Here is a 72,089-nt window from a genome sequence, read left to right as displayed (position 1 = left end):
GTGTGCCAATGTCAAATATCTTCCGAAACACCCGTAAGCATGTACAAACACATACACGCAGAAGACGTTCATAAATTCCGTGTCCAAAAGCAGCGGTTTTAACACGATTCCCTCCCCCTGTTCTGAACCAGCCCTCAATCCCTTTAAAGAGAAGACAAGGAGAGAAAAAAAAAAAACAGGAAAAAAAAGAGAAGAGCAGAGCTGTTATGACTTCCAGCTGTGGGAACAACTGGCCCGCAAGCAGGAAGTCCAAAGGAAATGCCTTCGTCACATCCCGGTTCTGCGATCCGAGCGGTCTTCAGAAACAGGGAGAATTCTCTCGCTCTCTGCATTCTATTTTATTTGTTAACTTGTATGGATGTATGTGTGTTTTAGGCACTATTTTCATTCAATGGCTTACCTCATATCTTCCAATAAATCACATTCTGTCTGGTGTTTAAGATGCAGGCGGCCAAGCTGCTCCGTATGTGTGTTCTTCAATTCCTGTGTCACTTTTACCTGAAGAGCAGACAACATCATTAGAGGCGAGGAAGAGGATGGCACATGCCACTTGCACACACATACACACACACACACTGTCCCACATGAGCTCATTATTGTGTTTCCAGCTCCAGTCAGCCATATGCGCCACAACGACAAATTCACAACCTTTCCAAATGACAAGATAAAAATTCCTGCAATCAAACTCTAACAGAGCAGATTGACACATTTTTATGGTTGATTCTTTCTATAAAAACATATATAAATCATGTATATAGTCACTCGCAGTCACAAGAGAGTAATTAAAGCTGAAGTGTATCATTTTTTGAATGTTAAAACTCTTTCTCCTGTCCCAGTTTGACATGTTGCGACTCAAAACATGGCGTGAGTTTGTGGGTGGGACAACCTGACCAGTGGTGGTCAGGAAACCTGTTTGGAAATAATAATTATTTCAATAGCGTGAATATAACATACTTCAGCTTTAAACTATTCTATATGCAAGTAATAATTGACTCCGGGCCATTGAATTATTAGAAAATAATACACACCCAAGGTGGTAATGCGGCCACAAAGCAAAGCGGCGGGAATTACACCTCGGGTGTGCATTGTTTTCTAATAATTCAACGGTCCGGAGTCAATTATTCCACTTATACTACGGTTACCACACAGCAAGACACTATTCAGATGTTGTATTTCAAGACATTTGTCAGGTTTTTGTCCTTAAACACTCTTGTGTGTGGGACTAATTTCTTACGCATCTCACCCCAAAGCCTCCATTGCTAATTCCAAAACATCATTTCAGAACTAGTAACGGAGGCTTGAGCCTTGATAGCAGAATAATACCGTTGATACAGTTATTAACGCAGTTGAGAGAGAGAGAGAGAGAGAGAGAGAGAGAGAGAGAGAGAGAGAGAGAGAGAGAGAGAGAGACAGACAGACAGAGAGAGAGAGACAGACAGACAGACAGACAGACAGACAGACAGAGAGAGAGAGAGAGAATAAGCATATGTGAATTAGTCTGAGTCTGTGCATCTCTCATGGCAGCAGTGTCTCTACTAATAACGAAACTATAAGTTTATCTACCTCAAGAACCGCACAGTTATTACCTCACTGGTAAGAACTATCATGTATTATTAGCTTAAACTGTTTTACTGATTAATTCGTCAGAGCAGGGTGGACAACACGTTTCTGTGCGAATACGTGTCCGTATACAGTGAGAACAGTATGCGCTTACAGGACACTAAAACGTATTTTGTAGCAAAAACCATGACAATAATTGTCATTTTTATCCTATTGTTTACTATATTTATTTGCTTGGTCGATGTGGGTTTAGTTTCTTTTGCCGTTGTAGGCTATAAGGACCTTTTGAAATAACTGAAATCATTTGGTATGGAGTATCAAGTGATATGGAACTGTAATGTGGTCAAAACCCGCCTAGAACTACTTTAGCCTTGTGTTTCTCTGAAAATAATTGCGTTCGTCAACCAATCAGATTCAAGCACTCAACAGCCCTGTAGTATAATACAATATATATTGCTCATCTTATAGTTTAGACTAATATAGATATGGTTCTATATTATTGTTCTTTATTAGTCTAAGCTGAGCAATCACAGGCCTGATTTAAGCCTGATCAAGAATAGACAGACACATCACCTCCTTACAAAATATGTATTTTAGATGTATTGTACCATGGACTAACACTGCGTCTACACCGGATGTGACCGGACAGATAGAAGCTGTCTACACTGGACATGACAAAGCGACCATTGCAAATCCATTTGTCCTTCCTATGAGAAGTATCGCAAGTGCTTTGAGCACGTCATAAATAGAATGAGGCATCAGTTTACTGTTGGGGATTTGTCGTGTCGCACCGCATCCAGTGTAGACAACATCACTGATTATAATGGGTAGGGCTGGATATCGTTCAAAAATTTTCAAAATCGATACCGATACCTTGACTTCAATACCAGTTCCTGAATGAACGATACTTTTTCCGATACTTATTCAGAAGCTTTGGTTTTCCTTGGCATACTGTATCAAGGCCTGAATTTCATTTTGGAAAATATGGGAAATTCCCTCCTTAGGTGACTCTTCTAGGGGGATTTTTTAATCTGAGGCCATGGGTTCTATTGTCTTTTGTCACGTCGCATTGTCCTGTGTAGACACGGTGTGACGATGATGCTTTTTGTAAGATTTTTTAGCATACAGATGTTATTTAACACATTATTACACCATCTGAAACACAACTCTCAGATTAATAAAAACTGTACCAAAATTAAAAACAGATATTTGCATTTTTTCTACAGACATGGACATATTGGAAGAAATGTATCACCATAAAGTTCAAATGCTTCCAAGGCTTTGACATGTCTGAAGTGTTTCCAAGTTATGTAATCTGGATAAGATTAAATGATTATAACAAAACAGTAAAGATGAATTATGGACTTTTATTATGAGAAAAATGTGTTATTTAGCATGACAGGGAAATTGTTCCCTGGCATGACACATCCTAAGATTCCATATTTAATGATATCTGAAAACTTCAGAAACTATTTACACAAAAAGAGGTTATAAAATCTGCATCAGCACAGCATCAAAAAACAGAGAAGCAAGTAATCAGCAGAACCACACATTTAGAACATTGGCATGCCATGGTACTGAGTGAGTACACATTCACGTACCATGGTATTCGGTCCAAAAATGCACTAAAGTCACTTTTTGGCACATTTTTTATTTTGTTACAAAGGGGTGGGGGGTGAGAGCGATACCATAAATGAACCATTTTGGATTCCCCAAAGAACATTTCAGTAAACGGTTCTTAAAAGAATAATTTTTCTTAGTGTGAACTGAAGAACATTTTAAAGATCTGAAGAACCTTTTCCCACTATAAAGAACATTTTGTGCAATGGAAAGGTTCTATGGATGTTAAAGATTCTTCATAGAACCATAGATGCATTTACTTTAAAGGGTTAGTTCACCCAAAAATGACAATTCTGTCATTAATTACTCACCCTCATGTCGTTCCAAACCCGTAAGACTTTCGTTCATCTTCAGAACACAAATGAAGATCTTTTTGATGAAATTTGAGAGATTTCTGTCCCTCCATAGACTGCCTTTGCAACTGGAACCTTGACGCTTCAAAAAGTTAATGAAGGATCGGAAAACTAATCCATATGCATTGAGCGGTTTAGTCCAAATTTTCTGAAGGGACACTTTTTATGATGAACAGATTTAATTTAGGCATTTACTCACATATAAACCTTGATCAGAGAACATAAACAGAAACTCAACCGAACCTGAATGAAGCGTGAGAACGAACCTATTCCGGAAGGTTAAACGTGCCGCGTAACCAATGAGGTTAATTCTTGTGTCTTACACAGCACGTTTGAGCTTCTGGAAGAGGTTTGTTCTCGCACGTCATTCAGGTTCGGCTGATCGTCATTCGTCTTCTGAAGATGAACGAAAGTCTTACAGGTTTGGAACGACATGAGGGTGAGTAATTAATGACAGAATTTTCATTTTGGGGTGAACTAACCCTTTAAGAGTGTAGTGTCATATCAGTATCAGGATAGAGGTTTGTCTAAAGTAAGTAGCAAACATAAATGCTTTGAGGTCAACAGTAAAAGAAGCAGGTTTCATTTAAGACCTTCAACTGCTCACATATGGAACTTAAAGTTGTGGAGGGAATGATATGGAACACTTCTATTATGAAACAACATTGATTAAACTTGTAAATAGCTTTGTGCTGCCAAAACCTTCAGGAACTCTATAAATTAATCATGATTACAGGAAATACGGCATTGATAACATTTCTTTTTAAGTTAAATGCTCTTATAACAATCCCCCTTGCACATTGCCAAAAAACATACAAATATTACATAGAAATTTAATTGTCCTGAAGATTAGGAGACCAAATGTATACATTTAAGAACTGGTCATCGAACACCCTACAAATGGCCATGGTCTTGGGTTCAATCATGTTGTGTTTAAATAAAACACATAAAAAGGTACCTGAGGTTCACAACCCAAATGCGACTACAAGGCCAAGAAAAACCCAACGGGACCAGACCAATGAGCCCGGGCAGGTTGACTAATATCTGGGGAGACACTGTTAATTACAACAGAAGTTCTCCACTTGGCAGGTGAGGAGATAATTGGTTCTATAACAACTCCCTAAAGGTTAAAGCCAATAAGGATGGAAAATAATACAGAACGCCCAGGTTTCCAACCCTGGCAGCATCAGCAAGACACAATGTTACAGGCTGCACCATAACACACAGTATGACAGCCGGCTGCACGGCTCTCATCACCACTTTGAGCCGTACAGGTGAAGCATTATTACTCCGAGATGGAGGAAACACTAACAACACCATTTGCGTCAGAGGAAAGCAACAGTGAATTAACAAAACAGCACATTTTTCCAGGCATTTATTACTGTGGAGAGGCTGATCAGACCTTTATGGAAATATCCAAACTGATGTCAGACACAGACCAGATCAGATATTTGGTTTGAAAGAGACATTAGATGACATATTTACTGTCTGTTAGGAACATTCACCTTTTAATTTTTCTAAAAACACACATTTATGCAAATCATACTGTATCCTGTCTCCTGCATGTCTGTAGAGCTAAACGTCATTTTTCGTACATTTAAATCCAAGCAAACATTACCAGCGTTACACCGACCAAAGAAAACGAGTATTATACGCATCTTTGTTTAATATTTCCATTTTAAAACATCATTTTTCGAAAATAACGGGGTTTTAGGGGGTAAACCTGTGCTACATGCTATCAGCCTTTCTCCTCTTCACAAGACAAAGCAATAGCAAAAGTCAAACGTCACCTTTAAGGCTTTTACGCTCTGATGCAATGCTTTGATGATTTAAACACATGAATGTGTGTGGAATGATAGGAATACTATGTTTTTGCGAGGTAATTTCACATTCCTCCATACAGCCTGTGGGACATGAGTTTGAAACCCAACACCCCTGCTGTCACCTCTGTGAGAGACAGAAAAACATATTTCTGTAGGACTTATGCTTTTAAACTCATATTTCCACGATGTAAATGACATTTGGACACATTTAACCGAGATGTGTAACCAAATGTCAGACTTTAGGGTTAGAATACTGATCAGTGCTCCGTCTATTTGACAAAAGCATGGTGACTGGGTTCAATCTGAGTAAAAACACACAAAACAAGACGACTCTCATGGCTGCATGGTTTAACCGTTATCTGAGAGCAAACCAGCCCCTAAAACACGCATCTATCATCTCTGGTAAGATATCTGCGGAATTTCGGGATTATTTACCACCGCTGCTGCTTTAAAAACAACAATAAAAACAGAACTGATCGAGAAAACTCTTTTATACATCGTTTCCGTTACAAATAAAAACTGATACATTGTTTCAAAACAAACAGCGGCTGGAAACAAAGTTGAAACTTCGGGACAATGTAACAATGTTGCAAATCACATTTAAAGAAAACACACACACACCACACACACACACACATTGTTCCAACGCTGGTTTCTTACCTTTCTTGGCGGAGGCTGCATGTTTAAACATTGGCACAAATTAAGTAAAATCCCAAAGAAATGATTCCCAGAGCGAACGGGGTTGATGATTAAGAAAAGGGTATCAGACTGGGATTCAGATCTGAATTCAGACGGCCATGATGAAGCAGGTCCAGTCGGGCAGACGCTCAACAAACACTGCGGATCAGGGGAGAAAGTAATGAAAGAGAGAATCTGCCTCCAAAGAGCAGGCTCGAACCGTAAAACCAGCCCAACAGCGCCCCGGACCGGACACACCGAACCCCGCTATACGAACCCTACTACGGGAAGGCTTAGCTCATGAATATTAATTACGTAACGGGACGTTCGCTCAATAGGCGCACCTGATTGGCCGCCGTTGGTACGTGGGTAACAGTCAGCTGGTTATTTAAATAATAATTGCGTTATTTGATTGGACAGTCCAAGAATCGAAAGGAGTTCATTAATATTCATAACCTAGGCCTTAGCCATAGTAAAGCGAGTAAATTACGCAATTCGAATGATTCTTTATCCTCAGGATAAAAACATAACAAATTTGATTTACTTCTGAGAGAGTTGCAAAAATAATAAGACTGTGGAATTCTGTAAACATAGATAGATAAACAGATAAAATAACTATAGACAGACAGACAAACAGTTCTGGATTTTCTAAAACCTTTGTAGGACTTGACATTGTAAAAACAGCAAGGAAGAATATATAGCTATTGGCAACATATAAAATCATATTCATTGGATGTTACACAATGAATCATGCATAACAAGATCTAAGAAACTCCTAAAATGGATGCACATACCAGTATGAACCTCCCATTATTTTAAAAATACAGTGAGTTTATTCTTTTTCCATAATGTAAATCTCTCTGAATATACCGGGGCTAGTTGTCACAATGTAAGATAATGGTAATGAAAGAGAGAATATTCCTTCAAAGAGCAGTCAAAACTACTCCATCTTTATTATGACAATTATCTACATGCTAGAATAATAGTATGGGAATGATGTAGTGATCAAAACATGTTACACAAATAAAGTTTAGTTTCTTTGTCTACATTCCAGCTCTGCTCACTTTGGACATTTATCAACCAACTTCATGAGTTGAATGCGTTTAAACATTTTTAAAAAGCTCATACAGTATATCACAGAAGTGAGTACACCCCTCACATTTTTGTAAATATTTTATTATATCTTCTCATGTGACAACACTGAAGAAATGACACTTTGCTACAATGTAAAGTAGTGAGTGTACAGCTTGTGTAACAGTGTAAATTTGCTGTCCCCTTAAAATAACTCAACACACAGCCATTAATGTCTAAACCGCTGGCCACAAAAGTGAGTAGGCTACACCCCTAAGTAAAAGTGTCCAAATTGGGCCCAATTAGCCATTTTCTCTCCCCGGTGTCATGTGACTCGTTAGTGTTACAAGAGGTGTGTTCAACATCGGCTGAGGCTGAATGTAACCGATCGGCGAGAGTAGCCGCCTGCAGGTGGGGAGGAGATGAAAACAGAGACGTGAAGTCAGACACTTTCTGCTTCTCGTAGGCCCTGTCCCAAATGGCACCCTAAACCCCCACGGGCCCTGTCCCAAATGGCACACTTCTATGCACTTTCGGTCTTGTGGACTTACAATGGCTGCCGCGTGCGCATGTCCGTTAAGTCCACGAGACCGTAGGGTGTCCCATTTGTCAATTTTAGGCTTCAGAAGGGTGCTCGCGAGCTCCCCCTTTGCGGCCGATATGCGCCCTCGATGCACACTTTTGCTGAGCCCGCACTGGTGCGAGCTCCGCGGCAGAATTCTTCCCGACAGTCAAAGCGACGTTACGTCATGAAAGTGCGGACTCGTAGGAAGGCTGTGAGTGTTTAGGGTGCCGTTTGGGACAGGGCCACAGTCTTCCTCTGAGTCCGCACTTTCACGACGTAATGCTGCTTTGACTGCCGGGTAAAGTCCTCTACGTAGCTCACAGTCTTGCGGGCTCAGCAGAAGTGCGCATCGAGGGCGCATAGCAGCCGCAAAGGGCGCTCACGAGCAGCCTTCTTTAAGCTTAAATGACGAATGGGACACCCTGCGGTCTTGTGGACTTAACGGACACGCGCACACAGCGGCCATTGTAAGTCCACAAGACCGAAAGTGTACATGAAGTGTGCCATTTCGCTCGCGCTGCGTTTGCATACTTTATCACAGCGATAAGTGAAATAAATGCAATATTTGACTAATACACTGATGTTTCAGAGTCAATTTCATTCAATAATATATATACTGTTTACAGCATCTGTTTTTACAAGAATAAAGTTCAACATAAGCATATATTATTTAATACCAATGTAGTGGGGTCTACATTTTTTATCAGTTTTATTTTGATAAACATGACAAAATATAACATCACAACTACATGAAAAGAGCTTTAACTGTTATAAAAACAGAGATTTTTGAGCATTAGGGGAACTGAAGGTGTGAAAATAAACACAAAACAAATGTGATCGTTGTCATGCGGTGAATCTGGTCATGAAACAGCTGTGTCGTCATCAGAGCTCGTGCAGCTCCTCTTGAGAAACTGTGCTGGCTGACTCAGGCGGGCTGATCTCGAATCGCTCTCGCGGTACTTTGATGCCACACGTCACAGTCACATGCCGTCGCCGCTGTCTCAAGTCGGACAAAATTTCTTACCGGCATGCACTGCTTCAAGTCAGCCGCCGATCGGTCTGTACGGCACTGCATCAAGTCGAACAAGCCTAAGGTCTCAGGTGTGAATGGGGAGCAGGTGTGTTAAATTTGGTGTTATCGCTCTCACTCTCTCATACTGGTCACTGGAAGTTCAACATGGCACCTCATGGCAAAGAACTCTCTGAGGATGTGAATAAAAGAATTGTTGCTCTACATAAAGATGGCGTAGGCTATAAGAAGATTGCCAAGACACTGAAACTGAGCTGCAGCACGGTGGCAAAGACCATACAGCAGTTTAACAGGACAGGTTCCACTCAGAACAGGCCTCGCCATGGTCGACCAAAGAAGTTGAGTGCACATGCTCAGCGTCATATCCAGAGGTTGTGTTTGGGAAATAGACGTATGAGTGCTGCCAGCTTGCCAGCTGCAGAGGTTGAAGGGGTTGGGGGTCAGCCTGTCAGTGCTCAAACCATACGCCGCACACTGCATCAAATTGGTCTGCATGGCTGTCGTCCCAGAAGGAAGCATCTTCTAAAGATGATGCACAAGAAAGCCCACAAACAGTTTGCTGAAGACAAGCAGACTAAGGACATGAATTACTAGAACCATGTCCTGTGGTCTGATGAGACCAAGATAAACTTATTTGGTTTAGATGGTGTCAAGCGTGTGTGGCGGCAACCAGGTGAGGAGTACAAAGACAAGTGTGTTTTGCCTACAGTCAAGCATGGTGGTGGGAGTGTCATGGTCTGGGGCTGCATGAGTGCTGCCTGGCACTGGGGAGCTACAGTTCATTGAGGGAACCATGAATGCCAACATGTACTGTGACATACTGAAGCAGAGCATGATCCCCTGCCTTCAGAGACTGGGCCGCAGGGCAATATTCCAACATGATAACGACCCCAAACACACCTTCAAGATGACCACTGCCTTGCTAAAGAAGCTGAGGGTACCTAAACACTATTGAGCATCCTCAAACGGAAGGTGGAGGAGCACTAGGTCTCTAACATCCACCAGCACCGATGTCGTCATGGAGGAGTGGAAGAGGACTCCAGTGGCAACCTGTGAAGCTCTGGTGAACTCCATGCCCAGGAGGGTTAAGGCAGTGCTAGAAAATAATGGTGGCCATACAAAATATTGACACTTTAGGCCCAATTTGGACATTGTCACTTAGGGGTGTACTCACTTTTGTGGCCAGCGGTTTAGACATTAATGGCTGTGTGTTGAGTTATTTTGAGGGGACAGCAAATGTACACTGTTATACAAGCTGTACACTCACTACTTTACATTGTAGCAAAGTGTCATTTCTTCAGTGTTGTCACATGAAAAGATATAATAAATTATTTACAAAAATGTGAGGGGTGTACTCACTTCTGTGAGATACTGTATGTACACTGGGCATTGATTTTCCGTCACTATTCACTCCAATGTATCTATTAAAAATAGAATAAAATATAAAAAAAGAAATTAAATTCATATGTAATTCAAATTCATATTTGTCTACAAAACTAACTGCATCAGAAAGCATTGCATTTTTAGTTTTTTAAGATCATGGGAAACATAAATTCAGTCAAGTGTGCCCAAACATTTGTTGTACGTGCAGAGACTGACCACATAGAGTTTAGCTCAGGTTCATAACTCTTCTGACTAAGGGTAATAATTAATACAGTTTTGTGAGGCAAGTAAGACAGCAATCGAACACCTTGCCATTTGTTCTTTCTTTTGAGTCACAGAAGAATGCTGACGGACCTCATGCAAATCCAATGAAGCTTGTTTTATCCTTGCACTGGAACTGTGAAGGTCTCATAGATGAATTCAACCTGAGAGGGACAAAGGAACAGGTCAGTACAAAGCTTTGCTGTTTTTGTGTTTTTGCATTAATTTCATTTATTCAGGAGCTTAGGTTTTGTCAGTGGGCAGAATATATATATATATTTGTTGTATTTGCACTTTAAAGTGGTTATTCAGGAACACAGTTCACACAACAATAGGTGGTGACATCTAAACAAAATGATTTTATTCAAGTTAATTTTTAATATGAAGCTGGACTACATTACATAACATATATTAGAAGAACATAGCATTAAAATGTGCTATTTAAATTAGAACTATCAAGAGCACAAAACTAAGAATCGCTTTTTCAAAGAAAGTTCCCTGCACAAATTAATTTCCAGTTTCTTTCGGGCTGCGTGAAATTGTCTTCACTGTACTGTTGGCTAAGACGTTAATTATTGATAATTAGCATATGCCTTTCTCCTTTGCCAAACTCTGCAGGGTTCTTGCCAAGGGCACTATTCTGAAACATGTCTTCATGCAAAGCATGGTAGTTTTTCAGTTGTTGGTGCAGATACATCCAATAATAAGTTTATTAGATGAAAAGTTCACCCCAAAATTCAAATTTTGTCCTCATTTACTCACCTTCATTTCATTCCAAAACTGTACAATTTTCTTTCTTCTGCAAAACACAAAAGTAGATGTTAGGCAGAATGTTGATGTTCTCCTTTGCATGAACCAGTAATAGGCATCACCGACATGAGAACTTTTTCAAGAGATTTGAAGAGCAAAAAAAAAAAGTTATTTTTAAATTAAATTATTAAAACATGGTCTTGATAAACAGGTGTTCTCAGTATTTCCTCATTCAAGTAACCTCAAAGGAGCTGTTATAAACCTCAGCTACCATAGCTCCCTCAATTCAGTCATGTTATGTGAGGTTTTCTGAATGATTGACATATTATTGGCTGACGCCGCAGCCTATGAGAGCAGGCTGAGGCATGTAAACACACCCACAATGGAGAAATGCAGAATAAACAGGCAGAGGTAAAACAGGTCTATGTGTATGCAAACAGAAAGGAGACAACTGTTGGTCACATTGCTGAAGGATCCAATGAAAGTATCTATGTGAGTTATTTCAGTTGTTTTCTTTCTATTATTTTGCATGTCTGTGATGTTCTAAATGAGGATTATGTTCTTTAACATCAGTATACAGTATTACTAAGTTTTTATTGAGCTTGCACTGTGAAAAGATTGTTAAAACAATAGTTTACAAAATACTATCAAAATCATTCCAAAGGGGGAACAACTAAAACACTAAGGCCCGGTTTCACATACAGGGCTTAGCCTAAGCCAGGATTAGGCTTTATTTTGATTAAGGTATTTAAGTAGGTTTTTATAAACATACCCTAGAAAAAAACATTACTGGTGTGCATCTTGAGACAAAACAATGGCACTGACATATTTTAAGATATGTCAGTACAAATTACTTTCAGTTAAAACAGCTCAAACATGCATTTAAATCTAGCTTAAGCCTTGTCTGTGGGTAAATTATGCAACTGTAAAACTGTCAAGATGTCTAATGTCTAAGATGTTCCAATATTTTGAGTCATATGATATATCATTTAATGCAGATACAATCTACAACAAATACTGGAGGAAGTTTAGAGGAAATGCTTGGGGAGTTTTGAGCTACTTTCTGGCTTAATTCACTTAACTGATCGATATGTGTTAGTCTCTGACATTAATGAGAGCACTGTAAGGGGTGTGTGATTACCAGAACAACCGTTTAGTGCTACTTTAAATGCTAATTTTCTGCCTTGGGCATTGAAAAACAGCAGGTAAATACTTGGAAACATTCTGTTAACAACATAAAGTTAGTTGAAAAACTTGTATGCTGATGTATGCAAGCTAAGGCATGTTGATCTTTTACAAAATATCTGTCAAAAATGGAACATTTGTGATGAAAATTAAAATGTATGTATTTGAACTGCATATAAAATATGTTAAAAAGTTTTAACATGAATGAATAAACTTAATGTGATCCATATTTGTCAGTCATACATAAATAAAATGCACTGTAAAAAAAAATGTCATGATTTGTTTTCACAACATTTTTCTTTTGTCAAATCAACTTCAGTAATTAATGTGGTTCAGATAACACAACATAATATTTTGAGTTTCTGTTGATTAAACCAATTGCCTTCATTGTATTAACTCAATTTTTTTTATTTCAACTCAAAATTGTTTAGTTGTGCTATTACAGAAATCTTGTTTCTTACCCATAAGAAATACGTTCAAGGCGACCCAAGTTCAATTCCCGTCTTGAGGTCCTTTCCCGATCCTGCCCCCCTCTCTCTGCCCAATGCTTTCCTGTTTGCTCTCTACTGTCCTCTCCAAATAAAGGCACAAAAAGCCCATAAATATAACTTAAAAAAAAAAAAAAATCCAATTTGTTTCAATCTTATACATTTTAACTGAATAGTGCTTGTTCTACAGCTTCATACTTTTTAACTGAATATATTTCAGATTTATGCTGCTTCTAAGCAATTTGAATAGATGCAAATATGATTTAAAAAGTATTATTATTGAATACTGATTACTGAAAATGTGAATTAAAGATCTTGACCAAAAATTGAGTCCCTGCCCCTTTGATCGCGAAAGTGAAAGTGCCCTTTGCGGTCGCATCGCGGTGCCCCCACGTTCCCATTTCTCCTCCCCCGGAACGCGATTTCAACCGACGGAGAACCACATTAAAGCACATTAAAAACACCACATAGACATATAAACAACATTAAAGGTGGGGTAAGCCATATTTCAAAAACGCTGTTGGACATTGTTGGTATTTAAAATCAACCCAAACAAACACACCCCTCTCTTCATTGCTCCGCCTCCAAAACTCACCCTCCACTCCTAACCACCCTGCTCGGAGTCGGTCTCGAAACCCGATCGCTGCTGACAGGCGAGGCGAGTGCACTAACAATGACGCTAAATACCACATTCTCTAGCGGTTGTCAGTGCGCAGTGGTTTACCTGCACAACTCATTTTCTTTAAAGTTTCCTTGAAAAGGGGGTTTGACTTGTCAAACAGTGGTGGCTTTTTCTGGAGCTTGGCGATTAACTTCTCTGTAATGTCGTCTGCCATTTTAAATGTGTGAGCCCTTAAATTAGAATGGATTCTGATTGGCTGTCAGTGTTTTATCATTTAACAGCAGGAAAAAAATCGTTCTGAAAGTGATCCCAACGATACCATTTCTCTATACCGTTATTGTTATAGCTGTGGTGTGGACAGTGCTATTCTTTCATATTTAGAACGATTTTTAGAACTATATCATTATCTTTATAGTTATCGCTATAAAGGAAAGGAAAAATAAAAAGCGCAGATGATGGAAAAATAAAGCGCAAATAAAACAAACAACAAGGAAGCACAGAAAATACAGTACACAAGAGTAAATACAAACAAGAGTCCATTGTTAGCCGCCAACAGCACAGCAGCTCCAGACAATCAATGACACTCAAACCCAGTGTTACTCACATGTGAAGCGGGATCAAAGCAGCCTCCGCGTCTGTTTTCAGGTTTTCCCGCTTAGCTCTCTCCAGCACTGGAAAGCTTTTCTGATATTAACCCTCTACAGCACAGGAAAGTTTTCTTAAGCCCTATGTTTAGTAAATTTTTCTTTAAATGATTACAACCAATTAGAAAGGTCGAGAAAGTGCCAAAGAACAGTCCAGTAAGGTGTGGGAGTCACTATCAAGCACCATTTAAAGGTGGGACATCCTGTTCTGACACATGGTCACAGGATCACATGGTGTGAGAAGGCGGCAAGATTATTTGCTTTAGTAATCTTATTTAAAATGACATGTACTGTACATAAAAAATATGTGTGTGTATGAAGGTGTAGAGAAGCCTTTTGTCAGGTTTTATGAAGTTTTTTTTTTATTTTGCATGTTCAGAAATTCAGTTTTTCTTTTCGTTGCCTCAGGGCAATGTTGTGCGATAAGGGGTACTTTTCGAGGATGTTTTGGACAATACCTCACATTGGCCATAATGTGTTATAAGAAAGGAAGATGCAGGGTTCCTGGGTGTGCAGGAACACCCAAAGTGATGTGCAAAAATTGTAACATACACCACTATTTCACAGCAGAGAAGAACTGCTTTTTGAAGTTTCGTACGAAGTGAAATCTTATTACATGAAGTACATTATATGGCATGACACACTACATGATACAAACCTATGCATGTATCAAATTCAGTATATCAATGTCTTTCAAGTGTTTTTCCCTTTTTACTTAATGATTTCTTGACATTTTAAAAAAAAAATTGTGATTTTGATGATACATTTCTCTATGATTCTGTACCATTGTTGCACAACAAAAATATTTTGGGGTGGGAGGAGGGTGGGAGGTCAAAAAAAATTTTTATCAATAAAATGTTACCAAATGAACCAAAAAATTATGTGGAATATTTTTTTTTCATGTCATCAACATGTGTGCAGTAAAGGGTTAACACGGGTCCTAAAGCGCTTGCCCAGTCATAAACCTTTATTCCAGTGATATTCTTTGAGCTCTTTTGTATTGTGTCTCATCTCTCTTTCTGCAGTCTTTCTTCAAATCTCTTTCTCCTCGACCTGTCATACGCCCCCTAATGCTGATGCTACACGTTTGTTGTTGGTGTCGGTCCGACTAACTTCCAAACAGTGTTTTTGAAATATGGCTTACCTCTCCTTTAAAACTTTGATTTAAATCCAAACAGCAACTTTTTTTGGCTGAGCAGGGTGTATATATGGTATATTTTATGGTAATTTCTTAATTTTTAATATTTGGTCCATAGTCTTGAATCTCATTTCTCATTGCTTAGATCTGATTGATTTCATTGTCTTTTTCTCTGACAGATCTAGATCAGAATGGCAACATTTAACAACACTGGCACAACCAATGGCAGCAATCAGTATCGCTGTGTTTTAAACGAGAACTTCAAGTACATTCTCCTCCCGGTGAGTTACACTCTGGTGTTTGTGGTCGGCCTGGGGTTGAACATCACCGCCATGTACGTCATCTTGTTTCGAACCAAACACTGGAAGCCCAGCACCATCTACATGATCAACCTCAACGTCTGTGACACTCTTTATATCCTCACCCTTCCGTTTCTGATCTACTATTACGCTGATGAGAACGACTGGCCGTTTGGCGAGCCGATGTGTAAACTGATTCGCTTTCTCTTCTACACGAACCTCTACGGAAGCATCCTCTTCCTCAGCTGCATCAGCCTACACCGATTTTTAGGTGTCTGCCATCCGGTACGCTCTTTGTCTTGGATGAATGGACGTCGTGCTCGTTTGGTCTCTGTGGGCATATGGACGACAATGCTGATTTTTCAGGCGCCGATCCTTTATTTCTCCAGGATGAAAGATAATGGTGGTATACGGGTTTGCTACGACACCACCAGCAAGGAGCTCTTCAATGACTTTCTGGTCTACAGCTCGTTGGTGATGTTCCTGCTCTTTGTCCTACCATTTGGGGTGGTGCTGGTCTGCAACGGACTGATGGTGAGGAAACTTCAGGAACCCGGTGTTGGTGATGGACCAATGTCACAACGCTTTAAGCAGAAGTCAGTGAAGATGATTATTATTGTGCTTCTGGCTTTCATGTTGTGCTTCTTGCCTTTCCACATGAACCGCAGTATATACTACACCTTCCGCTACCTGGACAAACAGGTGAGCTGCTCGATGCTTGACTATGCCAACATTGCCTACAAGGTCACGCGACCTCTAGCCAGTCTAAACAGCTGCATCGACCCCATCCTCTACTTCATGGCAGGACAGGGCTTCAGAAGAAGCATCAAGAGCAAGAAAGCTAAAGCAAGATCTGAAAATATGAAATCACCATCAACCTCTTTATAATGTGCTTGAGCAAAAATAAAATATCTCAGACTACTTACAAAGGTTATTGGGGCAGCCATGACAGGGCCTCACTCAGGGAAGTGAAATTTGATGAATGATAGTCATCAATGTTGATGTTATTAAAGGGCTAGTTCACCCAAAAATGAAAAATCTGTCATTAATTACTCACCCTCATGTCGTTCCAAACCCGTAAAACCTTCCTTCATCTTCGGAACACATATTAAGATATTTTTGATGAAATCCAAGAGCTTTCTGACCTCCAATAGATTGCAACATTATTACCACTTTCAAGGCCCAGAAAGGTAGTAAAGACATTGAAATAATAACGACTTTAATTTAACAATGTCTTTACTACCTTTCTGGCCCTTGAAAGTGGTAATAACGTTACAGTCTACTGGAGGCCAGAAAGCTCACGGATTTTATCAAAAATATCTTAATTTGTGTTCCGAACGTGAACGAAGGTCTTACGGGTTTGGAACGACATGAGGGTGAGTAATGACAGAACATGTATTTTTCAGGTGAATTAACCCTTTAAAGACTCTATTTGTAGTCTCTGAAATAAAAAAAATTTTAAAAAAAAGGAGTGGTCACAATGGTGAAATTTCAGAAAAAATTTGCAAGCAAAGCATCCATTGTCAATAGCATAGAGATGTATAAGTGTACAGCTCACACAGAAGTCAAAACATACAGTTTTTTTTTTTGTTGGTCAATGCGGTTAGCATGACGAAACTGAACACGAACGAAATCTGCATGTGATGCGAAACCGATTATGTGAATTCCTATTTGGATTTTGACCTAGAAATTTAGCTGGGCGATGGTAAATGTGACCGCAGCTTAATAAGGAACTATTTGGTGTTGTATAAATAGAAGGTCCCTATGACCTTTCCATATAGAATGTGAAGGACCATATCGCTATATATATCTGCTCTTTGACCAGAGAATGTGCCGCGTTCTATTCATGCTGCATAATTGATGCACTGGTGGTGAAGGTAAACTCTGCTTCTGTTAAGAAACCTTATAAAGTGACAGTCCCTGAAGATCCCTGGGAAAAAATAGTCTAATGAAGTTGTCATTAAGTTCTGAAAAGAGGTGTGTCGGAACGGTTATAGCAGCACAAAGTCATTTCCTCTAACTGACTATATAGACTTTGGTTCAGTTCCAGGATGAGTAAAATCAGAGAGAGCTGTCTTTATATGCCTTAAGTGAGGGCGAGGGAGTGAAGTGAAGGGAGGTTTGTTTTTGTAAACTAAAACTGAAACTAAAACTATTAAAAATCGTAATAGTTAATAAAATGAAATATAAATATTACATGAAAAACTTAAACTTAAAATTTGAAATGTTGCCAAAATAAAATGTTTAACCTACTGCTATTTCTAAAGCTAGAACTGGAATAATATAAATTAAAGCTAAACTTAAACTAAAATTGAATTGAAAACTTAAAAGATAAAAAGAAAAAGCTAATTCAAAACATTAATAATTAAGAAAATAGTATAGGCTATTAATAATACTAAAATAGCACTGAGCCAAGCTTTATAAGATTGCTGAATCAGGGGAAACTTTAATATATGTCAATAAAAAAAATTTAATGGAAAAGGAGAGGTTGAACATGGGTAACATTTCATTTCTAAGATGTCTAATTGTTTAAAGTGTCTACAAAAACTATTCATGGGGTATGTGGTTTTAATTTCAGTGATGTCAGAAAAAAGAGGCTGTTTGTCATCCATCTTGTTACAGTACACTCAAAATATATGCACTTTATCAGCAAAGTAAAGGAATTTTAAAGCACCGATTTTGATTTGAAATTTGAAGTGATTTGTCAATTTTTTGTTGAAAATAACCATCAGAAATGGCCTGTCTATCTCTATGCATATTAAACTATTTTAACACCGAAATAGTTACATCCTTCAGCTTTAAAGATGATTTCCGAATGCAGTTGTCACTCCCGTAAAAAGGCCTAACGGACTTGTTTTTAGATATTGAATTAAAGATATTTTTCTTTTTTTAAACATAAATCTAACAAGTGATTTTTTGCTTTAAAACAAAGAGCAGATATATATAGCGATATGGTCCTTCACATTCTATATGGAAAGGTCACAGGGACCTTCTATTTATACAACACCAAATAGTTCCTTATTAAGCTGCGGTCACATTTACCATCGTCCAGCTAAATTTCTAGGTCAAAATCCAAATAGGAATTCACATAATCGGTTTCGCATCACATGTAGATTTCGTTCGTGTTCAGTTTCGTCATGCTAACCGCATTGACCAACAAAAAAAAAACTGCATGTTTTGACTTCTGTGTGAGCTGTGCTTTATACATCTCTATGCTATTGACAATGGATGCTTTGCTTGCAAAATTTTTCTGAAATTTCGCCATTGTGACCACTCCTTTTTTAGTCTTTAAAGGGTCAGTTCACCTGAAAATACATATTCTGTCATTACTCACCCTCATGTCGTTCCAAACCCGTAAGACCTTCGTTCATATTCGGAACACAAATTAAGATATTTTTGATGAAATCCAAGAGCTTTCTGGCCTCAGATAGACTGTAACGTTATTACCACTTTCAAGGCCCAGAAAGGTAGTAAAGACATTGTTAAATTAAAGTCGTTATTTTTGTTTGTTTTTTTTGCACACAAAAAGTATTCTTGTTGCTTCATAACATTAAGGTTGAATCACTGTAGTCCAATGGACTATTTTAACAATGTCTTTACTACCTTTCTGCGCCTTGAAAGTGGTAATAACGTTGCAATCTATCGGAGGTCAGAAAGCTCTCGGATTTCATCAAAAATATCTTAATATGTGTTCCGAAGATGAAGGAAGGTTTTACGGGTTTGGAATGACATGAGGGTGAGTAATTAATGACAGATTTTTCATTTTTGGGTGAACTAACCCTTTAATTACATCAACATTGATGACTGTCATTCATCAAATTTCACTTCCCTGAGTGAGGTCCTGTCATGGCTGCCCCAAGAACCTTTGTAAGTAGTCTGAGATATTTTATTTTTGAAAAAAAAAACTAATCAATAAATCAACATTCAGTGATGAAAAATAAACATAAAATTAAAGCTGCAAGCAGTGATGAGGGGGCCCTCGCACCCAGGGCCACCACCACCCGGTGGTCTTAGGAAAACAGTGAATAGTGGGCGACATGCATGTAATCAAGTAAATACAGGAGAAATATGGCAAAGTCATTTTGACGTGCCACACTTCCTGATGCCAACAGGTGGCGCTTTGACTATTACTTAATATTGCCATGTAGATGTCTTCAGGCTAGGATTATTATCAAACATGTGAAGTTTAGAGCAGATCGGACATTGTTTGCCTGAGTTACAACAACTTCCTGTTTCGTGGTGTTAATCACATAATTTTGCACTTAGCCAAGTGTTGCATGATTTAACGTGTTTCTAGCATTTTTGGTATTTCGTGGCATATTGAAATGTGTTTCTGGGAGTGAGTTACAGTGTAAAGCCTGCCATTTCCTGTTGTCAACAGGTGGCGCTATGACTAACTGAATATTGGTGTATAGTTGTCTTTAGGCCAGGACTCTAATAAAACGTGAAGTTTGGGGCAGATCGGACATTGTATGCCAGACTTACAACAGCTTCCTGTTTCATGGCGAAACATCAGACTTTGTCAGGCCGCCACGGATGCACCGTTCAACGAAAACTCAAGATCTTCGCAAATTTAACATCGCTAAGGCCTTTAGATTAGGCTGACCAAATATGATGTTGATCTGATAAAATCTCTAGGAGGAATTCGTTAAAGTACAACATCTGAAAATGGCAAAAACTGCAAAAATTTTGCTGAGAAAATTCAAAATATCTCACTTCCTTTTGGGTTTTCAGATTTAGCACCCAGGGACTTTTTTGTAGGTATTAGGCTGTTACATGTGTCTGCCGAATTTCATACCTGTACGCGTTAATTGAAATTTTGTAGGTGGCGCTATTGAGCCATTTTGGCACACCTAATTCTGAAATCCATATCAGACGTAAATTTTCACCTCTTCTGACATGTATGCAAAGTTTCATGAGTTTTCGAACATGTTTAGGCCCTCAAAAATGTGATTCATTTCGGAGAAGAAGAAGAATTGACTGAGCAATTACAATAGGGTCCTCACACCATCGGTGCTTGGGCCCTAATAAATGCCTGGAAATATGTAAATATCAAGAAAATGGCACATCATGCAATTTAAATATCAAGAAAATCAATAAATGTGAGATATACTGTATGTTAGTACTGTATGTTGCTTCAGGCACTTTATGGCGTTGCATTCTCAAAGCTAACACAAGAGAATTTTTTTTCTAAGTGACTGTACATTGAAGTTTAGGCAAGCATGTTGGATGCCAAACCCATGACTTTGGCATTGCTGCTCAATTTAATATCTATATGTACAAATTAAGCTACATTAACCAACAAATGAACTTCTTCTACTGTGAGTTTTCCCTTTCATGTCAACTATCATGGCTACTGAACATCATTCCTACTATTCAATACATTTTCATATTCTCAACATATGTCTTAATATATTGTGTAAAATGTCAAACTAGCAATTTTTAAAGGTGGAAATCATATTAGATAGTTTTATCACAACGAAGTTAACATAAGGGTGATGTTTAAATAATTTTGGTACTTTGGTTTAAGTGGATGTTGACATTTTTGTTGTGTTCTTGGTCTGCACTAAGTTAAAATAAAAATTATTAAGAAAAATTCCAGGTGTTTCTTAATTTTATTTCTCTAATTGAAATGTTTAAAAGAAAACATGTTTTGTTGGGAATATTATTGTTTTAATTTCACATACTTCTCATCTGTTGTTGGGGAAAGTTACTTTTAAAAGTAATGCATTACAGTATTGCGTTACTCCCTAAAAAAGTAACTAACTGCGTTATAGTTACTTTTTATGTAAAGTAATGCGTTACATTACTTTTGCGTTACTTTTTCTCAGCTGGGCCGGGCTTGCTTGTTTGTTAATTTAATAACAAAAAAAAAAAGTTCTATTTTTGGCAAATGTTAAGGCCCTTTCATGCCAAAAGTGAAATGAATAACCCTCAGGCTGAAGGAAATGCATATGTACGCCTGTACAGTAGAGGGTGCAGCATTAGTATGGTTGAATTAGATCATTGAAGGTCAGCAGCAAAGACGCTGGTTAATAAAGTGAGATTAAATACATAAAGTATATTTGTGTAATTTAATATAGTTAATAATTACAGGTTTGCATAAAATTCAAAGATTGCATTTCACTGTTTTTATTCATTTTGAGGAACACTGAATGTTTTCATGAAAGTGAAATGAGTTAATGCATATTTAGTCTAGAACTTCAATAACAATAATGTTTACACAGCGCACAACGCCTCTGCACTTCACTTCTCTCAACATGGGGACAGAAGAGCTGTCAGTCAATAAATGTGAAAAAGTAACTGGCGTTAATTATTTGAAAAAGTAGGCCTAACTTAGATATTTTGTTGTACCTTGAAAAACGAATGTGTTACTTTACTAGTTACTTGAAAAAGTAAAAAGTAATCTGATTACATAACTCAAGTTACTTGTAATGCTTTACCCCCAACACTGGTTGCAAGTCAAGCTGAAAAGATTCATACGGTACTTTAAAAAACCTCTGTATACCACCCAGCCTCCTTTGGCATACTAATTTTAGTCTATTATGATTACACACTAATTGAAATCTTGCTTACTGTTTGGAATGGATACGATATGAATTGGGTGCAGATTGAAAATGCTCCATGCTATGATCGGAATAGCATACTACTAGCCTACTCTTACTATTTTTTTACAGTATACAGTACTGTACACAGTATACAAATATTAGAATAATTTATACAGAGACAATAATGTAGCATGTTTGAAACTTATTGTTTCATAATGTACTCTGTTTTACATATTATTTATTAAAATAGTTGTCAGTATATTCTGCAGTGTTCCATTCTAAACAATCTGTTTTGTTTCACTGGTCTGACTTAACCAATGGCGTACGTTTTAAACAAACAATGGCATGACAGTTTTTTTTTTTTTTTGGAAACCTGTTTACCTCTATTTGAACTGCTTGACATAAGTTTACTTTTGACATAAATAGTGTGAAGCTCTCAGCAGTGATTTGCATACTAGTACCTGTCCTGACCATGAAAGCAGGCTGAGGCGTGTTGACACGAGAGTACCGCCCACAATGAAGAAATGCAGCATGAACAGGCAGAGGAAGAGCAAAACTGTGACCATGAAGAGGGTGAGGGGACATTCCTGAAAGTATCTGCTGAAAACACATGTGAGTATGTTACTTTTTTTTTTTTACTTACTAAATGTGTAGTTTACAAAAATGTATAATTAATTTGTTGCATTATGCAGTGTTATAATTTATTTTTCACATCTGTACAAAGATAAAACCAATGGGTAACACTTTACAATAAGGTTTTATTCGTTAACACTTTGTAACTACTTTTGTTAACATGAACTAAGAATGAACAATACTACAGCATTTATTAATCTTACTGTTAATTTCATCATTTACTAATACATTATTAAAATCAAAAGTTGTATTAACATTAATTAATGCACTGTGAAATAGCATGAACAATAAACAACTGTATTTTTAATACATTAATAACACAGAGATTAAGAAATATTGTAACAAATGTATTGCTCGTTGTTAGTTCATACATTAACTAATGTTAACGAATGAGACCTTATTGTAAAGTGTTACCAAACAATCAATATATGTCTCAGTTTGTGGAATATAACTTATTAAATAAAGCCCTTCTATTGACTTAAAAACACAACACAACCATTCATCCTAAAAACACAGTAACATTAGACATTCTGCAAAATGACGTTCCAAAACTGGTAAACACTTGTATACTGTATATGGAGTTCAAAAGTCCATATTAATAAAATAACATTGATTATGTGATTCTTTGTACAGACGGTCAGATTTTCTTCCGGTCAGATTCTCAAGATTCTTAAATCATGCTGTAAGAACATGATCATCAGGTTTTGGTTATGTCAGCTCCAGTGGTTATGACAGTAAAGCATTTGATAGTTCTTATAGGATATTCTCAGGAGGTTTTGAAGATACTTTGTGGCTTAATTTGCTTTATTGATCGATATGATGTGTTATTTTCTGGCATAAATGAGAGTGCTGTCGGGCTGCATGATTAGCGAAACAACCATTTTGTACTTCTTTAAAAGCTTATTTGTGCGTCCCCTGAGTTTGGAAAAAGCAATTTGAAATTACTCTGTTAAGATCAATTTTCCAGGAATATTTGTAGTCTACCATATGCATGACAGTATCAATATGGGTGTGTGCAGTTTGTGGACATTTACCACCTCTTAGAAAATGGCATATGTAGCCTATGATCCTAGCCAAATGCCACAATGATCACTTTTTCCACTTAAATATTGCAACATGACAGTTACATCATGACAAGTTGTTCAAACTAGATAAAGATCTATCATAAAATGCAAGACTAGGCTTGGAGAGCAATGAAATAAATCAGACTATCCATCCATACATAGAAAAAAAACTGTCTAATGCGAAAATAAATGCTGTCTGGACATATAGCCTACTCAGGCCCGTCGCAGAGGGGGTGTATAGTAACGGGGGTCTACTGTTGCGAACAATTTGTTGTTTGTGTTGTGGATATTTAACAAAAATTTTGCTTCGCTTCCTATATTCAGTTTAAAAGCTGTGTAACTGAACTACGCACATATATTTTTGACGCTTAAATGATGTTCTAAATTATGAATTGGTCAAACGCTTTTGCAAATCCGCTCGCATTCGTTGGACTGCTCTCTCACTGAATCACCTGAAGCGATTTCTCAGTCAGTAAAACAAACAGACAGTATCGAGAGAACAAACAGCTGTTTTTTAGTTGTTTTCCTCTGTGAACATGTGGTAAATGTATGACTGACAATTTTGTTGCTTTTTGGATTTAAAAACTTTATGCCTATTTAACTTTTTAGTGTTAAGTATAATGCTATACGCGTCATTATACTTAACGCTTTATACGCGCGCACACGTCGACCAGAGCGAGAGAGCAAGAGCACGCCCATCAACACGCGTTCGGCTTTACGGAAGTCATTGGCAGCGCTGCACAGGTCACGGGACTTGACAAAATCAACAATGTCACCAAAGAAGTGTGTTTTTGGTTGTGAGGGAAAGATAACCTTGCTTTCCAAAGAACCCAGCATTAAGTAGAGCTGAGAGTTTTGTGCTCACGCATTACATTGATGCGCTCTTGATATTTGTTATAAAAAAAAACCATAGAAACTGATAGTTTCAATCACTTTTTTATTGGTTAAAATGAATGGAGAATATCTCGTGTTTTTCTGAGCCTGCTCGAGCCCTCGTGATCGGCGCTTATGTTTTATAAAAAGGCCCAATTCTACACTGGATTTACATATCGTTTGAAATTGAAAGATGGAGCGGTCACAGCGGTAATGATCCCGGTCATGAGTCGGAACCACAGGTGGTGAGTAAAACTGTTTCAAATGTCTGTTTTGTTGGCAATCGGCGTGTAAGTGCATATAATGTAAACAATACGAACGTAGTGAATTCATTAATTCATTATTCATCATTCACTATATGCTATATTCATTATAGTGATTCAAAAGTTATCCAGGGATAATGCGATGGTATATTGTGTGTGTTTAAATACATTTGTTTAGCTGACCATTGATAGCTTGCAGATGATCGCTACGCAAAAGCTGCGCGTGCTCGTCACTCTTTAGCAGCGTTCACACGGCACACCTCCAGGAGCTCGGCTGTTTTCGGAAAGACTCGTTACAGCGTATGTATCTTTTATAAATATGATAAAACTAAAGACTTTTTGGCGATATGAAGGATGCACTACTACTCTATTGGTACTCAAGATTAACATAACATTGGCTGTGTGTGATACCCCCCTTTAAATAAAAACCCTTTGTGCGTACCATCAGATGAAATCCTGCAGGCGTCCATGCTTTCTCCGTCCATGCAATAAATGCACCTCCAGGAATGTGCGCGGATTTCTAACTTCTCAGGTAATATCTATGGTTTGACCCATTTCAGAATGGGCCAAAATCAAAATGTAAAATGGACTGAAATGAAGCTCTCTGCGAACTTGACGTTCGATGCAGCGCTGACTGACATATCACGTATGCGCGTGAATCACGGTCACACGCACACGCTCAGACCAGTTACTTCATAATACATTTTTAACAAGCAGAATAATGCAGTCACGATACACAAATTGTCACTTTTAACTATGTATTTTATAGTATTATAGTATTTCGAAGGACAAAAACATGAACTTTAACAACTGGCTTTACATCATCAAGTCAACTGTCACTTTACTTTGGCTCGAGGCCCTGTGCGATCGCACACTTGGCACAGCCCTTGCGACGGTTCTGATTATACTTCATGAAATTATAATTTGTATTTACTCAGCATTGAGTAAATACAAAAACTACTACAATGAGTTATAAATATTTATATAATATATTATTCATTGCGACGACCACTACTGAAAAAAATGCTTTTGTGTGGCAGCTTAGCCATTATTTTCTCTTTCTATCATAAAACAGCATCATTCATGCTAATATTGTTTTGTTGACATATAAGAGATGGTTAAAAGTTCAGAAGATTAGTTTTTTTTTTGTTTGTTTGTTTAATATAAGATCAATATGTAAATTTAAGCCTCCAATTAGATAAGATTTCCCCTTAGATATGATTTTGTTGTCTTATTTTTTGACAGATCTGGATCAGAATGGCAACGCTTAACAATACTGTACCAACCAATGATAGTAACGTGTATCGTTGTACTTTAAAAGAAGACTTCAAGTACATTCTCCTCCCGGTGAGTTACAGTCTGGTGTTTGTGGTCGGCCTTGGGTTGAACATCACCGCCATGTACGTCATCTTGTTTCGAACCAAACACTGGAAGCCCAGCACCATCTACATGATCAACCTCAACGTCTGTGACACTCTTTACATCCTCACCCTTCCGTTTCTGATCTACTATTACGCTGATGAGAACGACTGGCCGTTTGGCGAGCCGATGTGTAAACTGATTCGTTTTCTCTTCTACACGAACCTCTACGGAAGCATCCTCTTCCTCAGCTGCATCAGCTTGCACCGATTTTTCGGCGTCTGTCATCCGATGCGCTCTTTGTCCATGATGGATTCCCGTCGTGCTCGTTTTGTCTCTGTGGGAGTATGGGCGATCATACTCATCTTTCAAGCCCCGATCCTTTATTTCTCCAGGACGAGACATGTTGATAAAGTTGAGGTCTGTCACGACACCACCAGCAAGGAGCTCTTTGATGAATTTCTGGTCTACAGCTCAGTGGTGATGTTCTTGCTCTTTGTCCTACCATTTGGGGTGGTGGTGGTCTGCAACGGGCTGATGGTGAAGAAACTTCAGGAACCCAGTGTTGGTGGAGGACCAATGTCACAACGCTCCAAGCAGAAGTCAGTGAAGATGATTATTATTGTGCTTCTGGCTTTCATGTTGTGCTTCCTGCCCTTCCATCTAAACCGCAGTATATACTACACCTTCCGCTACCTGGACCAAGAGAACTGCGACATACTTCGGCTCTCCAACAACGCCTACAAAGCCACGCGACCTCTGGTCAGTCTCAACAGCTGCATCGACCCCATCCTCTACTTCATGGCAGGGCAGAGCTTCAGAAAATCCATCAACAAGAAACCAAATATAACAGCTGATAAATACCACTCAACCTTACTGTGAAGATGAACATCTTGAAATCACACTTTATTAAAAATAAAGTTTCAAATCAAGGCTTTCTTAATGATGCCACAGAAGAACCATTTTTGGTTCCTCAAAGAACATTTCAGTGAAGAGTTCTTTGAAGAAACAGTGTGAAGAACATGTCTGAACAAATCTAAAGAATCTTTTGTCCACTATAAAGAATCTTTTGTGCAGTTGGAAAGGTTTCATGGATGTTAAAGGTTCTAAATGGAACCACAGAAGGCAATAAAGTAATGTGACTTACTTCACAATGAGAAGTCAAGCTTTGCTTCACTATAGCATGACTGTTTGATCAGAGACTGTATCATATGTCAATGGAATAATTATATCAGTCTTAAAGGAGGCATTTTTTATTTTAAGCTGTATATTTTTCTGTCTTTATTGCACTTTATGTAAACATACAAAAAAAAAAAATCACACTATTTTAACTTAATAATAGGAATAATGTAATGTAATGTAATAATAAGAATAACTTGATAATAGGAAAAATGTTTACGTTAAAGGGTTAGTTCACCCAAAATTGAAAATTACCCCATGATTTACTCACCCTCAAGCCCTCCTACTGGTGTATATGACTTTCTTCTTTCAGACGAATACAGTCGGAGTTATATTAAATAGTGTCCTGGCTCTTCCAAGCTTTATAATGGCAGTAAATAGAAGATGAGAATTTGAAGCCCAAAAATGTTCAACCATTCATCATAAAAGATATCCACATGGCTCTGGTGGGTTAATAAAGGCTTTCTGAAATGAAGCAATGTGTTTGTGTAAGAAAAATATCCATATTTAAAACTTTAACCCTCTATGGTACGCAATATGATATCAATGAGGAAAAAATTATTTGTGTTGTTTTTCCTGCTTAAAATTGGACACTTTAACAATATCAATAAGCATTTTCATAATTTTTTAATTTATTTAATTTTTATAAGTTTGTTGCCTCGAGGCAACATTGTACCACAGTGGAAAAATTTAAACATTTGGCATTTTCATGTAGAAAAAATAAATATATTTATTGAAAACATCAATTTCTTTAACTAGACACTTGAACAAACAAATTTATCCAGTTTTTAATGTATTAAAAGTTTCATATTTAATAAAAAGTAACATTTTATATCCATTGTACCATAGTGGAACACAAATATTACCAAACCATCATATTATTATGTTATTATATCAAGTTATCATATATATCGTCATCCTCATCTCCATCTTCTCTCTCACCCTCACTCTCTCCCTGACGGATTGTCACTATGATTTCATCTTCCTCATCGCAGTATTACCCCTCATCATCACCCTCATCAACTGACAGTGTTACCTGTGTTTTATACATTTTTGAAGTGCTATAGAAAATGTGCAGATCATAATATATGCAGATATAGTATGTGAATTACTATTCTTATAAGTGCATTACAAAATCATGTGAAAATGCCAACATATTTAGATAATTCTAACTCTTTTCCTTACAAATATAATACATTTGCATTCAAACCTATTATGCCTGTATGGCCTTATGTGATTCCATTATGGTACAATGTTGCCTTGAGGCAACACAGTTTTTTGTTATTTTCTCTAAAACATTTGATGATATACAATGTAAAGTTCTTAAAAATACTTCTTTACTTGCTAGTGAAGGTGACTCATATTTTTTGTGGGTGATTAAATGGATACAAAAAAGTGAAAAAAGCACTATTCATTGGAGAAAATATGGAGTCATGTGACGTGTGCTGAAACAGGACACAAAATGGACCCCTGTTGGTCATGTTTTGGTCTTTTTTGCACTTTTATTGATTAGTATTTGAGTTATTCTGTCCTGAGATACGTTTGATCAATCAATTGGTGCCTTATTTTATTAAAAACAAACTAAAATAGACCATGTTGCCTGGAGGCAACACCGTACCATAGAGGGTTAAATACTAAAATAACTAGCTTCTGACAGATGGCTGTAAGCATCAATTTATGGCGAAAGAGTGAACTCTGACCTGACGCATGACCTATTGATGAACGCGGAAGCGCAGAGGATAGAGCAAAACAAAACACTGGTCATGAATTAGAAGTCTAAAATGGTAATTTTTAAAGAGAAATGTCAGAGGATTTTGATATAAGAGAAGAGGAGCTTGAGTTTGTTGCCCAGCCCTGTTTGTTTGAACAGAGAGAGAGGCGTCAAAGCTTACGCAACTCCTACATCGCGTAAAGCGATGATCCCATTCAAGCGCTGGCGACTTCCGGCGACACGAGCGACAGTGACCGTTGACAACAGAATGTAGGCATGTCAAGCGACGGGAGATGTGCGACAACCAATTGAGTACCTCAGAGATGACGTGTTTTTGTGGGCACAACCCGGAAGCAAGTTAGCATTTTAGGACTTCCGGTTCCATCGCCCTAAAGTCTATGGGTTTTCTGAATGGGTTTTTACTAAATCACCTGAAATAAGGTCTGTGGTTAACAAAGCCTCTAAATATTTTCACGTTTTGATCTATGACATAAAACACACCAGTTATAACCCGCTTGTGATTTTTTAAACCTTTATTGTGTCTTAAAAACGGTGGTTGCTAACAAGTTGCTAAAAGGGACTACTTCCTTTGGCGGGGACTTTAGACGTCATCATGACAAACTGGACATTTGGACAGAATTTCTCATGAAAAAGTGGATAAGTATTCATACACAGTGCAGATCATAATCAGGGAGCATGTTTTTGAAATAAAGTTGTTTTCTAAATAAAGTTTGAGGAAGCTTGGTGGTGGTGATGTTGATCCGCGACAATGGTGTGCTGTAGTCCGTTTATAGCCTACTGTTAGCTTTTTATATCTGACGACTTTATTTAGGCTTCAAAATGTATAAATGTTGTGTTAACTTGTAAAGATTACCTTGATAGACAAAACGTGTAAGTGTCATAACCCTTTGTTAAACACAGAGCTTATTTTTTGCGATTTTCCAAAAGTCTATGGGAAAAATGCATAGGCTTTCGATCGAGGGAACCCGTGCGCCGCTAACTTCCAGGTTGGCCTACAAAAACACGTCATCTCTGAGGTACTCTATAGGAGTGAAGGATCTCTGGAGCTCACGTCACCGTCTCAAGTGCAGGCAAGACAGACAGGACGTAGTTCCGGAGCGAATTCACTGTTTTATATGATTTGACTGTATACATGGATATAATAAAATGATGCACGTAAAAGAAACTGTCGGCAGTCTTGTGAGTTCGATTCATACATTAATAGTTTGTGATGTTAATTATATGATGCAGTGAGCAGTTTAGCACTGCTGCAGTTCATATTACAGTTTCCTCTGCATTGTGTTGATTATTAGGGACAAGAAAATTGATTATTTGTCAAAATCGAATGACGTTTTAGTATTTTTTGACAGTATGACTGAGTTTAATTTGTTGATAGATCAATCGTTAATTTAGTTAATGATTTAATGCACTGAGCAGCACTGCAGTCACAACACTCTACAACAGCAGAATGTTACATTTAATTCTTTTAAGTCTAATTCTTAGTCAAATTAGAATGATTTCTTAGTTTTATATATCATTTGTGACTGCATTTTTTATAGATATGATCAGATGTGCAGTCTACCAATGATATTAGAGCGACAGCACTAGGAACGCCCACAAGCGACTTCACAGTACAGAGACTAGCAACATGCAGCAAAAAGTCGCTGGCGGTGTGAACGGGGCGTAAGTCTTTTTGCGACGTGCATACAGATGTCTGCCGGAAGCTAGTTATTTTAGTTTTCAAAATTTAAAATATGGATATTTTTCTTACACAAATGCATCACTTAGATTCAGAAGGCCTTTATTTAGCCCCTGGAGCTGTGTGGATATCTTTTATGATGGATGGTTGCACTTTTTTGGGCTTCGAAATCTCATCCTCTGTTCACTGCCATTATAAAGCTGGGAAGAGCCAGGACATTATTTAATATAATTTTATAAAACAGTTAGTTCCTGTCCTTGATTCTGATTGGTCAATAGCCATGTTTTATCGCTTCACCCAATGGTTCTGTGTATCACTACACAACACCCTTAGCAAACCCTCTTAGCAACATAAACTGTTTGTTCTCAGTTGATATTGTTCATTGAAGCTTACTGTATTATGTAGAAGAGTATTGTGAGAAAGAGATCGAGTGAGCGAGTTTATTACTTGCATTCAGATTTAGCATTTTCCTTCAGGTCAGTCCTATGTTCATAATAAAAAATCTGTTTCAATGTCTGATGTATTATCTTGTCCTTTTAACAGTTAAGGGGTTTTCCCGTGACTGACAGAGCTAGTCAAAGCATTTGTCAGTTGCGTCTTGTTCCGTGTTCACAACAATTCAGTCTTTTCAATATAAAAGTCTTCGCTACTGACTGACGCACTCATAAAGACAGTCTTTGCCGCCATCTAATGCCGCAATAATGTAACTTCTGTTGCTGTTCATGGTCAGGGACTATTTTGTCCGGCAGAAGGAAGGCTTTATATAGTTTACTTCATGAAAGTTGCATTGATACATATTTTTTGGTTTTAATATTTGTATTGTGTGGTAACCGTTTTATGAAAGCAATAAGGTACTCGAGGCTAGTGCTGTATCGTGAATAAGTCACGACTGGAGGGGTTGCAGGCGTCATGCCTAACAACGCCCTTCAGCTGTGACTTATTCAAGATACAGCACAGCCTCAAGTACCTTATTGCTTACGTATTCATCTGAAAGAAGAAAGTCATATACACCTAGGGTGGCTTGAGGCTGAGAAAATCATGTGGTAACCCTCAAACTTTTGAATGGTAGTTATTACCAGAAAAATCATTGCATATATATATACAATATGTAAAGATCTCAAATACTGCAGTAAAGTTCTTTATTTCAAAAGTATAAATATCAAGAAAAAACAACATTATTATTTGAATGATAATAAATAAAAGCAACAACAATACAGAGCTAAGTTTTCCCCTTACCTTGTCATTCTAGTTCATCTTTGCAAACTGCAATGTAAGGTGTAACAGCAGTTTATGTCTCTAGCTCTAACTATGATGTATTCAAGAAATGATTGCAAACAAACACATGTATATTGTAAAAAAAATCCACTTTATATAAAATGTGCATGTAAATGTCAGTAACAAAACTGTGATGCTATACCCTTGAGTAGCCTTGCCTGTCACTACTTCTTCTAAATTACAAATGAAACGAATTAAATAAATACAATGGAAGAATGAAATGATAAAAAACTGAGTAATATTCCATAATATTTTTTCCAATTACCTCAGGAAATTGTGATGAAAATTCCAATGAGGACATGCATTTCACAATCAAGGTCTTTGACTCATTCAGCTTTAAATGCAACAGCTCTTGTAGCTTCTTGTTTCTCTGTAAGAGTAAGGTCTTGATATGGAGGTTTCGTTCACACCACACCGCAACATGACTGATGTTTTCCAGTACAAATATCTAAACATTCTTGAATTAAGAAATTTACTTGGGAAGCAGAATGACTTAAAGGGATACTTATAAGGGCTGCTTATACAGTAGAAAGGTGATTACCTGACTTGAGAAAACAGAGAAAACAGGCTGTTGTCTTTTGCCAAATAGGTAGGAAAATGTTGCCGTCCAAGGCCACTCTCACCAGTCTGCTATAGATATGCTAACCAGAGTCAAATACCGCTTTGCTTTAGTTGAAATACTTCTTAGCAAACTATTAGCCACAATGTTGTCGACTTAAAAGCAAGAATTCAAGAAGTAAACATTTATCAGGAGTGAGTTACTTTTGGTTTTCACGAAAGCCCTGGAGTTGTCAAAGTTTTAACTAACAAATGTGAATTTCTCTCTCAAGGTAACACAGAGAACGAGTAAACATTGTTAATTTACATATACTACCGACATTGTAACAATACAAAGCAGGTTGAAAATCGTGAAGTTACACTTTAAGATATTGGCCTGGTTTCACAGACAGGGTTTAGACTAAGCCAGGATTAGGTCTTAGTTCAATTAGGATATTTAAGTAGCATTTATAAACATACCCGACAAAAAAACATTACTGGTGTGCATCTTGAGACAAAACAATGGCACTGACATTTTAAGATGTGTCAGTACAAGTTGCTTTCAGTTAAAAAAGCTCAAACATGCATTTTAGTCCAGGACTAGCTTAAGCCTTGTCTGTGAAACCGGGGCAATGTATCAAAATTAGGTGAGTTTATGTTTAAACAAGAAAACTATCTGCCATTGGGGCCAGAAAAATAAACTTAATTCAAAGGTAAAAACAAGATTATTTTTCTTACCCCATTGACAAATATTTTTTCTTGTTTTGAATATAAAATCACTTAATTTTGATCCCTTTTTTCTTAAAAAACAGTGCTTAATATCTTATGTCTTGTATCATGTATCTTGATTTAAGGATTTTTAGATATTTGTAATGGAAAACAAGACTAAAATACTAAGTGAGGAAATGATTTTTTGGCTTTTTAAATATCAGACACTCATGACCTACTCTGGCATGTTCATAATAACATTTGCAAATTTCATAATATCATTTAATATATTTTGTCATTAGACTTCTGGTTGTAAATCTAAGCTTCTAATGACACTGTTTGAGACATCAATATATATTAACATAACGTAATATTTCTGTTTAGATATCAGAACTGAAAACATCAGATTCCTTTTTTTCTTCAGATTTGATCCACATTTAGTTGCGGTGTGAACATTAACCAGACTGATGAGTGAGAGGAAACTTTCATGATAGATCTCGGCTGGCCGCAATGTTTTGTGGTTAATAATGCCCACTTCAGTTTCCCCAAATGTGGTATCTGATGGAACCGCTCTGATGACTAAGTCATGGTTTGAAATGTGAGAGGAATCTGGAAAGAGATCTGGTTTAGCCTCACAGATTGAAATACAACAGCACAATGAACCACATACACACTGCAGCTAAATTCGGTTGTTAATTCACCTTTTAGTGCTTAATCCTGTTCTGTACACAGTAATTTACGGGAGTAACTGCATTTTAGAACCGAATAAAGTGAAACAGTCGGGTCCATGATAGGGAAATTGATTATTAACGATAACTTATAAAACTTTAAAGACAGCCTTACTGTGAGCGACAAGGTTGTAGTATTTGCTTCTGTTGAAGCCGTTAGCCCACATTATGTCAATTCCGTTTTAAAATAATTGTGTTTAACAGCAGAAATTGTAGTGAAAAACTATACTACCCATGATGCTGTACAGAAAATCGCACCAAAGGCGAAAAAAGCAAAAATCGGAAAAAGCAAAATGCGCCAAAAGAGCTCTTTAGTTCTGCCCACTCCTATGAAGCCATGAAGCACTACAAATGACATAACTGAGTCAATCTCCCTATGCTCTCAAAATATGTAAATATATATATAGTTCACCCAAAAGTCATTTACTTACCCTCAAGTTGTTCTAAACCAACGCTATCTCACGACCAATTCGTATGTATTTTACGAGGTGGCTAATTCGTATGAATTCGTACGACCTCACTTGAATGAATTCATACGATTTGTCTAAACCCCAATGACAGGGTTTAGACAAATTAGCATAAAACGTATGAATTCGTACGAGTGAGTTTGTACGAATTAGCCACCTCATAAAATTGCCTTGAGATTGGGTTGTCTAAACCTGTATGAGTTTCTTTCTTTTGTTGAACACACACAAAAAAACATACTTTGAAGAATGTGGGTAACCAAACAGTTCCTGGTGCCCATTGACTCCCATAATACACATATATTTATATATAAAAATACTATGGAAGTCAATGGGGACCAAAAACGGTCTGGTAAACATTCTTCAAAATATCTTCTTTCGTGTTCAACAGAAGACAGAAACTCATACAGGTTTAGAACAACTTGAGGGTGAATAAATGATGACAGATTTTTTATTTTTGGGTGAACTATTCCTTTAAGTACAGTCTTGGGTCCCACTTTATATTAGGTGGCCTTAACTACTATGTACTTACATCAAAAAATAAGTACAATGTACTTATTGGGTTCATATTGAATTGCAAAACACTTTTGCTGCTATTGAGGTGGGATACGGGTAAGGTTAGGGAAAGCTTTGGTGGTATGGGTAGGGTTAAGGGTAGGGGAAAGGTGTAAGGGATGGGTCAACAGTGTAATTATAAATGTAATTACAGAAATTAATTACAGATGTAATTACATGCAGGTGTTTTTAAAATATAAGTAGAATGTAAAAACATGTATGTACACAATAAGTGCACTGTATCAAATGATTAATTTAAATGTAAGTACATAGTAGTTAAGGCCACTTAAAGGGATAGTTCACCCAAAAATGAAAATTCTGTCATTATTTACTCACCCTCAGGTTGTTCCAAACTTGTACACATTTTTTTGTTATGTTGAACACAAAGAAAGATGTTTTAAAGAATGTGGGAAACTGAACAGTTCTGGGGCACCACTGACTTCCATAGTATTTTTTTTTTCCTACTATGGAAGTCAATGGTGCCCCAAAGCGGCCTGATTACAAACTTTCTTCAGAATATCTTCCTTTGTGTTCAACAGAACAAAGAAATTTTTACAGGTTTGGAACAACTTGAGGGTGAGTAAATGATGACATAATTTTCATTTTTGGGTGAACTATCCCTTTAGTATAAAGTGGGACCCAGTCTTGTTGTACCTTTTTTGTACTCTTGTTGTACCTTTTTTGTCTGATTTTCAAATACTTTTTTTGGCTTCAAATCAAAGTTTGTAATGTTATTATTCATTTCGTAGCTGCTTGGCTAAAAAATCCCTTTGGGAAAAATTAATGAAAAAAATACTTCCGGAACCAGCGCCGCTGGAAAAGTGGACGAGCACTGTTGAACTGTATTACTCCCCGAAAATTCAGGTAATGACAAACACATTTAATAACGTCATAAATTTGATCGTTTTATGAGCCAAGCCCAAACAACAAGCCCAAAACCGCTCATAATCAGTGGAGAAGTAGATTTCTGAGCATAAACAAAACACAAGGTCTCTGTGGACAGTTATTTGGTTAAAATTGCAGAACATCATTATTGTAATATTGTAACATTACAGTCAAAATACAGCTCACACATGTACATGTCCAAGATGTCTGTTAAAGAGTGCTTAATTTGGAAAACATCTGTTGTGTAAAAACATCTTTAAAAAGGTAGCTTTACATACATTCTAAATAATAAACATCTTAAAGACATTTTCTAAATGTCTATTACATCTGACAGGAAATGTATGACGCCAGAACATTGCTATGGTTACCATGGTGTCAAACATTGCAATTTCGGGAGCGAGTCGTGTTCAGTACACACGCAGAATGAGAATTTAAGGGAACTCGTTCCCGAATTTAAAATGCGGTTGTCACTCCTGAAACTTTACAGTCTGTATGTGGCCGAAAATCCCATACGTTTGATAAAGCGAGCAATCTGAAATGCATAAAGTTCAGCACTAACACTATCTATAACTGTTATATAGCAAAGAACAAGACAGCTAGTCTGAGGCACTACAAATGTTCTTTGAGATGATAATACTTTCAAAAGGAGCAATAAATCTATTTTAGCTTAACTTAGGGCAAGATTTCTCAGCTGTCTGTCCTCAGATTTGCGTGCTATATTGTATTTCTTGTTTTTTTTTCTTTTCTTTTTTTTAGAGAAAAACTTTTTAAAAGCTGTTCAATCAAGCTGACGAGCTGAAGGTTGTGGTGAAAAAGAGCCTTTTTGAATCTGGGTTTGCCAATATATGAAATATTACATTCTTCTGTCATGGTCAAAAGGTTGTGAACACCTGAAAAATGTCATTTTTAAGCAATATTGCTGTTAGTATTTCTATGCCACTGACATAAGCCTTTTTTAAATTATGAAACAATTAGTCACTTAATTCTTTATCTTTACAGAAATAAAAATATAAACCAAAAAAATGTAGCCCAAAAAGTATTTGGACATTTTTAATCATCCTTAAAAATGTCTGAATGTCACTGCATGAGATGACAAAATCATCACAAACCAAGCAGCATTTATTTGAATGAAAGACATTAGTACACTTATCAAGCATATCAATTGACAAAAATAAGTGAAATGATAAAACAATAGATCTAAAGAGTGTTTGTTGTTAGTGGAACATGCTTATAGTTAATTTGATGAACTCTCTCATCTAATATAATGACATTCACACATTAATGATTTTGGTCTGCTGTATATCAGTTGTGTAGTTTAAACATCACATAAAGCACATTCACTCCATTAGCAAATATTTTAAGTTGGTGAATTAGTGTAAACCATCTTTGCTTAAGTAAATAAATAATTTTGTATACGTAAATCCTGTACTATTGTTTGAATATACTTATTTTTATTAAACAATATAAGAAATTGACAGTTGTATGCATGTTTTTGCTTGAATTATTATTAATAAAAAAACAAGGTGTTTGCAAACTTTTGACCATGACTGTATATATGCAACTTAAAATTTTAAATACTAAAAGACAAAACTACAGTAACAAAAAGAACAAAAACAGAAAATGAAATAGTAAATCAAACTAGTTTCTCATAATACTTCTTAACTGGAGAGACTGTCTCTCTGGTGTCTCATTGTTTTTGATTGTGCGACAAGTCAATCTGCAGCAGAGGCTGCACTTAAGACATCTTTAGTGTCTTTTGAGTAAATGCCCTTCGGTCTCCTATGATCTGCTAGCAGAGACAGAGCTTATTTTATTTTAATAAAATAGTTCTATGACTTATGCAATAAATACGAATGTTTTCTAAGGTCTTGAATTCAAGGCTCCTCAAGGTGGTGAATACTGACATCACCGCCACATATCTGCCCTGATCGGTCGCCTAAGGATGATGTCATCCGCATAAGGGTCGCGTCCTGTCAGTGGATGTCCTTCTCCAACCTTTCATATGTTCATCTGAAAAAGAGGGAGAGAGAAGTGGTGAGAGATTAGTAACATGAAATAAAGGATAGCCTGACTTTATATTTGTCAAAAGAAAATCATTTGTTGGTTCACAAACGCAAACACTTTTCCAGCCACCAGAGGGCAGTAGACAATATCATTTTATCCTGATTGACTCGGCATGACCTGAACAAGTGGAAAAACTTACTCCAGCTCTGACAGGAAAAGGAAAGAGGGTGAGCGGAGGACAGCTGAAAACCAAAACGGATTCTCATATTTGTCACTGTATTAATCTATGAAGCACCAAACAAACGCAGTTAACCCTCTATGGACCACATTATGAGTTATGATGTGTTTTATATATATATATACAGTCAAACCAAAATTTATTCAGACACCTTTAGCATTTTATTCAACATTACAGTTTCACTATAGTTCACAATAGTTAAAAAAAAAAATGGTAATAAAATATGACAAGATCTCAGAGTTAAACCGTCAGAAAAAAATAATCTTAATTATATCAGATAACACATAAGCAAAACATGGTCAGATCAAAGTGTCTGAATAATTTTTGGTTCCAAATTTTTATACATTTTACTGGTAGTCCACTGTATGAAGAATTTTTGGGTATAATATGTCACAGTTTACTTTATTTTGCTATCCTTACTTACATAAATGAACTATAGCGTCCTGCACCCACTAGTAAAAATATATAAAATATTATATCTAGTGTCTGAATAATTTTTGGTTTGACTGTATATATATACACGTGTGTGTGTGTGTGTGTGTGTGTATATATATATATATATATATATATATATATATATAATTGTATATTTTATTTATTCATTAATAAATATTAAATAAATGGACAAAAATAAAAATACTTTATAATTTAAGTTTATATTCATGCCTTTTTTTCTATTTCTACATAACAAAACATATAAATACTGATATAAATAATCATGTACACTACCATACAATTTTTTTTTTTTTTGGAAATAAATTATAATTAACACTGAGAGAATGCATTCAGTCAATCATATGTAACAGAAAAGACAACGTTACAAAAGATTTCTACATTTCTAAATTGAACTGTAATAATATTTTACAATATTAATGTTTTGTTTGTACTGTATTTTGTATCAAATAAATGCAGCCTTAGTGAGCAGAAGAGACTTCTTTTATAAATATTTAAATAATCTTACCAACCCAAACTTTTGAAAAGAGGTTTGATTATCAGTACTACAATTGAGACCACGTTATGCACTATATATTTATTGCCTATTATTATATAGCTCTGTGGAATACTTGATTCTCATTGGTCAATCGCACCATACGGCGGTATGTTAAGGTGCGTTTACGCCATGTTGTAATTACAGTAACGATTCTGAACTGTAAAAACTTTTCACGTGCTTGTTGAGCTTGTAATTACAACGTGCAAACTCGTAATTTTCTGAGAGCTACGACTTGTACCGTGTGGCCACTGTACCACCTGACCATTACAGATTTAAGGTCTGAAGCGGCACTGCGTAGACACAGAGCAGACCGGTCGGTGTATGACATCAAAGTACCACAAGAGCGATTCGAATGCTAGCAACTGCTCTCTCCACGGAAGCTATGCGTTTAAAGAACCAATTACATATTTCAACTCAGATCAATATTTCATGTCTAATTATTTACTTATGTGGCAAGTAGCCGTGTAATAACCGGGATAATGTACATCCAGACAGTTGTTATCGCAGAATAAACCCCTTCAGGCTGATGCAAGACCCCTTCGGCTGGATGTACATAATCCTTTACTTACAACACTAGGTCATGGGACTGATTCCCAGGAATTGCATGAACTGATAAAATGTACACTTGCAAAGTCTACCAAATACATAAATGTAACTGAAATGTTCCATTATGACATATTACATGTGTTTTATTTATCCAAAGCACTTGAGTTTGTTGCATTTAAATACTTCAAACTATGCTAATATGTTGACCTTCAACAGTGTGTCTGTTCAAGCTTGTGGCCATCACATTAGAGAAAGTAAAACTAGGTTTAAATAAAACAGTACCCATGTAACTTTGTAAAAATGAAAAGTACAGTATTGTTCTGTGTGTCATTTATAAATACCAGAGGCCACAAAGGGTTGAATGCCAAGAGCAGCTGTAAGGACGAATTGTGAAGCCTTGAGGTATTTATGTAAATCCTAGGAGCTATTGATAGTCATTGTGAAGCCATTAGCCCACCGCCCCACAATACAAGATGCAATTCTTATGCAAGAGGGCAAATTGTTAGGTAACAAAAACTGACCTCCCCTCAATGCAGCTCCACTGCAGTTATTATTAAAAGATTGAGGTTGTCTACAGTGTTCTTCTCAGGATGTTCACTAACCCGGTCAGCTGTGACTAAAGAAATAAGTGTTTCCCATTCATGTACAGATGACAAATACACCAGACTTCCTGGGAGGATTTTTATGCATGGCTTTAGAGAATGAATGCCAAGACCATAATGAGAGAGAAGAGGAAGAGGAAACTACAATTTAAAAACAAACTGAGCCAAAAGGACTATTATTAAAACACAAACACGTTTGGAGGAATATTCCTGTTCCGCATGTTTAGTCACTCACCTCCTGCCTGCACTTTGAGGAGGAGGAATTAGAGGAACAGGACACGCCCAGCAGTGAGCGCTCTTCCGCCAGCTCGGTGTGGCCGCTGTCCATGGAGTCGGTATCGCTCGATTCCGGTTGGGTCACTTCCTTGGATGCTGACTTCATTTCTGGGATCTGAGCAACTTGGAACCTGCCATTCACACATGGGTGACACAGCGGTTAGTGTGTCATAATTGATTTGTCACTGTGAGCATAACTGGGTGTGTACGTGAGAATGAGACGTGAATTACCATCCCAAACCAACACAACTAATTCATTCAATCATTATGATTTATAGGTCTGCTCCAAAACTTAGAGAGCTATCTGCTGCCTTCATAGGCTGCAACCTTCTAAGGCAGCATATTAAGTGAAATGGAACCGCATAAGTTAATAACTGCTAAGGTAATATCTCAGTATTCTAATAATAAACACAACAAATACACAATACACATCAATATTGGGTGAAATAGTTTTTTTTTATTAGATCACCCTATTTTTTGCCAATATTGTCCCTTACTTGGCTATATTGGATGAATATTTTCAATTATAAAACGGTTAGTTCCTGTCCTTGATTTTGATTGGTCAATAGCTGTGTTTTATTCACAATAAAACACTGCTATGACTGCTTCACCCAACGGTTCTGTGCATCACTACACAACACCCTTAGCAACCACTCTTAGCAACGTAAACTGTATGTTCTTAATTTATATTGTTCATTGAAGCTTACTGTATTATGTAAAAGTGAGAAAAAGATAGAGTGAGTGAGTTTATTACCTGCATTCAGATTTAGCATTTTCCTTCAGGTCAGTCCTATGTTCATAATAAAAAAATCTGTTTAAATGTCCGATGTATTATCCTGTCCTTTTAACAGTTAAGGGGTTTTCCCGTGACTGACAGTGCTAGTCAAAGTATTTGTCAGTTGTGTCTTGTTCCGTGTTCACAACAATTCAGTCTTTTCAATGTAAAAGTCTTCGCTACTGACTGACACACTCATAAAGACAGTCTTTGCCGCCGTCTAATGGTGTAATAATGTAACTTCTGTTGCTGTTCACGGTCAGGGACTATTTTTTCCGGCGGAAGGAAGGCTTTAGTGAAAGTTTACTTCATGAAAGTTGCATTGATGCATATTTTTGGCTTTAATATTTGTATTGTGTGGTAACCATTTTATAAAAGCAATAAGGTACTTGAGGCTAGTGCTTTATCGTGAATAAGTCACGGCTAAAGGGGTTGCAGGCACTCCGCTTCACGGCGTGCCTAACAACGCCCTTCAGCCGTGACTTATTCACGACACAGTACAGCCTCTTGTACCTTATTGCTTACTTTTAGCTAATTTCTAAACATTCTGGGATTCAGTTGTTATTGTTCACTAAAACAATTAGAAATGATTTTTGGTATAAAATAAAATACAAATATTAGATTAAAACTAAAATCAAAAGTGTTGCAGATTCATTCTTGCTTCGTTGCTGAATGAATCAGCTGTTTGAATGAATTAGTTGAATGAATGACTGAATGACTCATTCATTAAGACAGTGACTTGCTGCCACCTACTGGCGGCTTTGGTTTCATTTTTAGAGTATCATTTTATTTTTCATTAATTTTCACGTCACCTCTGAGCTGCATTAAACAGTCTGTGTAAATATACATAAATGCCACTTCAGATGCTGCTTCTGAAAAAAAAAGATGTTATGGCCACATATAGCCTCAAATTCTTAATTTCTAAAGCTACTATTTTGCGTTGTCTATTCAATGCTTTTCTCCTCTAACACAATAATGACTTAAGTGTGAAACAGGAAGTCGTCCCCCCCCCCCCCCCCCCCCCCCCCCAAAACTAATAAAACTGACAAAAGCACATAAAAATGACTAAAACAAAGTAATATTAATCTGAACCGAAAATAAAGCTAATTCAAAATATGAACAAATACTATAATATATATAAACAATACTAAAATAACACTGCTGGGATTACCTTATTTGTGAAACACATATGCAATAGATTTTGGTCAAAACAAGTTATCTTAATTTTTTGGGAAATGTTTTGTCAGTCTTCACACAGGAAGTCTAAAAGCGTTCACTAGGTGTTGGAACAGAGCTTCTGTATGTTTATTATCAAAAAAGAAAGCTAAAAACAGATGTCTCATGTTTCGATTGCAACAACAAATTTGGGATTAAATTAAGGCCTTTCTTCTCAGAATTCACATAATTATATATTTTACTTCCTATTTTTTTCTCACCTTCCTACAGACAGGATGGTGACCTCTGGCGTCTTGACCACGTTAGTAGGGCTCTTGTGCGTATCGGCGGGCAGCGCCAGGGCGGGCAGCAGCAGCTCGGGCCATTTCTTCTGACTGCAGCGGGAACAGCAGAGCCCGGAGCGTGTGGCCAGCCCGTTTATAGTGTGCAAATGATGCTGGTGGGTACACAGCCGGGGCAACGAACGGAACTGGGAGAAATGAGGAAGAGCCGGAAACCTGACAGAGAAACAGACAGAGAGAAAGACTTACAAACTGGTATCAGAATTGTGTATATATTTTACAAAAAAAAAACATTCTCAAATTTCTGGACAATGTACAATGGACTGGGAAACACTACAAGCCAAATTCAAGCTTGTGATCACCTCAATATACTCAATATGTTGCTTCTAAGCAACACCCTAGCAACCACATACTGTAGCAATGGCCGAAAACTACTCAGAACACATTAGCGACCATAAAGCAAAGTCCTAGCATCATGGCAGTGAGTTTTCTATAGGCAAGCTCTAAAAAGTGTTTATTAACGCTTTGGCAGTGTAAAAACTTTCATCATACCAAGTAATGAAGCTTGATTCTTGGCATACAGAAAGAGGCATACTATTCAAGCAGTTCTTAATTCTTACAATTCTAGCAGTTCATAAGTCTTAAAGTACAAACTAATTTATTCAAGCCTTCTCTGGACACACACTGAAAGCACACAAACCAAATACATTCATGGAGTCTTGATAAGTACCCGCCCCCCTTCCATAGTTCCATTGTGATGATGTCAGAGTCCCCTGAGCTCGTGACAGCTGTATAATACTGCGCTCTTGGCTTGCAGAAAAGGGCCTGGAATTAAAGGATCTCTTGAACTAAGCAGTCGGGACATGGAGTCATTTCAGCCGGCACTGATGATGACAGCACACTGGATCTCTGAGAGGTCACTGTACAACTGTGACGTCAAAGAGGTGAATAATTATGACTGAAATCTGATTGGCTGGGGTTGGTAAATGTCAACAATTATATGCACAACTGTCTATATATACAATAAAGACCAAAATAAGACATTTTTTAAATCTCCTAATCATTTTTAAGCAACCTTTACCTCGCTGTGACGATGCTACAGTCGGAAAAAAAACAAGCACTTACTTCTTAATGATTTATATGCTTGTCAGTGCTGCAAACCAGGTGCAAACTAATTAACATAGGCACAATCTCTCCTTCAGCTCTTCTGACACTACATTGATTCTTCATTAATGAGTTTACAAGAATGAGCTGATTCTTTATCTGAGCTAACAGAAATCTGCTTCCTGTTTCACAATTGGGAATTCCTCTCAGAACTCCAGTCCACAAGTGACCATTAATACAATTCATTACAGCTGGAGATGATTCATGCAAAAATCCAAGAGTGAACTGTGATTATCTCATACTACCAATGTTGAAAACAGTTGTGCTGCTTCATTTTTTTGTGGAAACCGTGATACTTTTTTTTTTTTCTCTCCAGGATTCTTTGTTGAGAAAAACAGAATAGATATAGAAAGGAATAGAAATCTTTTGTAACATTATTATTGTCTTTCTTGTCACTTTTGATCCTTTTGAATGGAAAAAAGTATTAATTTCTTTAAAAAAAAAAATCTAATCCCAAACTTTTGAATGGTAGTGTACATGTTTCATAGTTTAAAACCTTGTAATTATCTCACAAAATGGAATTGTGAGAATCGTCTGGCTCTTCAAAGACATAAAAACCATATACTCAACAAAACATTAGTCATGACTTGACCTTACCATCAAAAGTTTATCTAGGATGCCTAAAGCTTTTTATTCTTTTCCAGAACTCTCTTTGGTGAAACATATAGGGGATATTCCTTGCAAAAATATGAGGAACTAAACCACAATAAGTCTTTGTTTTTGTTATAGGTGAAGTTTCACAGAGACTGACTCATTTATGATGCTGTGTTGACATGACCTACACTGTGTATCACTATTAAACAGCTTAAAAATCCCATTGTTATAGGGACAAAAATATCTTGTGTAATAAAAAAACACACACTTATTTTGCACTTTCTCAGTTTTAATTTCATTTTGGACTCTGCATGCTCTATGTGAGTTTTCAAAAGTGATTTTTGACATCAGTGTAGATGTGTACGTTTGCATGTGTGTGTTCTTACTTGATGGATGAGCTCTTGTTGAGGGCCATCTGTTTATCCTCATATTCCTGCAGAAGTTCTTCCAGAGCAGCAGCGTTTTCTGTAACACACACATTGAGATGGAATAAGACTCACAGTGTGATGTAAGGGTGAGTTAAATGTGTCGAGAAACATTACACACCTTTCTTCTCCGTGATGAGCCGCACCAGAATGCTTATGGTGTCTTCATTGGGGTCATCAACGATGTATGGACAAGGGTTTCCTGAGGTGAGAGACAGAGCAAAGTTTAGAGTTGAACACGTTCTGCTATTTTTCATATCAGGGTCTTTTATTTAGAAGCCAAAAAAAAAAAAAAAGAAAAAAAGGGGCATAAGTGGGTGAATTTCATGAATGCCACAGTCCAATTTCACCCCAGATTCCAAAATATCATATTGTTAATTAACCAATTTTATTTTGGAAAAAACAAACAAAACAATTAAGCATATTTTTATAGATTTATTTGCTTGTTTCTCTCATAACTGTGATATAGTAATAAAAATTATTTAGCACAAACAATGTTTTTTTTTCCTTTTTATTAAAATGAGCATAAATTAAAATTAAGTACAACAAATACTGCATAAATATTTTACAATTTAAATATTCTTCACAGCAGTGTTGTTATTGTTAACTATAGCTAAAACTATTTAAAAAATTTGGTAATTGAAATAAAAATTGAAATATATATATAAAAATATTAGATAAAAAAAACTTGAATGAAAATGAGAAATATTGCCTTGGCAACTAACTGACATAAATAAGTACTAAAAATACTAAAACTGAAATAAAAATAAATTTAAATAAATCTAAAAAAACAAAAACAAATGTCAAAAGCACATAAAATCACTAAAATTTAAAATAAAATTAAAAAGAAAACTAAAAATATAAAAATAAAAGCTGATTCCAAATATTGATAAATACTATAATATTATATAAATAATACTAAAACAACACTGCTTTACAGTATTGATAATCTGGGGGAATATGTGCTTCAAAAACCTTAAAGTTCTTAAAAACAGCCTTCATTTTTTTTGTATGCAAAATATTTTGCTGAGATGGTGACATGCACTTGACCGGTTTTGTGAGATTCACAGTGAACAAATATTACTTTAAGCTCAAGCATTATTTAAAACTCTTCTGTGGGTGTGTATGTGGATTGTCATCCCCGTCATTAAGTGCTATTTTTAAAAGAGTTTAACAGCTCAGGGAAGCTGCTGTGCTCCGTCCTCATTAGCCACATCCACATTAGTATAGAAACATACCAATTCAACATGAGTCACTGAAGACACAGAAGGATTCATATCAAAACAACAATGTCGTCATACCAATGCTAAACTCTGCAAATTCCATCTCTATTGTGAATCTACTGGATACAGAAGGCTCACTGTGCAGTTAACAGTGGTCTCTATGGTAACAGGCTATATCCCAGAGTTCCACAGTGAGGCAGCTGGGGACGTTGAGAAGAGCTCACTCAGCACTCTGCTATATTCACCCAGAATAACCGTCAGCACTGCAGCGCGGCTTTATTATTCTGATCAACCAAAGACACTTTGTTAGAGTCATATTCATGCACATCTACTGAAGCCTCAGAAAGTGTCTGGACACTTCAATCACATTTAAAAATGTAAAAAATATGCAAGTGTTATTGTGAAGATAGCACAGTTTTGAAGCAAAACATTTGACAATGAGAAGTCAGTACAGTTTAAAATGATAAAACAACAGATCTAATGTTGCAAATGAATCAGTTAGTCAGTATTGTGTGACTTTGTGTTTGTTTGTGGTTAGTGGATCATGTTGCTAGGACACCTGTGTAAACTTGAGGAGAATTGACTTCATCCATGTGATGACGTAAAATGGCAAAAATCCACTTATTTTCTCCATTTGTCTGAATTCAGTTTATTTGCAAATATAATACACTACTGTGCAAATGTTTGGGGTGGGTAAGATTTTTTAATGGCTCTGAAAAGGTCTTTTATGCTCACCAAGACTGCATTTATTTAATCAAAAATAATAATAATAAAAATAAAAAGAGTAATATTGTGAAATTGTTACCATTTCTGAAATAACTGTCCTCTGTTTGAATATATTTTAAAATGTAATTTATTCCTGTGATGGTAAAGCTGAATTTTCAGCATTATTACTCCAGTCTTCAGTGTCACATTATCCTTCAGAAATCATTCTAATATGCTGATTTGATGCTCAAGAAACATTTCTGACTATTATCAATGTTGAAACCAGTTGTGCTGCTTCATATTTTTGTGGAAACTGTGATACATTTTTCCCCAAGATTCTTAGATGAATAGTTAGTTTAAAAGAACAACATTTATTTGAAATAGAAATGTCATAGGAATGTCTTTACTGTCACTTTTGATCAATTTAAAGCATCCTTGCAGAATAACAGTATTAATTTCATTAAAGAAAATCTTTTGAAAAGTAATGTATACAGTATGTACATTTTCACTATAAATGTTATATACAAATTCTGACCATTATATCAAACCATTTTGTGAAGTTTATGGTCTCAAGCCTACTAATTTAAATCATCTTTTGTTTCTAATCATATGTATACCCAATATACCAATATTTTATAATATATAATTTTGCTATTCTAAAATAACCAATGCAAAAATCTTAGTACTTTCAAGTCCACAGCTTATATAGTTAGTGAGGCTCTGAGGTTATTCTATCTGTGTGTTTATCTATCTATTATCTGCTAAACTTGACGTATATAGTGCAGAAACGTCTTATCTAATGGCTTCAATCTAGTTTTAGACTTGCTGCGAGCCATAAAAAAGCTATTTTAGCTCTGTCATTATTGTACTGGTACACCTATGGTGCTTGAACTTTCTAATGTAAGGGTAATGCATCTTAATGGTTTTATCTCAGAACAGCAGAGGTCATAATACACACATTATACTAACAGAAAATGCCCTGAATCAACTATAAGTACATACTGCACCAGACCTTTCTTACAAAGCAAAGCTGATAATCGAACGCTTAGACACCTATTAGAGCTCTTGCTAAATCATCTCAAAGCAGAAATGTGTAGTCACTATATATTAGATTACAGTTACACTCTGAAGTATTGAAATGCTGATCAAGGTAGAAGTGCTCTCTAGCTCTTGAAAGCAAAGTGCTTATGTAATCGTTGCTGCAACAAAAAAAAGTGCCAAGAAAAGACATTTAATTTGGAAATGCACTGTCAGAAATTAACTGGGAACACTGACGTAAAAACAGCAGATTGAATGCTGCATTCTGACCGCAAATGTCTTCATTTTATTAAGTGATTTCGACCCCATTACACCCCAGGGACCTCCATCGTCCTCTTTGTAGTGGCCTGCTCTATGAGTCCTGGATCAAACCCAGACTTGTACAACAGAAGCTTTCAGACTCCATTGAGTCAAGACTTTTATTATTAATCACCTCATAGCTATCTTGTGATATTTTCAATGCACCATGTTCCCAAAGCTTCTTACATAAACGGTGCACAATGTCACCCAATAGGGTGATTTCTTCTTCTGAAGACTTCAAATAGAAGCTTCACTTGGTGGTCTGGCAGTTTTTAGTAGTTTAAGTGTTCGTCTAGATCAACGTGAATCAGATGTAGTTGACACTGACCACATTAGAACTAGTGAACAGTGTAGTGACAGCAGTTAGAGAGCATCTACAAGCTGAGAACAGACTGAATTATTGATCTGAGGAAAGAAGATACAGATGGACTGCTCAAAGATAGATGAAGAAAGGAGAGAACGCTTTAGCAACCACATAGCAACACCCTGGCAACCATCCATACATTCAAGCATTGAGTTTTGCACGAGCAAAAAAACATAAATATCAGTGTCTTTTAGCCATGTGACGGTATCAAATTTTCATGTTGCGATAATGTTTCAAACAGATTAAAGTGCAAAAGAATTATAAAGAACAACAGGTAACACTTTACAATAAGGTCTCATTATTTAACGTTAGTTAATGCATTAACTAAGATTGAGCAATAGCTACATTTGTTACAGAAGGTATTATTTTTTGTTAATGTTAGCTAAAAAACTGTCTCCTCAACAATACTTGTTAGTTTTAGCTAGGTCCATTAAATAAGTTACAACTTTTGATTTTTTTTAATTTTATTAAACATTAACTAAGAAATTAACATTAAGATTTATTAATGCTTTAAAAGTATTTTTCTTTGTCAGTTTGGTAATAATAAATTAACATGTTAACTAATGAAGCCTCATGTCACTAAGTGTTACTAAACAATAACAAATAATCAGAACATTTTCAATCATTATAGCAAGTTGTAATTCAAATTAAAATATAAAAATATTTTTAAGTTTGAAAATGAATAGCCTATTAAGTCTTTAAGTATTAAGTATTTGATGCTGTGATGAACAACATTGCGAATACAAAAAACTGAATGGCTGTTTGAAGCATTTTAAATACTGTTCAGTAGCGCAGTTTCTGGGGTAACCGCTGCATTTCTGCTGTTCCATCAGTGCCCTCTTCTGTCAGAGAGTGAATGTGCACTTTCATTCAGTGCGTCTCCTTCACTTGTTCCACCATATGCTTCTCGTGCACGTTGGGCATGTTTACATCTGAGTGTGTGTGTCCCTTTGACGCAGCATACAGCGGTGTAGTGAATTTTATACAGTTGATGGGGAAAGTATTCTTAAAATGTAATATTAAAATTTAAATAATTCATAATAAATAATTATTCATGGTAATTTGAAGTGCCCACGATAACAATATTGTGCATATTCATTATCGTGATATATCATATTACCGAATATCGGCACATATCTAGTGTCTTTTATCATACAGTTGGTGCTGCTATTTTATAAAGCAATAATTCTCATACATTCATGTATAAAATTCAATTTTACATGACGGTTAATGTTACCATGAAATCATAATTGACAATTCTTATGATGGTTAAAGTCACCATAAAATCATAATTGACCATTCTTTTTTTATGGAATAGTATTGCAGTATTTATTATAAATGATTGATCAGTGCACATCATTATTTTTTTAAATTTCCCACAAGGGTGGGACAACATGTCACTCACATGAGATCCACCAAATAGCAAACCACAACCATCCAACCATCCAATCAGTTCCCCATGGACAAAATCAAGTCCCACCCTACATTTGTTCTTGTTTGAGAAGTCGTTTCACATGGATATATGTCACAATAAGGAAGAAAAATCTATTGCAGCTTGAACAAAGGTCTTACGGGTGTGGAACGACATGAGGGTGAGTAATTAATGACAGAAATTTCATTTTTGGGTGAACTAACCCTTTAACATCAGCCTTTAACCATCTTACACAGATTCTTGTGGCTTATATAATTAACTTCCTTTTTCTACTTTTTTCTACTAAACACAAACAATGGGTCACTGATATCCTGAATTAAACCCTAAATCCAGCTCTGCAGCTTTGCTTATTCAGCTGTAAAACATGCTGTGATTAATGTGTCATTTGCTCTGTTCCTGAAGACTTTCCTGCTTTACATGCAGAACCTGAATTATTATATGCTAGCGTTATTGTAGATGAAGCACTGAGCTCATCACAACAGCTGCGGCTCCACCCACTTATTCACATGCAGACAAAGAATATGGAAACACTGTGTTCTTATTGTGCACAGTGATTTTATTTAGTTTCGCTTTAAGGAGGGGGTTTTAGTCTAACAATTGGGCCTGTGTTGTTACTCATTTTAGAAATCAAACTCATGTGAGGTGATTTTTAAAGGACAGCAGCTGCATATAAAGATGAACTCTATGGAATTGTTTACATCACTAATATGTGTGTATGCTTGACTTTTTTGTATGCTATTGAGAGTTTTGTTTATAAGGTTTCTTTAAAGAATTCACATCAAACTTGAGATAAAGCACTCGAAAGATAAGAACTCAAAACGTCGTCTACAGTCCAGAAAGAGCATTTATTGGAACGGAACTGTAAAAGCAACTCATTCTAAACTTTCACAACTTTTATCAAATGAATGTATTTGAATACTTGACCACCTACATCAACAATGCCTATTCAGTAAAAAAAAAAAAAAAACGGTGGTACATGATCATAAAAAACGAAATTATGACTCTTTTTGGTCTGATCAGAAAATAAGTTACTCTGAAGTACACTACAGCTGAAAAGTCTGCGGTCGGTAAGATTTTTAAAATGTTTCTGAATGTCTCTTCACTAAGGCTGCATTTATTTGATCAAAAAATACAGTAAAAACACTAATATTGGGAAATAATTTAAAATAACTTTTCTATTTGAATACATTTTAAAACAATTTATTCCTGTGATGGCAAAGCTGAATTTTCAGCATAATTTCTCCAGTCTTCAGTGTCACATGATCCTTCAGGAATCATTCTAATATGACGATTTGCTCCTCAAGAAACATTTCTTCTTATCATCAAGGTTGAAAAGTGCTGCTTCATATTTTTGTGGAAACTGTGATACATTTTTTTCAGGATTTTTTGATGAATAGAAAGTTCAAAAGAACAGCATTTATTTGAAAAAGAATATCATTAATGTCTTTTTTTGTCACTTTTGATCAATTTAATGCATCTTTGCTGAATAGAAGTATTAATTTCTTTCAAACAAAAAAAATGACTGACCCCAACCTTTAGATGGATTCTTCTTGATTACTTAGTTCTTTCTAAATGCACATCTTTATGGACACATATGGTGATCTAATAAGTGTTTCTTTTGTTGTGTATGGACATGTGCATGACTGTGTGTTGTACCTTCTTTCTGCGGAGTGGCGGCTTCTGCGTCTATGCCCTCTTTCTCTGCATTGCAGCGGTATCCCTTCTTCTTGAGCAGGTTGCAGATGAAAATTCCCAGCAGGCCCATCACACAGAAGATGGGCACTAGTGCAAACACAGCATATTCCGTGCTCTTCTCCTCTGGACTTTGAACATTGGTGGAGTTTGCACCTCCCACTCCAGACTTGCTAGGGGTGCTCCTAACAACGTTACGTCTCCGACGGCTGTATGGCTCTGTACATTGAACACATGTGACATAATTACTTATAAAACAGATAATTCCAACACATGACATGCGGAAAAAATATACATATTTTGTGGCCACAAATTAAGAATTCATTCCCTTGTTTTACTAAATCGTGGCCACATTGCTATAATTCACGTCAGGATTATGTTCTGTTCAGTGTGATTTAGTTCTGTTTTCCTATGACCTAGTTTCCCAGTCTGTGTCAGTTTCATTCTGTTCACCTGGTGTTCGTTAATTATCTCATTAGTTCCCTCGTTTAGTCTGATATATACTCCCTGTTTTGTTCAGTTCTTTGCCCTGTCTTGTCAGTATTTTTGTGGTTGTGTTATTCTGTTTCCTGAGTCTGTCTTGTCTGTTGGATTAAAGACTGTTTTTGTTGATCTCCTTCATCTATGTTTGCTTTGTACAGCCACCCATGATAATTCCCTTGATTCAGTTAACTGAAAACGAGGGAACTAATTAGTACAACATGGCCACAATTTACTAGGGTTCTTAATTTGTGTCCACGATTTACTAAACTAAGGAAATTCATTTATAAATTGGGGGAATGAATTCTTAATTTGTTGCCATGATATATATATATATATATATATTGTTTAAAAGTTTAATTAAAAAAGTTTAATAAAAGTTTCTGATACACATTTGAAGTTATTGTAAAATAGCCAGTATTTCTACCATAAACCGCGTATAGCTAGGCTAATATTACTTTGAAGAAGAATTGTTTATTCTGATATTAATATTATTAACTGCAAATATTTATTGAACATATTTCTTCTTTGTACTTTTTTGTTTGTGATATGATTAAACATTGTTGTATCACTTACTCCTGACGCAGGCGTGGAGGGTGGAGGACTTCCGTTTAGCAGCAGGGTGAAACCTGAAAAATATGGCAGTTCATAAATATATCCACTCTACACTTTCTAGGACACACCTACACTTTCAAAGGGACACAATGATGGAGTCAAACGGACAAAATAATAATAAAAGAATAAATATTTTTTGTTGTTTACCCGGGAAGGCATCCTCCACACACGGCGTCAGAGTATGAGGTCGGTGCGGTCGAGATCCAGCGGTTGAGTCCACTGCAGGAGATATGTGGGCGGCACGGCTCAGTGTCACGGTTATCAGAGAAGGTGCCTGCTGGGCAAGTCTGGCACAGTCCGGCCTCACTGGGAACCTTAATGGGACCCTCAACTTCCCCACAAGCCTTAAAGAAACAAATACACATCACTTAGATGATATAATCACAAATTGTGTGAAAGAACGAACTGTCTCTCATAGAGTTGCGTCGAATTAGAGAAAACTAAGAAATGTATGCATTTCTAATATACAGTACTGAGAATCTTAAGAATAATGGTAAGTATTTAAAAAAAAATGAATAAATAAACGTGTTTTATGGATAATTTGTTTGGAATTGTGCTTGTCATGAGAATAACACAAGACAATGCAAATCATGTCTAAATATGATTATGCCAAATATAAATTCCTTTTTTTTCTTTTGTTTTTTTGGTGAAATGTTACCTGGACATATTTTAATGAGATTCACCCACAAAACATTTTAGGTTCAGTGGTCAGAGGACATACTGGGACGGGACATGTTATCTGGAGTAAGATTTGAGTGTGTGTGTGTGTGTTTTGGAGTTGTTATCTCTCACCGTGGTGGGCTCCTGCCCAGCTGGACAGAGCGGACATGCACACCCGTCCTCCCACCGACACTGCGCCGCTAATGTCCCCCATAACTCCAGCAGCTACAGAGAGACACAAACGAGACCAATCAGTGTTAAAAACACACAAACAAACCTGCCTCTGAGAATCAAACCACAACTAACAAAGTTGTATGAATATTAGTATAAAAAAAGTGGGTAAAAATACAGGATTAGTAAAGTGTAATTTGAGGCAAGACACTACAGGTGAATAGGGTAAATATTTTAACTAATAGATATCACAATATTTTCACTAGGACATACTGTATATGTTTTGTATTACAAAAGTAAATATGCAAATAAGGTATTATCTAATTAAATACAAATTTGCATACATTTCCAGAACAGAAATTTGAACAACAGACGGAAAGAAAAAAAAAAGTTATATAAATGAAAAGTTATATAAATCAGTCGAATGATATATGAACAAACCCTTCTGTAAAAACCTTCAGAATATAATTAGGAATAAATATGTAAAGTTTGGTGTATGTAAACTGCTAAAGTAGAGATTCCCGCTCAGTGCAGGAGAAAAAAGATATGGCTTTTAAAGATATGTACTGTAATCAAAATCTACAGATGCAAATAGTGTAACAAAATAAACACTTAAATGTGTATTTTGGATGTTTTCTTTCCACTAGTCTGAAAGAAGACATGTAATGGAAGCAAAATAGCCCATAATCTCAAAAGTGACCAGTGCATGAAAACTGGGTTTACTGGTAGTGAATTGTCTTATTGTAGTGTAGCCATTTATAGTATACTCAAGTACAGAATGGGATGTTCTTCATTGGCTACATTGCAGGTTCTCTGTGTAGTGAAGGAAGGAACATTCAGGGAAGTGTGAGAAGAGACACAGTGTTCTGAGAGAAACCTCACAGTAATATGCCTTATTCATCACGGTCGATTTTAGCACACTGCAGTAATACCAGGCACACACACACACACACACACACACACACACACACACACACACAGAGTCACATTAATGAGCATACTTACAATCAGACAGACAGGAGCAGAGCAGTAAAGGTGGTTCTTCATCTTCTTCAAAATATTCTTCTATACTCATGTAATCTGAAAAAAGACACGACAAGAACTCAATGACACAGCAAATATAACATCATCAGCGTCAGCAAAAACCACCAAAACCTCACGATGCCAGAGACAGATAAACAGCACTTAGACTCTCTTGTGATGGACACATCATGGGTCTGTATGCGTACAGAAGTGATCTATAAGCTAAAGCATGATATAAATAGTCAGCTGAACTAAAGCAGGCCTGTGGTTTGGGGAAGCACTGCTTTTCTTGGCCTATTTTTAGACCAAATATGCTCGGTCAGGCCAGAAACCACTTACTGGATCTACTGGTGCAAGAGAGAAAAATGATTCTCTGACGAGAAGATCATGAAGACATACTGAACTATATCATCACTGTTCAAATTACTCAAACAGCCTAAGCTCTCATACAAACATGAAGATCTACACCAGACCATGAGATGCCAGCTGTGGTTCTTAGACCCTCCTCTCCTCAAATGACATTAACTGGAGATCAAATGGAGACTTTAGCTCAAGTCTCTTGCTTAGTTTAAAAAGAGATCTCAACAAGGTTTCAAAATGTGCTCAAGTGTCAATCAAAAGCCATCTTAATATTAACACAAGACCAAGCTGCTCCCCACATTCATTTAATAGCTATTATTCATTTTTATTTCTCTAAAAGCATTCTAGACACAAGATTTTAGAGATCTCCATTAAGCTTGCTAAGCTTTGAAAGAGCAATTTTTATTCATAGATATTTTTGAAGACATCATAAGAATTGATAGTTCAGAATTAGTGCTGTCAAATTGATTAATCGTGAATCATCACATCTAACATAAATAATTGTAAATATATGTGTGTGTGTGTATATATATACATATATATATATATATATAGATTTGTGATTAAAAATCAAAGAAACTATCTATTCTTATGTCTTCAAAAATATCTATGAATAAAAATAATGGACAGCACTATTTAAAATATATATACTGTAAGAAATAACTGGTTATTTGGATATGGATACTGGTTGTTTTTTTTATCTGTTAAGTTTATGGACAACACAACATAATGCGTAATTCAAAATACAGATAAAACACCTGTGAAAAATCAATATAGAAAATTTCTTCACATTAACACAGTACATTGTGTCCTGTTTTTTTTTACAATTTTTTCTTGGAGTGCAAAGACATTAAAAACAAGACAAATTTATATGAAAAGCAAAATTGTGCAAGATAATCCTTTTCTACTAATTTGATGTACAAATACAACAACAATAATACATTATAATTGAACTTATTTAAACTTTATGAAAAATAAACTTTTAAACATTGCTAAAATCACCTTCATCATCCAGTTCCAAAGCAGATGCAAAAAGATAAATAAATAAAAGCATAATTTCTAAGACAACCAATCACCTGTGCTGCTTTGATCTTGTTGCCATGACAACAGAACACACACACAGGTACTGCCTGACAACCACACTTACCCCAGTGTCGCTGTGCTCTGTTTCCCTGGTAACAGCTGAGGATGCTCTGCTCACTATGACGACGCCTGCTCACTGTCTCACTGTACCTGTCTGCATAACGCTGTCATTCCTTATACTGCCACTCAAAACCACGGTTCCTCCCACCACCCGAAAGAGGTCCTGCCTCTGTTACCACAATCCTCCAATCACATGAGTTCACTGATGAGTTACACAATGTGGTGGAGAGGTTGTTTTCTAAGTGAATGTTTTCTAAACCCAAGTGAGGAATATAAAACATGAATGAAGAAAAACAGAATAACTGAGCTCAGACAGCACATGTCCGTCTGCAAGCTTTGACATTTTGGCCCATGCTGGTGTGTGTAGCCACTGATTTTAGCACATGAATACTGCAAATGTTCAATACCTACACTAACATTAAAAATGATTATGCAAAGAAGGCCACGACACTCCTATCAACCAATCAGGTTTTAGGGATAGGGAACAGTATACTGAACAGAACTGAATCAATACTGAACTAACTTGAGTTAAACAATAATACTATTGTCATTATAGACCTGTTTTACAGCAGAATTTGAATTTGTTTAATATTTGATTAAATTTGCATCATTGATTCTGTTATTTTCCTGTTTATGACTGTGAAGCTGCTTTGAAACAATGTCTGTGTCCACAATGGCATACTCTCTTGAGTAGGTAGTACTTATTTTAAATAAGTAATTACTTCACGACTGCTAAAAAAGTATGTTCTACTTAGTATGAATGTGTGTAGTATGAATGTAATCCGGACATACTACTTTCGCAATGTTGTCATTATCACGTGACCTACCAGCGTCAGTTGCGTCGCTTCACTGCCATTCACAAATCCTCTCCCGTGGCATCATGGGATAGTAAAGTGTACATCGTATGCACACTTCAGAATCTCGCCGGAAGCAGTAGGTCATCCAGGTACTTTTTGCCTACTGTTTTATGAGTACCGTAAATTCTGACATACTTTTTTTTTTTTTTTTGTCACATACTGTTTTTTGCCTACTATACAGTAGGGAATTATGCGATTTTGGATGCAGCCAATCTGTATTATATAAAGCACTATATAAATAAAAATTACTTGACTTGACTAAAATTAGGGACGGTAATCATTCTTTTCAACCAATAAATTCCCTCTATTTCTTTCCCATTAATTAAAGCTGCATAAAAGCTCCATAAGTTTTGCCTCTTTGTCGCTATCTCTGTTTGAAACCTGCAATTGCAGTTATTTGCGGAAATATCATCTTCACGTGGGTTGTGCATCGGCACGGCTCCTCAGCGTGGATGAATCTAATGTTTGGTGTCAGTCACCACATCGGTGTGGAAACTGTACTTCTGAATCACAGATTCTACATCTTGGAAGTATGACCAAAATAAGAATTTTCACCGGAAAATATCATCTGAACAAGTAACAAATCTGCCACTTTTGTTCTGACCAACTGAGAAAAAAAGCATTACAATAAATCGTGCTGCCAATGGTGATTAAATCTAACAATAGCTTAGCTCATATCACATCAAACCATGCAAATTATTATTATTGTTATACTTTGTTCTCAAATTGTGAATGTTAACAACATCAGCATTGCGTGACTATGTGTATTTAGTGTGTATTAGCGTTACCTGTAGATTTCAATTTCTGTACAGTCTACTCTCTAATTGTCCATTTGTCATACCATACAATCTGCCATCAAAATGATAAGTTTAATTATTCCAGCTGCTGTGAGAAAAGGCAATGATTTGCCACTTGCAGCATCCTCCACATGCGATATAGCCTACTAGCTGGGACTCGTTCTTTATGTAAACAGACGTGACATAATGACACAAAGATGAACGGCGGCATGCTCTAATTTCCCCGCTGAAACCTACCAGTACCACTCAAATTAGAAAACTTTATTACAAGCTTACCGTTGTGAATCAGGCTAAGGTAAGGAGATAGTTTTGAACACTGCCTGGTTATGTACTTGCTCAAAAATTTATTTTGGATCATTTTTAACCAAACAAAAGTTACGGACTGCAGCTTTAAGGAAAATATTAATTCAGTGTCAGCAATGTAGCTTTTTCAGGGAAGGAAAAGTCATTTTGCATCTGGAATCACCTTATATTGGTTTGATGAACAACCTGCTACATTCTTGATAAATATAAGTAGTCTCACCCACATCCGGTGGGGAAAGCTTAAATCAAGACTAGTTAAACTTATACTTCTAAAAAAAAAAAAATCCCCAATGTTTCAACATGCAAATAAATGAATGAATGAATGCAACAAACAAATGAGTTTACAATTTTGGAAACAAGCATCTAGTCGTCCTTCTTGATGACAGGGCTTTTTAGGAGAAATGTTCAAAGAATGAATGTACCCCCACCTCGTTCTCCGCCCCAGCCGCCCACCCACAAACCACCACACAGAAATGGCTTTCCTTCACATTTCAAGATCAGCTGCCAGTCAGACGTGCCTCATGCCTGCTTAAATTTAGCTCTTTCATTAAAAAGCAATAAAGTCCCAACGAACAGTAATTACAGTTCTTGCAGCTCTATCTCCATACTGTCCGGTTTTCCATTCCGTGGCTTTGGAAGCACATGAAAAACGGCATAAAATAAATAAAACAACAACAAACATAAAACAATCACCTAGAATTATCCATTTTAGGATCTGTCATCTTACAAATTGGAAACGATGAAGAAGTTGCCCTGGATTGACTTTTAGAAAAGCGTGGCTTTTTGCAGCTCAAGTCCTGCCAGCATGTCGCTCCAGGATCCACACTCGAGTTCTAGACCGGAATCAAGCCATAATACAAGACAACGCGAGAGTCCCGGTATAAGAGTAGGGCCAAACCTTCAGACTAGAAACCACAGTCTAGCCATCTCTTGATTGACACAATCTTGTTAAGCTTTCATAACTATCGATTAGCTACAACAACATAATAAGACATAGGCATGAAATGCAATTCAATTTTTTTTGCTGACTAATAAAACCTCAACCACAAAAGTAATACACCACATCTGATATCACCCAAGATATGAATCAGTAATGATACTGCTGGTTAATCACAATACAGACGGTCTCGAGAGAAAAGTGGGACAGTTTTGTTAGGCTTAATAAAACTCTTGAGTCCCAGCTGAGCTTGTAGACATCTTTAAACATACAATAAAACTAGACGGAGTGTTTTTTAGTGAGTTGCTAGGTTATTTACTTGCAGTCTTTACTTGTGTCTTAGTATTAACAACAGTAATACTGACACACGCTTTTGCAAACATCACTAATAAAAATATAAACATTTATATATGAAGGAATTCAAGCAACATGAGCTTGTCTTGTAACTCCTGTCAGCAAGTTTTACCGCTGACATGTGCCACCGCGTGTCACTTCCTGTTTGCACTTTGAAAGCTCAACACCACTGTCTTTCTTCAAATACCCACCAGCCTGACGATGCTGACAAATATAGCCTGAGACTTTAATAGCCAGACACTTTCCATTTTCCTACCCTCATTTTGAATCCCTCCGTTTCTCTGTTCCTTCAAATGAACTGACCACCGTTTGCTTTCAGCTGCTAACAGCATGTTATGTTGTATGTGCTGAATGTTTCAAGATGCCAACCACGCGCTGCGGCCAGTGACCACAACAATCCCTCTGTCACCAGGGGTGAGGAACGTTATGCAACAATTACAGCATCCAAAGAGGGATACCATCAGGCCGAATAAAAACCTCATCAGACAATAGGATGAAAAGGGAGTTTCTGCTCATAAAGCTGTATTGGGCTTAATTTTATGTTGCTTATGAACAAAATTAACATCTAGAGCTATGATATACTGAGCAGGGAAAAGCAAGGGATTATGGTCCATGTGCATCTTTCTACTGTGGTTTTCTGCTGAATCATGAATTGTATCGATTCACACCCCTGAAGCTATAAGGGAGCCATTCGTTGGTTGAAACTGTAAACACTTTGACACTATCAAAACATCACTCTGTTTGTTTGAGGATCTCGATCAACCGAAATTTAGACGGGACTATCTATTTGTCAGACAAAAAAATTTGTTCTGGAAACCTGTGTGAAAACAGTCATTACTTTTGTAATTTCATTCGGTGATGCTGGTGCCATATTTATAGAGCAATTGCGAAAAGGTTTTCTATATATATATATAGAAACCTAAATAAGTTTTATATAAATAAAATTGTTTTTGAACCTAGAGAATAGGCATCATGGGGCGGAACTGTTTGTCGAAAACCAGTAAGAATGATTTAACATTTGCTAATAGTTTGTTAATCAGTGTTAAAGAGATTGCAGTGGTAAATGAAGTGTTTTGTTGCTTGTTTGGAACAGGTCTTGCGTTCCTGTCATGGGCCGTTTGCTGTTAAAAGACGAGGTCACTGATGCACAAACATGATTATGGGCCATGTGCATCATTCTACTGTGGTTTCTGCTGAGAAAAACAGAGGAAAACCAATTATTCTCTGAGATGAAACATCTGCCTGTTCAAAATAAGGCCCTTGATGTCATGCCTAAATAACAGTTGCCAACCACCATTCTGGACAAATATCTACAAAATGGCTATTATCTACTCCCATGCACAAGAGAATTGACTATTCATAACCACTATAGATAGCATAACGATTGCTGTTTTTACCATTAAATACATGATTGTGTCATAAGTATTAGATTGTGTCTATATTTAGGTTTGTTTGTTGTTTACTCAGTGTTGGGAGACCTACAATTTTCATTGTTGACAGTGAAGCTACCCCTCACAAACAATACACTGAAGCTACTTAAGGGGTCAATAATAACTATAAAAATATGATGTCAAAGTTATGTAATGAATGTAAAATGTAGCACAGGTACTCAAACAAACTGATGAATCATGCACAAGAAGAAAAAAATTGCTTGTACTGGAAAAGTACAATGCATATACTTCTACTGTTGTTCATAGCTTTCCACTAAGTGTTTACTGTAGTAAGCGCAAGCTGGCGGTAACCGTGTTGATACTGATAATGTAAATTGACACAGTGAGAAAGAACGTCATTGGTGTAGGGTTCCACTTATTTGATTGAAAGGCTGACATCACTACCTGTAAGGGAACAGACTCAATATCTATTTGCAGATTATAGCGTTCAGGCAGCATTTCACTATTTATAATAGAAAAAGAGAAAGAAATCAGGAAATCTGAAAAAAAAGGGAAAAAAAAGGAACAAGTAAATCGTAAGATGCTTGACTTGGAAAACACCACTAATATAGCACACAATAACATTGCTGAGACCATTCTGGCAAATAAACAATAGAAATCCATATGTTAAGTGATTCCATATTGCCAACGACTGAGATTCTTACAGCTTGATCTGGAAAAACGAGAGAGATGGTATAACTATAAAATGCAAACAGCCAAACCCTTGTAAAAAGAAGTGAGATTAATTGTATTGAATGTGCAAACTTGCATACATTAATATTAATGAAGTAAAAGTCCACTTAAGTGTACTTCAAGCTGCAGTCCGTAACTTTTTTTGGTTAAAAATTATCCAAAAGAAATTTTTGAGCAAGTACATAACCAACCAGTGTTCAAAACTATCTCCTTACCTTAGCCCGATTCACAACGGTAAGCTTTTAATTAAGTTTTCTAATTCGGGTGATACTGGTAGGTTTCCGCAGGAAATTCGAGCATGTAGCCGTTCATCTTTGCGTCTTATTTTGGTCATACTTTCAAGACATAGAATCTATGATTCCGAAGTACAGTATCCACACCGATGTGGTGACTGACAGTAAACATTAGATTCATCCGCGCTGAGGAGCCGTGCTGATGCACAACCCACGTAAAGATGATAATTCCGCAAATAACTGCAATTGCAGGTTTCAAACAGAGATGGCGACAAAGAGGCAAAACTTACAAACTGAAGCTTTAAAAAGAGTACATTCATGACTGTTTAACAGTAAAAGTGCACTTTTTAACAAAAATAATTAGAAAAAACTTTGTAGTAATGTCAAGTTTTAATAATCTTTAGCAAGTGCACTTATTTTCATGTAAATGATTTTAATTTTAAGGGCCAGATTTACAACACGGGGCAAATTAGCGTGAGAGTGCAATTCCACAAATCTGCCGATGGGAGTGGCAAGTTTTGTGCGTGATCTATTGCTGACGCGCATATTAAAGAACACAGACGCAGTCAAATCATTTACATAATGTCCAAAGCAATCTACCAAGAGCAGCGCAAATAAGCAGAGCTGACGCTCATCAGGTGCGGGTCGACACAGGCGCAACTTGTTACATGTAATATACGGATAATGTCTTCCTCTGGCATTCCAAAGAAATTAATACGAGTTTCTACCAGGCGCTCTCTGTTCTCTGCTATGTGTCCTCCTTGCAGCCATGTCGCAAAATGGGTTAAGACATGCTTTTTTGGGGTGTTAAATAATGGCGCAAATACCAGAAAATTGACTAGCGCAAACATTAGTAAATCGCGTTGCTTGATTCATTTAAATACTCTCCTCCCATAAATTTTGTGTCTGAAAGGGAAACTCCTACAAATGCATATGCAATAAGATCAGCCGCAAAAACAACTCAGTCCACACCTTTTCAGGGCTAATTTTGCACTGCGTGTCTTTAGTAAATCCCGACAGTAGTTTTTTTATGCCAAAAGAAGGTTTGTGCTGGCGCAAGCTGTTAGTAAATCTAGCCCTAACTGTAGTAAATTAATTTTAAATGTACTAAATTGCTAACTTCATCATTACAAATGTGTCATAATGACAAATATATTTTAAAAAAATAGAAGCAATGATGAAATTACATATTCCTATTAAGTCCTACTTAAGTAAAAAAAAAAAAGACAAAAAACCTCAACTAATTTCATTTAATATAAATTTGAACTATATTACATTTTTATTTAATAGCAAATGGCATGTGATCAAGTGTCAGAAAACATTACGTTCAGTATATTTTTTTCAAGTATATTATGTTCCTAATAATTACACTAAAGTTTACTTCTTTTTCACAAGGTAACGCCTACTGGAAAACAATAAGAACAAGAAGAAAAGCTCATTTTACCATTTTTGAAATTAAATAGCAAGAGAACACTTCCTTAATAATGAAAGTGTGGAACAATTCCTGTTCCTAAAGGGGGAATTCCACCTCCTCAGTCCTGTAATAGCAGGAATATTAAATGCACCCATCTGCCAGAGAGGAGTTTGGGACACTTCTAATGAAATATATTTACATATTATAATCTGTATTCATTAACAAAAGAAGCATGTGTGCTATGTGTCATAGTCACTTGCAATGATGCCAAATGTCTAGAATAAGGAAGGTCACAACCTTTGCCTTTGATGGGTTGGTCACCCAACTCTGCTGGCTACATCTTGTTCTCTGAATCTGTAATTAGCCTCTGCTGCAGGAATGTCACATTACCCATGCTGCCCAGTGCTAATTAATGGATGCCGGCCTTTCGGAGGGTGCAGGCCAGGGTCATGTGGCCCAGCATCTGATGTAAGGGGGTACTTCCTTTCACATGTCTGCCTGTGCCCTCTAATGACACCCTGAAAAAGTCCAAATGTGGCCCCGGCACCAAGTGCTGTATCATCACATCCTGAATAGCAACACTTTCCCTTTGTGTTGGTTTTTGTGGCCACAGCTAGTGTAAAAGCTAACATTCCTGTAGCTCAACATGGTGCGAGTGACGCCAAGATCCCAGCTTTAATTCCCAGTGAACACACATGCTAAAATATACACGTTAAACATCACTCAACAATGATCTTTGGTGTGCTAGTGATGTCTGATTCATAAAAAGAATTGTTCTTTTGAGCCAAATCTTTTTGATGAATGGGTTCACTAAACCAGTCTAAATGATTCATTCTGAATCAGTAAGAGCAGTTCTTGAGTCAACAACCCACTGACTCGCTGAACCAAAAAACTGAACTGGGTGCTTCTCAATACTCAAAATGATGCTTCCTCGTTTCCTCGCTCCTCCGTCCTCCAGCCTGTGACCCAAAAACCGATCAACTCAGCCGTCTTGAAAGGCATCTCAATTTTCTCATTGCAGACTGCATCAGACTGAATCGCTTAGAGCAGGACTGCGTTTAACTCCACTTTTAGTCATACACTCGCAAACTTCCCTAAGTATTTCACCTCGGGGGAATCCCCGCCACCATTTTGAAGTGTGCTCAACTTGGTCAAGTGGGCGAGGGAAGTTTATTTTGACATTTATTTTGGAGCGAGTTTACTCAATATGTACTCTTCAGGCAGATCCATAGACCACAATGCAACACGACTGTGATGTTACAGCAGGTCGAGCGTAATTTATCCCCACCCCACACAACTCTAGTATGTGATATTGGACTTATTTTGACATTTAACTGCATAATACTTGTAGCTACCTTAAGATGACTGTTTTTTTTTTACAGTTATAGTTTATTGTATTATCATTTTCGTTTGTGTAATTTTTTATATTTTCTCCAAAAGCCCAAGCATACATACAAGCCTATGGAATGGTGCGTAAAAAACAAATTAAAAATAAAAACTCTAAATAATAAATCAGCTCCATAGTGGATTTCCAGTTATCAAGGGCTTAGGGCATTACATTTAACCCATTGCAAGGGTTTCGCCAGTAGTGGGCACTCGAGCAACGTAAGCAATGACCGGACTGAACAAACCGGATTGAATCACTTAGAGCAGTTCTTGAATCAACAACCCACTGGCTCATTGAACCATGATTGATTCATTCACAAATCAGACTGAATCGCTCAGAGGGTTTCTTGAGTCAACAACTCATTGATGCAAGAATGTGCAAAAACTTTTTCAGCCAAGAGATGCAAATGAATTTTAGTTCTCTTTAATGTAAATGCAAATTATATATAGATTGTGAATGAATTTATCTACTTTATGAACTACAACAAACTTAAGTGGAACACATGATTTAACCAAAAACACTCTAACTGATACAATTTAATTAAAAAACATAATAAATGGTAATATGTATCTACACATGAGTTTTGTAATGCTTTAGAGTGTGTCACTGAATAATTTTTTTTTAAACTAATGCCTTGAACTTCATATCAAAAGAGTTGCAAATAGTGTCACAGAACAGCAATTTTACCAATTATTAATTCACATCTCCTGTATGTAATATAGAGATTATTCTCTTCAATGTTCAGTCACACAACTCAATGTATCACAGTAGCGCTTGCAAAGTCAGCAGAACCCACGGGGACACAGTAAATCCCTGCTGATCTGAGGTCAGAGCGGTTGGTGTGCCAGCAGCGCCCAAACCACACAGAGGTCAACGCGGACGCGCCAGCTAACGCAGGTAGATGTCTGCACGCCAGGGAGGGAAAAGTATACAGTAAATTTGGTTTGTTTCTAGTGAAACGGTCCACCAACACAAATAATGAAGCTTTAATTAAACCATTGATTCCTGCATCCAGCCGTGGAGGGTTTGGGCTCTGCCCAGACATTTGCTTCATAATTTCAGAGGAGCGTGCCCAATGTCAAAGCTGCCAACCAAACTCCCACTTCAAAACTCTGAATTGGTGCTGTCGTTCTAGCACGGGTCAAGAAAGGAGCATAGGAAATTCAGGGCTCTAGACAAAAAAAATTCATTAAGGAGCCATTGGCTCCTATAGGGGGAAAAAGCAGGCGCCAAATAATTTTTTTAAGAGCCACACAACAATGAACTTAAATTTTTAAATCACTTACTTTTAGTCATCCTGTTGTGTTTATATATCTCCCCTTTAGTTTTAGCATTTCCATCTTGTGATTTTTCTGGGAAATGAATGTCACTATTTTCACTTAATACTATTATAGTTTCAGTTAATATTTTGAATCTGATTAGATTTTTATATTTTCTGGCTTTCATTTTTCGTTAAGTTTTAACATGTCTGTTTAGTTTGTATACATTTTTATTTTAGTATTAACATTTATTTCAAGCAATGAAAAAATGTTTTTTTAATGGTTTTAGTTAACTATAATAACCCTGCTAGCAAAATCCTTTTACAGTCTATGGTAAAATCTTTATATTGAATAATATGTGTCAAATAATGTTCTTAGTCTTTCCTTCCTGAAGCTACAACAGTTTACTTTGAATCAAATGAAAATAAATATAAATATATAGAAAGAAATTTATAAATATATTAAATTTGGTTTGTGTAACCAAATAACAGGGGAAATAGATAATACATTCTACTTGACTTTGTTAATGAACAGGCCGAAATACAGCGGGACTCTTATTCTGAAATGTATGTGCTTCACTTTTGCTGCACATTCAAGTTCAGGTGAGGAAGATAAAAAAATTACGTTGTTACGGCCTGGTTACAACCGTTTACAACACATTATAATATAAATAATATAAAGTAAACTTTGTCATAATTGATCAGCATCAGTTCATAAGCAATTGGTTAACAAATGTGCGCTAATCATTGATTGCGAGCTGCTCTGAACTGAAGCTCTGTTGCGAGAGCCTGAAGAACGCGCAACAGCGCCATCTTTTGACTTTAAAACATGCAGCGCTCACATTTATTTAATGAAATTAAAGTTATCACATTAGGGACTATCGCGATTTGTTTTTCCATTCACAAAATATGACGCCTTAAAATGATCATTAATACTCTTGTTAAGGTACTGAAGACTTTTTATGACCTCAAGTTTATCTGATGAGCATGAGCGGAATGGAATAATGAAAGTGATCAGGGGTGCGTTTCCCAAAGCGAACTATGGTCGCAAGTTCTGTCGTTACCAATAGAGTTTAATGACTTACGACCATAGTTGACTAACGATGCTTTCGGGAAACGCACCCCAGCATGACTGATATTCAAAACGGTAAGCACGCGCTGCATTGTGTGTGTATCTGCAGTCTGTAGAGCCAGTTTCCCCTTTTGAATGACAAATATAGACAAATTTTTATGAAGAAATAGGCAGTCTTCTTTATGCAGGAGCAGAACGGTGTGTTCAAATGCAGCTTTTTTGCACCGACGTATGTGACAACACAGTCGGCTTTCATCAGCGCTAGTTCGTTGGCGTCTGTTTGGTGTGTGATATTTTTCCCTACCAGTTCATATTTTGGCACTCTAACTCAGTGAAACTTTCACACGCAGCATCTCATTTAATTACGTCAACACAGCAAATGATATGACAGACTACTAGTCACAGAACACGCAAATAACATTCAAATTTTACAGTCATAACGTGTGAATTTGTATGGTCGCCAATGGTGACCTCAGCAAAAATATCACTCGCAAATTAATATTTTTAGTCGCAAATGCGACCGTTTTAGGCGCAGTTTGGAGCCCTGTAATTACAGACCTAGTAAGGTTCTTGTTTGGACAGCAGAGTCACACTAGCAGAATCAGGATGGTCAAATGAACTCTATCAAAACAAAATTATGCAAGCATGTGAAAAATGTACGGAGAGCTATGCAAACACATGAACATAAGTCTCGTTCATATAGAAACATTCTGGCACTGAATCACTGTTAAATATGCCAAATGTATACTGCAAAAGTGGCACAGAAGTGCTTTTGAAGTGGCAATTAAGGTATTTTTACACAGCTGATTTAAAGGATTAGTTCACTTTCCAATTAAAATTTCACGATACTTTACTCACCCCCATCTCATCCAAGATATTTATGTATTTCTTTCTTCAGTCGAAAAGAAATGAAGGTTTTTGAGGAAAACATTCCAGGATTTTTCTACATATAGTGGACTTCAATGGTCTCCAAACGGTTGAAGGTAAAAATTACAGTTTCAGTGCAGCTTCAAAGGGCTTTAAACGATACCAGATGAGGAATAAGGGTCTTATCTAGCGAAACGATCGGTCATTTTCTAAAAAATTTTTTTAAATATATGCGCTTTATATAAACAAATGATCGCCTTCAAGTGGTTCCGCCAAAACCGCACTTCCGTATTCTTCAAAAAGCTTACGCTAAATGTCCTACACCTTCCCTATTCAACTTACGGAATGAACGTGGCGCCAGTTCTGTTTTTTTCCGTAAGTAGAATAGGGAAGGCGTAGGACATACAGCGTAAACTTTTTGACGAATACGGAACTGCGGTTTTGGCAGAACCACTTGAAGGCGATTATTTGTTTATATAAAGTATATACATTTATTTATTTATTTTTTTAGAAAATGACTGATCGTTTCTCTAGATAAGACCCTTATTCTTCGTCTGGTATCGTTTAAAGCCCTTTGAAGCTGCACTGAAACTGTAATTTTGACCTTCAACCGTTTGGAGGCCATTGAAGTCCACTATAAGGAGAATAATCCTCAAATGTTTTCCTCAAAAACCTTCATTTCTTTTCGACTGAAGAAAGAAAGACATGGACATCTTAGATGACATGGGGGTGAGTAAATTATCAGGAAATTTTAATTTAAAAGTGGACTAATCCTTTAAGGCTGCTCTGTGCCTGCTCAAAATTCTGTGTAAAAAGACATAATGCTGCATAAAAGCCAGATTAAATTATGCCTGCTTTTACCCACCTTAGACCCAGTATAAAAGTATTAAATTGGCTGTGTAAATGCACTTATACCACCTCTGAGCATTAAACATTCTGTGACACCCAAATGCCACTTCAGAAGCATTTCTGTGCCACCTTTACAGAGTAAATTTGGCATTAGGTGTTTTTACACAGTGTTTAATGCTGCTCAAAGCTGGCAAAAATTCATTTACACAGCGTTTTTAACTGGGCTGCGGTGGGTCAGAGCCAGTGTTGGCGCTCGTTACTCAAAAAATGTAATTTATTACTCATTACTAGTTACTCAAAAGTTTCAAGTGTTATATTATTACTTATTACTTATTATTTCTGGCAACAGTAATTAGTTACACTACTAGTTATATTAGGCTACTTTTCCTTCACGCCCCACAGAAGTTCTAATTGTGTATCTTCCCCATAAAATTCTTCTAAAATGTTACTAACAACATATTTCTGCCTCATCATTTGACCAAAATCCACATTGGATCGCAGTCAGAAGTTATTACAAACACTTAATAGTAACTGATAGTGAATTTTAAGTAAAAGTGTTGTATTAATCTCATGTGTATGTCTAGCTTGAAGCTAATTGTTGCTATAATTTCTCTGTTACCCATATACGATTATATGTCATGATATATTTTATCAAAAGAAATCACATAAGTTCGTAAGAAAATGTTCAGTTTAATTATAGTAATATAATTTATATCGTGATCAGAGGGATGTGGGCAAGCCATGTAATGCCAGAGTAAAGTAAAACTTACACAACGGTGTTCATATCATCTTTTCTCCTGACAAAATTAATGGAATGACAATATTTCCATCCGCTGAATGTCAGCTTTTCCATATTCCAAGCTTGCCTGCTGCACTGATGATTTCATGTGCCTGTGCGAGTCGTGAAAATTATGAAAATAAATCTAGGAAATATTAGATTGTTGGATTTTTCACATCAGTAAGGGTTGAGGCATCGAAAGTAACGAGTTGTTTTAAGGATAGTAACTGTAATATTATTACTGAAATCTTATTAGTTACACTACTAGTTACTGCAAGTAATATTATTACCGTAACTAGTTACTAGTAGTTACTGCCCAACACTACATGTAGTCAGAGCAGGCATAATTTTGTCTTTTTTGTGCCATAATTTTTTTCATAACTTTTTTTTTTTAGCAGGAACAACCTTAACTTAGCCACGAATAGATGCCTTATAAGATGCAAAGAGATAATTAGGGCTCTGTTTATTAACTGTCTGATGCATACTGCACACAAAAATGCGAATAACTAACCAAAACCATCAGTTCTAAACGAACTGACTGACTTCATGCTGATGAGTCAAAAATCTAAGATCAGATGTGCCAAATATATTACAATGTCAGAGTGAGTCTGCTGGCCCGTCCCATGAAAAACACCAGCTGTATTAGCGTCATGTATTTAATCACACTGCTTTATGAGCCTTAAAGTTACTAAAGCATTTTGCGTGCCTCACAAAGCAGGTAATGCTGAACACAGCAATAATAGTGCATATTTAGTTCAAACGTGAGAATAAAACATGTTGAGGCGTAAGAGTGTTTGAGAAAAAAAGATGTAGAACTACAAAGACATCGCAATTACATCCTGCTTTATAATAGTTCAGGCTCTGTGCCAATGCTGCGATTCACTATAATATTTATGGAGGGTTTACAAAAGATGTTAATTATAACGACAAGGGTGGAGCCTTGTAACTTAAATGTTTTGGGATATATCCAACATGTTCCTATAGGCTGACACATAAGTTGTACAATGTTTTATAACCCAGCATTTTTGTTTATAGTGCAGACTATAAATTATGCATGCAGCACAAACATGTTTCCAGCTGGTATAAACCGCAGCTGGCGCAGTGTGTGCCAAAGTCTGTTGCCAGAAGTTGTGTAACTGGGTGTATGTGTGTGTGTGTCTGTGAAGCTGCCCAGTGGGCGACACATTATGATGAGATGTATTTAAACATGCTCGCTGCTTTAGTGAACCAAGTTCACCTAGAAAAGAGCAGAACAATTCGTGATCCCTGAATGATTTAAACAGCTGAAGTTGATGACACCATCACAAGGAGGTAAATGATGACAATATATTATTATGTTATGCTTCGTTTCATAAAACAAATAAATGCTGTTCCTCATTCTACTCTCATACATCATATTCTATGTACATTGTATCAGGTATGAGACATTTATAGACCTCTGATGGTAAGTTCACAACATACAGTAAAATACAATGTTCCTGGCTGCAATTTCAGTGTCATTTTGGTGCATAATGCAATATTAAAATGCTTGTTTTCAAGTAATAGTTCATGCATTCGCAATTGTAAATACATATAAAGGAAACAGTTCACATAATGAACTTTTAATTATCATATTATACATTATACAGCTTAATTTTAGAATATTTGTTTATGTTATGATGAAAGTTCTACCAAGTCTTGACTTTATAGACCTTTTAAAATCATAGTATTTATTGCGTCTGTCAAGGAGGAATTCAGATAATAATAAAGTAATAACTATAATTAAAAAAAAATAATTAGTCTATATAGGCTACATCAAACTTAATCATTATCAAAACTATATATAATGCGGTTGAAACACTTCAAATCAAGCATTTAACGTGTTTAAATAAAAAGAGTGACAGGCACTGTTTTACAGCCCTTGAAGTGAACGAGCGCAGTAAGAATAGCCTATCAAACTCAACGCAGCAAACTCTTTTGTCTTCAATGCGGAACGTTTCAGGCAAAACTCTTCATATTTTAAACTCTAAAAACACCAACATACTGAAGTACCGCTCAGTACAGTATCTACAGTCATCTGAGTATGCAGTATATACTACAGGATATAACTGAATTCAGAAGTTACTGAAAACATACCGGCAGAAATGCCGCATCCGCACTGCAACTGTCCCCATCCGTTAATAAACTATTATACACACACCGAATAAAGTTTGTATCTTACCTGTTTTATTGTGAATTCATAAGTGTCCTATAATCATCATATGCCGAATGTGTAATCTATAATTACACAAAGAGAGAGAGAAACAGAACCGCAGAGATGAGAAGAGCGATCCAACATTTGAATCAAGTCACGATGAACCGAGAGAAACACGTCACACACTGTGTAATATGAGCTGCTCCTCCCCCCCCCCCCTCACTCTCTCTCTCTCTCTCTCTCTCTCTCTCTCTCTCTCTCTCTCTCTCATTCCTGTGAAGATTTGCCGCATTTTTAACATCTTAAACGAATGTATTTTGAAAAAAAAGAAAATAAATAATTTATTTAAATGGGTATTAAAATCTATTAGCTACATACAGTGGGCATTTCATTAAAATATCAGACCAAATGTCATTTATTTACATTAATAGGCCTTTTCAAGAAAACAAAAACTAAAT

General features: G+C 36.6%; 4 protein-coding genes across 6 annotated transcripts in view; 2 read left to right on the top strand and 2 right to left on the bottom strand.

Annotated features, from left to right (window-relative positions):
* Nucleotides 1–6,314, bottom strand: part of LOC127499521 (F-BAR and double SH3 domains protein 2-like) — a 102,025-nt gene extending 95,711 nt beyond the window's left edge. Inside the window, exons 1-2 of one of the 2 annotated variants that reach the window (XM_051869885.1) lie at nucleotides 6,017–6,314; nucleotides 401–498 (exon numbers count right to left, since the gene is read on the bottom strand). In XM_051869885.1, coding sequence (XP_051725845.1) covers nucleotides 401–498; nucleotides 6,017–6,037 — 119 coding nt within the window. In that variant the 5' untranslated portion in view covers nucleotides 6,038–6,314. The remainder of the gene's footprint in view (nucleotides 1–400; nucleotides 499–6,016) is intronic. The other variant, XM_051869886.1, reaches the window with a different exon arrangement.
* A 4,076-nt stretch (nucleotides 6,315–10,390) lies between these two features.
* Nucleotides 10,391–16,429, top strand: LOC127499856 (P2Y purinoceptor 2-like). 2 transcript variants are annotated; one of them, XM_051870493.1, is made up of 2 exons: nucleotides 10,391–10,529; nucleotides 15,351–16,429. In XM_051870493.1, the coding sequence occupies exon 2, from the start codon at nucleotides 15,363–15,365 to the stop codon at nucleotides 16,356–16,358; it is 996 nt and encodes a 331-aa protein (XP_051726453.1). In that variant the 5' UTR covers nucleotides 10,391–10,529; nucleotides 15,351–15,362; the 3' UTR covers nucleotides 16,359–16,429. The 2 variants fall into 2 exon arrangements, with proteins under 2 accessions (XP_051726453.1, XP_051726454.1); XM_051870494.1 differs by lacking the exon at nucleotides 10,391–10,529 and adding an exon at nucleotides 11,515–11,586.
* A 6,149-nt stretch (nucleotides 16,430–22,578) lies between these two features.
* Nucleotides 22,579–31,315, top strand: LOC127499991 (P2Y purinoceptor 2-like). Its single transcript, XM_051870740.1, has 2 exons — nucleotides 22,579–22,630; nucleotides 26,097–31,315. Exon 2 carries the CDS (start codon nucleotides 26,109–26,111, stop codon nucleotides 27,090–27,092), a length of 984 nt encoding a protein of 327 aa, XP_051726700.1. The 5' UTR covers nucleotides 22,579–22,630; nucleotides 26,097–26,108; the 3' UTR covers nucleotides 27,093–31,315.
* Nucleotides 31,316–31,921: 606 nt separating this feature from the next.
* Nucleotides 31,922–71,811, bottom strand: relt (RELT TNF receptor). The gene is made up of 11 exons (XM_051870739.1): nucleotides 71,659–71,811; nucleotides 54,709–54,783; nucleotides 53,665–53,757; nucleotides 53,020–53,216; nucleotides 52,834–52,886; nucleotides 51,742–51,996; nucleotides 45,145–45,225; nucleotides 44,985–45,063; nucleotides 42,820–43,056; nucleotides 40,568–40,739; nucleotides 31,922–37,961 (listed from the first exon to the last, which is right to left on the bottom strand). The coding sequence occupies exons 2-11, from the start codon at nucleotides 54,748–54,750 to the stop codon at nucleotides 37,950–37,952; spliced, it is 1,221 nt and encodes a 406-aa protein (XP_051726699.1). The 5' UTR covers nucleotides 54,751–54,783; nucleotides 71,659–71,811; the 3' UTR covers nucleotides 31,922–37,949.
* Between the last annotated feature and the right edge of the window lie 278 nt (nucleotides 71,812–72,089).

This window comes from Ctenopharyngodon idella, chromosome 18, assembly GCF_019924925.1.
Source record: "Ctenopharyngodon idella isolate HZGC_01 chromosome 18, HZGC01, whole genome shotgun sequence".
Classification (NCBI taxonomy): Eukaryota; Metazoa; Chordata; class Actinopteri; order Cypriniformes; family Xenocyprididae; genus Ctenopharyngodon; species Ctenopharyngodon idella.
Note: the sequence above shows the minus strand (reverse complement) of the source record. Positions and strands in the feature narration are given on the sequence as shown.

Bases quoted from the DNA above. Each gene is read 5' to 3' on its own strand.
- LOC127499856 (XM_051870493.1), top strand. From the start codon at position 15,363: ATGGCAACATTTAACAACACTGGCACAACCAATGGCAGCAATCAGTAT.
- LOC127499991 (XM_051870740.1), top strand. From the start codon at position 26,109: ATGGCAACGCTTAACAATACTGTACCAACCAATGATAGTAACGTGTAT.
- relt (XM_051870739.1), bottom strand. From the start codon at position 54,750: ATGAAGAACCACCTTTACTGCTCTGCTCCTGTCTGTCTGATT. The intron at 45,226-51,741 runs GTACAACACACA...CTCTCACCTCAG, and splicing joins CGCCACTCCGCAGAAAGAAG to GAAACCCTTGTCCATACATC. The intron at 45,064-45,144 runs GTGTGTAATGTT...TGTGTGTTACAG, and splicing joins GCTCATCACGGAGAAGAAAG to AAAACGCTGCTGCTCTGGAA.